Source organism: Arachis ipaensis, chromosome B7 (genome assembly GCF_059453495.1).
Source record: "Arachis ipaensis isolate K30076 ecotype BB chromosome B7, ASM5945349v1, whole genome shotgun sequence".
In the NCBI taxonomy this organism is placed as follows: domain Eukaryota; kingdom Viridiplantae; phylum Streptophyta; class Magnoliopsida; order Fabales; family Fabaceae; genus Arachis; species Arachis ipaensis.
Window position 1 is genome coordinate 66,317,284 of NC_142442.1, and position 72,089 is coordinate 66,389,372.

General features: G+C 39.1%; 2 non-coding genes across 2 annotated transcripts; both read left to right on the forward strand.

The window, feature by feature from the left end:
* The first annotated feature begins 39,738 nt into the window (after positions 1 to 39,738).
* Positions 39,739 to 39,846, forward strand: LOC148552863 (small nucleolar RNA R71). Its single transcript, XR_015892691.1, has one exon. It is a non-coding gene; the product is annotated as a small nucleolar RNA R71 (small nucleolar RNA).
* Positions 39,847 to 53,159: 13,313 nt separating this feature from the next.
* Positions 53,160 to 53,267, forward strand: LOC148552864 (small nucleolar RNA R71). Its single transcript, XR_015892885.1, has one exon. It is a non-coding gene; the product is annotated as a small nucleolar RNA R71 (small nucleolar RNA).
* The last annotated feature ends 18,822 nt before the right edge of the window (positions 53,268 to 72,089 follow it).

Genomic DNA, 72,089 nt, shown 5'->3' on the forward strand with positions numbered 1-72,089 from the left:
GCATTCTCATATGCCTCCATCCTCAGACATTCAAGCTCTTCTAGTTGTAATTTTCTGGCTACACCCGCCTTGGTAAAATCCATGTTACACTGCTTTACCGCCCAATAGGCTTTGTGCTCAATCTCCACCGGAAGGTGGCATGCCTTACCATAGACAATCCGGAAGGGGCTCATCCCTAACGGAGTCTTGTAGGCCGTCCTATACGCCCATAGTGCATCTTCCAACTGGAAGTTCTAATCCTTCCTTTGTGGATTCACCACTTTCTCCAAAATTCGCTTAATCTCCCAGTTAGACACCTCCGCTTGTCCGTTGGTTTGGGGGTGATAAGTAGTAGCAACCTTATGCAATACCCCATAGCGCTTGAGCAGTACCTCTACTTTCCTGTTGCAAAAGTGGGACCCTTGGTCACTCATGATTGCTCGTGGCGACCCATAACGACACACAATATTATTTCTAATGAAAGAAATCACGGTATTGGCGTCATCAAGGCAGGTAGGTATTGCTTCTACCCACTTTGACACGTAGTCAACCGCTAACAGAATATATAGATACCCAATTGAGTTAGGAAACGGTCCCATAAAGTCTACACCCCATACATCAAATATCTCACAGAACAACATAGGTTGTTGATGCATTTCATCCTTTTGGGACGTATTTCCCGACTTTTGACATTGGTGGCACAACAGACAGAATCGATTAGCATCCTTGAATAAGGTTGGCCACTAGAATCCACAATCCAACACCTTTTTAGCTATCCATTGTGGACCAAAGTGGCCGCCACATTCGGACGACTGGCAAGCTTCAAGAATGGGTTGGATTTCAAATTTTGGTACACATCTTCGAATTACTATCAAAGAACTCTTGTTTCTAGACCAACAACAATAATTCTTATTTCTATACCATCAAAGAACTCACTATCAAAATGGCGCCGTTGCCGGGGAGTTGCAATGGTGCTATGTTATTGGCTATTGTATATATTGTGAATAGCTTGACTTTTGGTTTGTTTGTTAGTTTTTGCTAGTTGTAGGACTTAGTTTTCTTTATTTCTTGTTAGCCTTTTGTTTTTATTCTCTCTTTCACTATAAATTCTCATCACTTTGACTATGAGTGTGGTTCAAACTATGTTGTAGGAAATGGAAGCTTCAATGAGGATGTGCATCAAGGATTTGGAAATCGAAGGTGGGAGGACCCTAAGCTTATGAACAACCTTCTTGGTGACAATCTCCTTCCGAACCAAGTTTGACAAGAGTGCTTGGGGATATGACTACTCTCCTCATGGAGATGCGCAAGGACCAAAAAGCGTTTTATTCCCGCCAAGCCGTTCAAGTGTCACCCCAACGTAACCACTCCCCGGATTCTTATGGGTATAATCCTAATCCTAATGTATACCAATCTAATGTATGTGATGACCCTTATTGTGACTGTCAACCACAACCACCACATACATATGATCCCTTTCCTCAGCGTGATTTTGAACCACCTTACTCATAAGCTCCTTACCACCAAACACCTCCATATGACCCTAATCCTTGTCCACCATACCAACCACCATTTGAGCCATATGAACCATACATAGAACCACAACAATCCTAACACAATTACTCCCAAGAACCACCTCAATATGCACCATCTCCATACCCTTTCCAAAGATGAACCACCTTCCAATTATGAATCCTTTCCCTCAAATAATGAACCCTCTCTTCCACCACTGCCCCCAATGATGCCCTCACACTAGAACTAAGAGATCTTGACTCTCAATTCCAAAGGCAACAAGAGGGGATGCAAAAGGAGTTTAAGGAGCTAGAAGCCAAGATGGCTATCATAGCGGAAGCCGTTAGCAATATGGTCTCATCCCGCCTAAGTCTATGTGATCAAGGCACTCCCATTGTTGAATGTGGAGAAGCAATCAAGGGGCATAGAGAGGGAGTGAGTTTAGAGCTTCAAGGTGAAGAAGAGAAGTTGAAGCAAGGAGTGCAACAAGAGGAGGAAGTTGAGATAAGTGAGCTGGAAGAAGTGGTTGAAGATATAGGATATGATAGAAGTCCATGGGAGTGTAGAATTATGGAGCCCTCTTTCAAGAAGCTTGATATTGATGTTGAGGAGGGTGTACAACCTCCAAGGCATATCATGGTAGAAAACTTTGAAGAGGTTGATCAAGAGATGGATTCAATCATTGATGAATTCTTATGTACAATTGAATCCTCTCCCATTGGGCTTGACATGGAGATTAAAGAAGAAGACTGATGAGAGAACTTTTGCGTGGTCTAGAAATTTGTGGATAAATCCTCGTTGCAAGTATAGTCTCTAAACCAACAAAAGTCCTTTCATACAAACGTTTTGGGTGTCACAAGTAACAAACCCCTTTAAAAATTGTTAACCGAGTATTCAAAACTCGGGTCGTCTTCTCAAGGAACTGCGAGGAAGTATGTTCTTATTATTGGTTATGGAGGTTATAATCGGAGTTTAGAAGGTGAGAAGCAAGTGAGTTGAATGACAAGTAAAGTAGATGGCAATTAAAATAAATAAATACTGTAAAGCAAACTTCTGGCAAGGTAAGAGAAATTGGAAGTCTAACTTAGTTATCTCTCTCAATAATAATGAAAGTTGAATCTAAATTCCATTTAGTTAACCTTTACTAAGGTAAAGGAAAGTCAAGGGACTAATTAGTTTGACCTTCGAATCCTATTTATTTTCTAAGAAAAAGTTGGGATTATTGAAGTTCAGTTCAATTAGCAAGATAACGATTATCAATTATGCTGAGTTTAATAATGTTGAGTTACTAATTTCTTAACCAAGACCAAAAGGGAAAAAGTAAAATTGTTGGAATAAAAATGTCCTTAGATGGAAAGCAATGGTAACACAAATTAAAAAGAAAGCAATCAATAACTGAAATACCTCAAATAATCATTAATTCAAATCATAACATGGAAAGGGTTCATAAGTCAAGTTGGCAACATTTATAGGTACGAATAAAAGCATTAAAGTAAATATTAAACTTGGATCGAGAGTCACTCTTACAAACTAAGAGAAGTCCTAAATCCTAATCCTAATCCTAAGAGAGAGAGGAGAGAACCTCTCTCAAACTAAATCTAAATCATGGAAAGTGAAAATTGGCGAGCTCCTTGAATGGATGCATTCCCCCACTTTATAGTCTCTAATCTGTGTGTTCTGGGCTGAAAATTGGGTCAAAAGCAGCCCAGAAATCGCCCCTTGCGTATTCTGGTACGTTCAGGTCGCGGACAGGTGACGCGGAGGCGTCGTCCACGCGGCCGCGCGGATTGAAGTTCGCAGATGCGATGCATCCGCGTGGATCACGCGTTCGCGTCGCCTAGCTTCAGGGTAACTATGGCATATTATATATCAAATCGAAGCCCTCGACGTTAGCTTTCCAAAGCAACTGAAACCGCGTCGTTTGGACTTCTGTAGCTAAAGTTATAGCCGTTTGAGTGCGAAGAGGTCAGGCTGGACAGCTTAGCAGTTTCTCCAACTTCTTGTATTCCTTCCACTTTTGCATGCTTCCTTTCCATCCTCTGAGCCATTCCTGCTCTATAATCTCTGAAAACACTTAACACACATATCAAGGCATCTAATGGTAATAATAGAGGATTAATATTTAGCAAATATATGTCCAAAGAAACATGTTTTCAATCAAAGCACATAATTAGGAAGGCAAATGTAAAACCATGCAAATAGTATGAATAAGTGGGTAAAGAGTTGATGAAAATCACTCAATTGAGCACAAGATAAACCATAAAATTGTAGTTTATCAACCTCCCCACACTTAAACACTAGCATGTCCTCATGCTAAGCTTAAGAGAACTATAAAGATGAAGAGGAATGGTAGGATGTATGAAATGCAACCAATCTATATGAATGCAACTACATGCAAAAAAAATGTTCCTACCTACTTGGTTAAAAATAAATAAGTTCCCCCAAGACAAACATAAATCAGATTTCACTAATTAAATTATACAGTAAAAACAAGTAAACTTGTAAGAATATAGCTCATGAAAGCAGGGAACATAGAATTAAGCACTGAACCCTTACAGGAAGTGTATATGCACTCTAATCTCTCAAGTGTATAGGGTTAATCACTCTACTCTTCTCTAGTCATGCTTTCTAAACCTTGTTCTTCATCTAACCAATCAACAAATATTTAATGTATCAATGCAAACATCATGAGGTCGTTTCAAGGTTGTAATGGGGCTGAGGTAAAGGTAAGGGTATATATAAGGCTAAGTGAGCTAACAAATTGAATCCTTGACTAGTCTAAGATCTCACCTAACATATACATACTTTATACAATTTTAAAATACTTTACCTAACTACCCAAATTTTTCCCACTTGTATTACATGCTCATGTATCAAACTTATTTTTGAATTTTGTCCCATGTGCATTGATTCTTTTTATTTTGCATTTGGGATAATATATATATTTTTTTCATTTTTCTCTCTCTTTTTTTTTATTATTATTTTTTTGTATCCCCTTATTTAATTACTTAATATATTTTTCTTCAATGCACATGGTAATTTAATTATTTTGATTTCACATGAGCATGCTTCCCAAATTTTCAAATGACTTATTCAATTTAATTCCCTACTTTTTCATATCATCCCATATTCCCATAAAATTCTCCACACTTAAATTTTACACAATATCTATCTTAAGCTAACCAAGGATTTAACTTGGGATTTTTTTTTCTGCTTAAGGCTAGTAATGTGGTTATAAAACAGAATAAATGGGGATTAAAAGGCTCAAAGTGGCTGATAATGGTGATTTAAAGGGTAGGCTTTATTTGGGATAAGTGAGCTAAAATCAAACAATGGCCTCAATCATATGCAAGCATGTAACACATTAAACATTGGACATATAGAATGGAACAAAGCAAAGATTGCAATTATAGAGAAGAAAACACACAAGAATAAAAGTTTATGGTTAAATAATGTAACCATGTAAATAAGCTCAAAATCTCACAGGTTGTGTGTTCTTTGACTCAAAAACCATGTTCCAAATACAACTTCAAACAAATTTAACAAAAAATTTTTAATTTAAATTAGTGAAATTTTTCAAACATAGGGTCTTTAGAAGAATTTTATTACTTTAACCAAGTAGTAACTAGATGCATAAAATCAAACAAATATGCAAATGCAACAACTAATTTAACAATGAAAATTAAACACTGGTGCTAAGATATGAAGTGACTAACCCATGGAAGTCGGTATCGACCTCCCCACACTTAAAGATTGCACCGTCCTCGGTGCATGCTGAGATGTGCAGGTGGACGGGCTGTTCCAACTGACGCTTTTCTTCAAGGATTGTGCTGATGGACTTGTTTGTCTCCCCATGTAAACATCTTCCGGTTCCCTTCCGGGTGGCCATCCTGAAAGAAAAAAAGGAAAGAAGAGTAACCCAGAAATAGAGATGAGAAAATAAAAGAAGTATGGGTGGGTTAATGCCAAATGATAAGGGTCTCATTTACATGGAAGCTTTAACATGTAAGTGAGAAAATAATAGAAGCCATGGCATACCAGTGGTGCAAAATTGCAACAATAGAGAAGAGAGTGGAGAAAAAGAGATAATATAAATTCATGTCAATGCAAAAAGTAATACAGGTATAAAAGATTAGCATTTATTTAAATAATATTACCTAACCAGAATAAAACAAGTCATAAGCACTAAGATAATACCAGAAAAGATATAACAGTTGAATAAGAACATTTGAACACCAATAGAAAAATAAAAATATGCAATGAATGAAAGTATGCAAATAAATAAAATAAAATAAAATAAAAGATAAGAAGAATAAGAAGGGAAAGAAGGGAAGAAGAAGTAAGTAAGAAAGGAGGGAGGAAAAATTAGGATTGGGAGAGAAAAGATAAGATATTTGGCAAATTAGGATAAGCTGTGCGGCGCAAGCGACGCGGTCGTGTGGGGCACGCGGTCGTGCGGCTTGCGCTTAAGCTGATTGACGCGGTCGCGTCGGTCACGCGGTTGCGTGACCCGTTTTATGCTACTGGCGCGAGGGCAGCCTCGCTCTCGCACAACTCTCTGTTCAAAAATCATTAATTGCCAAATATCAGGTGACGCGATCGCATGGGGCATACGATCGCGTGAGTGGCCACTTAGTAGGATGTGACGCGGCCGCGTGGGGCATGCGGTCGAGTGAGATGGACTGTGCGTCCAGCGCCAGTCCAGCACCACTCTAGCACAACTTTCGGCTGTGCACCATTATTACGTCAAAATCCTGGTCACGCGGCCGCGTGGGGCACGCGGTCGCGTGGGAGGCCATTATTCCCATATGACGCGGTCGCGTCAGCGACGCGGTCGCGTGGGTCGATTTGTGCCACTGGCGCGCCTCCAGCCACGCTCCAGCGTGACTCTCTGTTCGTTTTTATTTTCTCCCCTCTCCTTGCGACGCGGACGCGTCGCTGATGCGGTCGCGTCGTGTGGCATTTTTTTTTGTATGTAAGATAAATGCAGAATGCAATGATTAATATGAATGCTATGCATGATTTCAGGTTTTTAAAAAAAATGAAAGCAATTAACAAGGATTAAATTGAAAAATTAGCGACCATACCATATGGGTTGTCTCCCACCTAGCACTTTTAGTTAAAGTCCTTAAGTTGGACATTGGGAGGGCTTCCTGTTATGGTGGCTTGTGTTTAAATTCATCTAGAAATCTCTACCAGTGCTTGGAATGCCAATAGCCTCCGGGGTCCCAAACTAGGCATGTAAAGCGTCTGAGCAGCTTCAGACAAATTTTCAGGCTCCCGGGGTGACAAATGTCAGAATAGATTCCAGGATCCCAAGCTTTGCTATTAAATCCGCCTCCATCTTGATCTATATGTTTCCATCCGGGTGGTTTAAAAAGTAGAATCTCACCATGGTGACCAAACGTTCTTCGTGATCCATGTAATTGAGCATGATACCAATCCGTGTACTTCGAGGTGAAGCATGGAACCTTATTGAACCTTGTGCACCAGCTCTAAGTAGGAGCCATTTCCCTCTTACTTTTAAAGACGCAAAGAGCTCTAAGCTGGCCATCTGTTTCAAGTAAACCATATTCAAGTGAATAAGCAAAGTTAAAGGCTAAGGATTGTACCCACTTGAAGCTTGTATTAGGTGGCAATGGCCTTGGGGTAGGTGTTTCTGGTGGTTCTGTAAGTTCCTCTCCCTTGGGTTCTTCTATGAATTTCTCCACTTCCTTGCAAGAGTCTACAATTGTATCTGTGTCCTGGTCAAAGTCTTCTATGTCTTCCTCATCACTTGAGTCATAGATTGGAGGTTGAGAGAAATCTACCTCTACATCATCTTCGTATTCGTCTGGGGAAGATTCTTCAATCTCAGAGACTTCACTTGCGGATGCAAGTTCATCACTAAGAGAGCTAGACTTGTGACTATCATCATCAAGGGAATTTGTGTCCTGGGTTATTCCGTCTGATTCTTCATAAACAACTTGCCTTGGAGATTGTACAATATCCTCCTTAGCATCAACTGTAGCATCCTTGACGGAGTTCTCCTCAGTTCTGGATTCCCATGGAGGTTCAGCATCTCCTAGATCTTCAACCAACTCTTCTTCTTGAACAATGACAGCTTCTTCTACCTGTTCTAGTACGAATTCATTCTCTGTCTTGTCCACTGGAGTTTCTGGTATCTCCTTCATGCTACGCTCTTCATTAGATTGTTCACATGGGGCTGTGGCTAATCCTTGTGTATTTGAGCGCCTAGAAACCCATTGAATTACTACTTGCTCCAGTTGTCGAACGGTTGTTTGAAATTTATTTACTGTTTCCTTTAGGCGAACCTCTGCTTCTTGGGTTGCCGGACTTGGACATGATACAAAGGAAAGTGGTGGTGACTGGGAGTGATTGGATCGGTACTGGGGTAAGGAAGGATCATATGGTGGCGAATGGTGAAGAGAAGCTTGTGAGTGTGGTGGTTCGAGGTTATGTTGAAAGGATGGTTTGTATAAACGAGGTGGGGCTTGTTGGTAGTTACAAGGTTGTCCACCATATCTTTCAGCTGGGTATGCACGGTAGAATGGTCTTTGTCCAGGATATCTCGGAGGGTGTTGCTGCCTAAAGGGTTGATTAGATCCTCTTGGCTCCATCCATCCTTGATTGGTCTGACCTTGATGCATATTCCTATTGTAACTTCTATTTCCTTCAACAAAGTTAGAACCAAACTCAAAGTGAGAGGGGTGAGAATTCATGGTAACAAATGAAGATAAAACGGAAAAATAGAAATAAATAAACAAGTAAAAGAAAAATATTTACAATAACCAATAATAAGGCACACGTTAGCAGCTCCCCGGCAACGGCGCCATTTTGATGAGAGAACTTTTGCGTGGTCTAGAAATTTGCGGATAAATTCTCGTTGCAAGTATAGTCTCTAAACCAACAAAAGTCCTTTCATACAAACGTTTTGGGTGTCACAAGTAACAAACTCCTTTAAAAATTGTTAACCGAGTATTCAAACCTCGGGTCGTCTTTTCAAGGAACTGCGAGGAAGTATGTTCTTATTATTGGTTATGGAGGTTATAATCGGAGTTTAGAAGGTGAGAAGCAAGTGAGTTGAATGACAAGTAAAGTAGATGGCAATTAAAATAAATAAATACTGTAAAGCAAACTTCTGGCAAGGTAAGAGAAATTGGAAGTCTAACTTAGTTATCTCTCTTAATAATAATGAAAGTTGAATCTAAATTCCAATTAGTTAACCTTTACTAAGGTAAAGGAAAGTCAAGGGACTAATTAGTTTGACCTTCGAATCCTATTTATTTTCTAAGAAAAAGTTGGGATTATTGAAGTTCAGTTCAATTAGCAAGATAACGATTATCAATTATGCTGAGTTTAATAATGTTGAGTTACTAATTTCTTAACCAAGACCAAAAGGAAAAAAGTAAAATTGTTGGAATAAAAATGTCCTTAGATGGAAAGCAATGGTAACACAAATTAAAAAGAAAGCAATCAATAACTGAAATACCTCAAATAATCATTAATTCAAATCATAACATGGAAAAGGGTTCATAAGTCAAGTTGGCAACATTTATAGGTACGAATAAAAGCATTAAAGTAAATATTAAACTTGGATCGAGAGTCACTCTTACAAACTAAGAGAAGTCCTAAATCCTAATCCTAATCCTAAGAGAGAGAGGAGAGAACCTCTCTCAAACTAAATCTAAATTATGGAAAGTGAAAATTGGCGAGCTCCTTGAATGGATGCATTCTCCCACTTTATAGCCTCTAATCTATGTTTTCTGGGCTGAAAACTGGGTCAAAAGCAGCCCAAAAATCGCCCCCTGCGTATTCTGGTACGTTCAGGTTGCGGACAGGTGACGCGGAGGCGTCGTCCACGCGGCCGCGCGGATTGAAGTTCGCAGATGTGACGTGTCCGCGTGGATCACGCGTTCGCGTCGCTTAGCGTCAGGAAAACTATGGCATATTATATATCAAATCGAAGCCCCGGACATTAGCTTTCCAACGCAACTAGAACCACATTATTTGGACCTTTGTAGCTAAAGTTATAGTCGTTTGAGTGCGAAGAGGTCAGGCTGGACAGCTTAGCAGTTTCTCCAACTTCTTGTATTCCTTCCACTTTTGCATGCTTCCTTTCCATCCTCTGAGCCATTCCTGCTCTATAATCTCTGAAAACACTTAACACACATATCAAGGCATCTAATGGTAATAAGAGAGGATTAATATTTAGCAAATATAAGTCCAAAGAAACATGTTTTCAATCAAAGCACATAATTAGGAAGGCAAATGTAAAACCATGCAAATAGTATGAATAAGTGGGTAAAGAGATGATGAAAACCACTCAATTGAGTACAAGATAAACCATAAAATAGTGGTTTATCAAAGATACCTTGATAAATCCCAATTTTGTGGTTTATCTTGTGCTTAATTTGGGGAATTTTATCACCTTTTCCCACATTTATTCAATGAAATAGCATGGTTTTGCAATTCTCCCTTGATTTGTGCTTAAATGTGAAAACATGCTTTTTAGGCCCTTAAAGTGGTGATTTTAACTCACCTTAATTTCATTGGATGCCTTGATATATTTTTTGAGTGATTTCAGGTTCATAAGGCAAGTATTGGATGGAGGAAGTGAGGAGAAAAGCATGCAAAATGAGAGAACTCATGAAGAAATGAAGGAACTACAAAGCTGTTAAGTCTGACCTCTTCGCACTCAATCGACCATAACTTGAGCTACAGAGAGATCCAAATGAGGCGGTTCCAGTTGCGTTGGAAAGCTAACATCCGGGGCTTCAAAATGATATAAAATTTGTCACAGTTGCTTTGCGTTTAGAGGCGCGCACGCGCACTGTACGCATGCGCGCTGATGGAGCAACATGATTCACTAAAGTGAAATCATGGCCAGCAATTTGTAGCTCATTTTGGGCCCAATCCAACTCATTTCTAATGCTATTTCATGTAGAATTCAAGCTTGGGCAAGGGGGGAGTAATTGTTTTGTAACTTAGCATCATGTAGGTTAGTTTCTAGAGAGAGAAGCTCCCTCTTCTCTCTAGAATTAGGGTTCTTAGGCTTAATTCCATCTTAGATCTAGGTTTTGATTATTGTTCTCATCTTGTTTCTTCTACAATTTCATGCTTCTACACTTTGATTCTCTTAGTTTTCTTGTTAATTTATGCTCTCTTTTATGTTCATGGATGCTCATGTTGGATTTAGATCTCTTTTAATGAAATTTAATGTTTGATGTCTTATAATTGTTGATTTGAGTTGTTGATTTACTTTCTTACAATTGGTAGTTGGTAGATTTATTATTCTTGCATTTTTTACTATGCTTTCCTTTTATGCCTTTCAAGTGTTTGACAAAATGCTTGGTTGGGCTTTAGAATAGATTTTGAGCATTCTTGGCTTGGGAAGAGTAATTGGGCAATCTTGAGTCATTAATACCCAATTTAGATTGGTGATCTAGAGTTGTTAGTTAATATCATTTTCAATGACTCTAATCTCTTGCTAATTCAATTAGTGAGTTGATTAGGATTTTTGATTTGAGATTAACTAGTCTTGTTTGACTTTCTTTAATGGAAGATAACTTACACCTTCTTCCAACATTGGGGATGACGAAATAAGATAAATTCTTGTTAAGTATTGTTATGATTAATGACTAGGATAGAAAGCCTATGATCTCAAACCTTGCCATGAATGTCTATCTTTATTGATTACTTCCTTTAATTGCTCTCTTCACTTTTCTTGCCATTTAATTTCTTGCCTTCTTATCAATCAAACCCCATTGTCCCCTCATAGCCAATAGTTGACCACTTCATTGCAATTCCTTGTGAGACAACCCGGAGTCTAAATACTTCGGTTAATTCTTATTTGGGGTTTGTTACTTGTGACAACCAAATTTTTTGCATGTGAGGATTCTTTGTTGGTGTAGAACTATACTTGCAACGAGAATTCATTCAATTGGGGAAATTCTATATAAACAAAAACCAACACATCAAAATGGCGACATTGCCAGGGAGTTGTAATGGTGTTATGTTATTGGCTATTGTATATATGTGAATATGCTTCTTTGCTAGTTTTTTCTTACTTTAGAAGTTAGTTTTTATTAGTTATTATTAGTACTTGTTTTTATTCTCTTTGCTATTGGTACCCGAAATCGTGATTATTCATTCCCTGGCTATAGCGCCAAAAACTTGTTGTGGGAGAACGTAATCTCAAGACTTCTTCACAATTCCGTGTAACTAACCAGCAAGTGCACTGGGTCTTTCAAGTAATAAACCTTACGTGAGTAAGGGTCGATCCCACGGAGATTGTCGGCTTGAAACAAGATATGGTCATCCTTGTAAATCTCAGTCAGGCGGATTCAAATAGTTATAAGGTTTTGATAATTAAAATATAAATAAAACAGAAAATAAAATAGAGATACTTATGTAATTCATTGGTGGAAATTTCAGATAAGCGTCTGGAGATGCTTTGTTGCTTCTGAACTTCTGCTTTCCTATTGCCTTCTTCCAACCATGCGTTACCTCCTTTCATGGCAAGCTGTATGATCCTCTCGGATGAAAATAAATCCATATGTGCTGTCACCGCACAGCTAATCATCTGTCGGTTCCCGCTAGTGTCGAAATAAGCAATTGTCCTTTTCCACACTGTCATTGCGCCCAACATTCACAAGTTTGAAGCTCGTCACAGTCATCCCTACCCAGGTCATACTCAGAATACCACAAACAAGGTTTAGACTTTTTGGATCTCAGGAATGCTGCCAATGGTTCTAGCCTATACCACGAAGATACTAATCTCACAGACTTGGTCCGTGTATTAGATATCCAAGAGAATATACTCCAGCTGTCGTCCAATGGCTACATTGAACATCATGTAAACCACTTTGTGGTGGTCAAGCACACGATCTTGGCTAAGTGAGTAACGAAGATTAGGTGATTGTCACGGGTCACCCCTTCATTCTGACTTAACTAAATTAAGTACGAAAGTATATCTTGGAGAAGAAGTAGGCGTGAATTGAATAGAAAACAGTAGTAATTGCATTAATTCATGAAGAACAGCAGAGCTCCACACCTTAATCTATAGGGTGTAGAAACTCCACCGTTGAAAATACATAAGTGAATATACAAGTTCCAAAATGATCAAAGATAAAAAAAAGACGTAAAATAAATCTCTAAAAGTAGTTTTTATACTAGACTAGTAGCCTAGGGTTACAGAAAATGAGTAACTAACTGCAGATAGTGCAGAAATTCACTTCCGGGGCCCACTTGGTGTGTGCTTGGGCTGAGCATTGAAGCTTTTTCGTGCATAGGCTGTTCCTGGAGTTAAACGCCAGCTTTGGTGCCAGTTTGGGCATTTAACTCCAATTCTGGTGCCAGTTTGGGCGTTTTACCCTAAGATGTTTTAGGCTGACTTTGAACGCCAGTTTGGGCCATCAAATCTCAAGAAAAGTATGAACTATTATATATTGCTGGAAATCTCAGGATGTCTACTTTCCAACGCAATTAAGAGTGCGCCAATTGGGCTTCTGTAGCTCCAGAAAATCCACTTCAAGTGCAGGAGGGTCAAAATCCAACAGCATAGTAAAGTCCAGAAATGTGATTTTTGAATAAAAACTAGTAAAAATATAAAAAAAAGTATCTAAAACATACTAAAAACTATGTAAAAATAATGCCAAAAAGGGTATAAATTATTCACTCATCACAACACCAAACTTAAATTGTTGCTTGTCCCCAAGCAACTTAAAACAAAATAGGATAAAAAGAAGAGAATATACAATAAATTCCAAACTTATCAATGAATTTAGTTCCAATTAAATGAGCAGGACTTGTAGCTTTTTTGCTTCTGAACAGTTTTGACATCTCACTTTATCCTTTGAAGTTCAGAATGATTGGCATCTATAGGAACTCAGAATTCAGATAGTGTTATTGATTCTTCTATTTCAGTATGTTGATTCTTGAACACAACTACTTTTATGAGTCTTGGCCATGACCCTAAGCATTTTGTTTTCCAGTATTACCACTAGATACATAAATGCCACAGACACATAACTGGGTGAACCTTTTCAGATTGTGACTCAGCTTTGCTAGAGTCCCCAGTTAGAGGTGTCCAGAGCTCTTAAGCACACTCTTTTTGCTTTGGACCATGACTTTAACCGCTCAGTCTCAAGCTTTTCACTTGACACCTTCACGCCACAAGCACATGGTTATGGACAGCTGGTTTAGCCACTTAGGCCAGGATTTTATTCATGTGGGCCCTCCTATCCATTAATGCTCAAAGCCTTGGATCCTTTTTACCCTTTCCTTTTGGTTTAAAGGGCTATTGGCTTTTTCTGCTTGTTTTTTCTTTTTTTTTTCCAAGCTTTTCACTGCTTTTTCTCGCTTCAAGAATCAATTTTATGATTTTTCAGATTATCAATAATATTTCTCCTTTTTCATTATTCTTTCAAGAACCAACAATTTTAACATTCATAAACAAGAAATTCAAAAAATATGCACTGTTCAAGCATTCATTCAGAAAACAAAAGGTATTGCCACCACATCAAAATAATTAAACTAATTTCAAGATAGAATTCGAAACCATGTACTTCTTATTCTTTTGCAATTGAAAACATTTTTCATTTAAGAAAGGTGATGGATTCATAGGACATTCATAGCTTTAAGGCATAGACACTAGACACTAATGATCATGTAATAAAGACACAAACATAGACAAAACATAAAGCATAATTTTCAAAAAATAGAAAAATAAGAACAAGAAAATTAAAGAACGGGTCCACCTTAGTGATGGCGGCTAGTTCTTCCTCTTGAAGATTTTATGGAGTGCTTGAGCTCCTCAAGGTCTCTTCATTGCCTTTGTTGCTCCTCCCTCATGGCTCTTTGGTCTTCTCTAATTTCATGGAGGAGGATGGAATGCTCTTGGTGCTCCATCCTTAGTTGTCCCATGTTGGAACTCAATTCTCCTAGGGAGGTGTTGATTTGCTCCCAATAGTTTTGTGGAGGAAAGTGCATCCCTTGAGGCATCTCAGGGATTTCTAGATGAGGAACTTCCTCATACTCTTGTTGAGGTCCATGAGTGGGCTCTCTTGTTTGCTCTATCCTTTTCTTAGTGATGGGCTTGTCCTCTTCAATGAGGGTGTCTTCCTCTATGACAACTCCAGCTGAATTGCATAGGTGACAAATGAGATGAGGGAAGGCTAACCTTGCCAAAGTAGAGGGCTTATCCACCACCCTGTAGAGTTCTAGGGATATGATCTCATGAACTTCTACTTCATCTCCATTCATGATACTTTGGATCATGATAGCCCGGTCTATTGTAACTTTAGACCGGTTGCTAGTAGAAATGATAGAGCATTGGATGAACTCCAACCATCCCCTAGCCACTGGTTTGAGGTCAAGCCTTCTTAGTTGAACCGGCTTGCCTCTTGAATCTCTCTTCCATTGAGCATCTTCCACGTAAATGTCCCTAAGGACTTGGTCTAACCTTTGATCAAAGTTGACCCTTCTAGTGAAAGGCTGAGGATCTCCTTGCATCATTGGCAAGTTGAATGCTAACCTTACATTTTCCGGACTAAAATCCAAGTAGTTCCCCCGAACCATTGTGAGCCAATTCTTTGGGTTCGGGTTCACATTTTGGTCATGGTTCTTAGTGATCCATGCATTAGCATAGAACTCTTGAAACATTAAGATCCCGACTTGTTAAATGGGGTTGGTGAGGATTTCCCAACCTCTTCTTCGAACTTCATGTCAGATCTCTGGATATTCACTCTTTTTTAGCTTGAAGGGGACCTCGGGGATCACCTTTTTCTTGGCCACAACTTCATAGAAGTGGTCTTGATGGACCTTTGAGATCAATCTTTCCATCTCCCATGACTCGGAGGTGGAAGCAATTTCCTTCCCTTTCCTCTTTCTAGAGGTTTCTCCGGCCTTAGGTGCCATTAATGGTTATGAAAAACAAAAAGCTTAGCTTTTCCCACACCAAACTTAGAAGGTTTGCTCGTCCTCGAGCAAAAGAAGAAAGAAAGGAGTAGAAGAAGAAGAAATGAAGGAGATGGAGGTGAGGAGAGGGTTCGACCAAGGGGGTGTATTGTGTATGATGTGTGAAATTGAAGGTGGTAAGGAGGGGTATTTATAGGGTAAGTGAAAGAGGAAATTCGGCCATGTGTGGACGGGTTTGGGAGGGAAATGGTTTAAATTTGAATGGTGAGGTAGGTGGGGTTTAATGATGGATGGATGTGAGTGGTGAAGAGGTTGTGGGGAAGAGGGTAAGATTTGATAGGTGAGGGGTGTTTGGGGAAGAGTGTTTGGGGAAGAGTGTTATGGAAATGTATGAAGAGGAGAGAAGAAGAGGTGGGATAGGTGGGGATCCTATGGGGTCCATAGATCCTGAGGTGTCAACAAATTTGAGTCCGTGCACCATTCTGGCGTTCAAACGCCCATTCTGTGCCAATTCTGGTGTTTAAAGCCAGCTCTGCTACCTTTCCTGGCGTTAAACGCCAGCCCTGCTACCTTTCCTGGCGTTAAACCCCACTCTACTGCCCATTTCTGGCGTTAAACGCCAGCCAGATGCCAGACAGCCCTTTTCTGGCATTAAACGCCCAGAGTGCTGCCCATTCTGACATTTAACGCCCAGAATGCTGCCAGGCTGGGCGTTAAACGCCCATTTTGCTATCCTTACTGGCGTTTAAGTGCCAGTAAGCCTGTTCTCCAGGGTATGCTATTTTTCATTCTGCTTTTTGATTTTTCAGTTGTTTTTGTGACTTCACATGATCATCAACCTAAAGAAAACATAAAGTAACAATGGAAAACAAATTAATATAATTAAATAACATTGGGTTGCCTCCCAACAAGCGCTTCTTTAATGTCAATAGCTTGACAGTGAGCTCTTAGAGAGCTTCATAGAGACTCAGAGCTTGATGTTGACCTCCCAACACTAAACTTAGAAGTTGAATGTGGGGTCTCTGTTTGACTCTGTATTGAGAGAAGCTTTTCATGCTTCCTCTCCATGGTTATAGAAGAAGATCCTTGAGTCTTAAACGCAAGGTAGTCCTTATTCAATTGCAGGACTAACTCTCCTCTGTCCACATCAATCACAGCTCTTGCTGTGGCTAGGAAGGGTGATGAATAAAATTCACACCCCATTCAAAAATTGGTGACTTAGTTCTTTTGGCAAGCGCACCAAAATTATCATCAAGTAATAACCCACAGTGGAGTGGGATCGTATCCACAGAGATTGGTGATGAGCGAATAATTTATACGCTTTTTGGCATTGTTTTTAGTATGTTTTTAGTATATTTTAGTTAGTTTTTATTATGTTTTTATTAGTTTTTATTCAAAAATCATATTTCTGGACTTTACTATGAGTTTGTGTATTTTTTTTGTGATTTCAGGTATTTTCTGGCTAAAATTGAGGGACCTGAGCAAAAATCTGATTCAGAGGATGAAAAAGGACTACAGATGTTGTTGGATTCTGACCTCCCTGCACTCGAAGTGGATTTTCTAGAGATACAGAAGTTCAATTGGCGCGCTTTTAATTGCGTTGGAAAGTAGACATCCTGGGATTTCCAGAAATATATAATAGACCATACTTTGCTCAAGATTTGATGGCCCAAACCGGCATTCCAAGTCAGCATAGAAATTCTGGCGTCAAAATGCCAGAACTGGCATGAAAGCTGGAGTTAAATGCCCAAACTGGCACAAAAGCTGGCGTTTAACTCCAAGAAAGGTCTCTACACGTGAAAGCTTCAATGCTAAGCCCAAGCACACACCAAGTGGGCCCCAAAAGTGGATTTTTACACTAACTATTCTAGCTTACTCATTTTCTGTAACCCTAGGTCACTAGTTTATTATAAAAACTACTTTTAGTGATTCATCTTGTACCTCATGACACTCTACACGTTTCATATTGTATCCTCTATGGCATGAGTCTCTAAACCCCATGGTTGGGGGTGAGAAGCTCTGCTGTATTTTGATGAATTAATGCAATTACTACTGTTTTCCATTCAATCATGCTTGCTTTCATTCTAAGATATTCACTCGTACTTCAACTTGATGAATGTGATGATTTGTGACACTCATCACCATTCTCAACCTATGAACGCGTGCCTAACAACCACCTCCGTTCTACCTTAGATTGAGTGTTTATCTCTTAGCCTCCTGATTCAGATCAGAGTCTTCGTGGTATAAGCTAGAATTATTGGCAGCCATTCCTGAGATCCAGAAAGTCTAAACCTTGTCTGTGGTATTCCGAGTAGGATTTGGGAAGGGATGACTGTGACGAGCTTCAAACTCACGAGTGCTGGGCGTAGTGACAAACACAAAAGGATCAATGGATTCTATTCCAACATGAGTGAGAACTAACAGATGATTAGCTGTGCGGTGACAGCGCATTTGGACCATTTTCACTGAGAGGACAGATGGTAGCCATTGACAACAGTGATCCACCAACATACAGCTTGCCATGGAAGGAGCCTTGCGTGCATGAAGAAGAAGACAGTAGGAAAGTAGAAATTCAGAAGACAAAGCATCTCCAAAACCTCAACCTGTTCTCCATTACTGCATAACAAGTATTTATTTCATATTCTTTTACTTTTTACAATTAAATCTGAGAATTATTGATATCCTGACTAAGAGTTACAAGATAACCATAGCTTGTTTCAAGCCGACAATCTCCGTGGGATCGACCCTTACTCACGTAAGGTATTACTTGGACGACCCAGTGCACTTGCTGGTTAGTTGTGCGGAGTTACAAAAGTGTGATTGTAATTTCATGCACAAAGTTTTTGGCGCCGTTGCCGGGGATTGTTCGAGTTTGGACAACTGACGGTTTATCTTATTGCTTAGATTAGGAATAATTTCTTTTTGTTGGTTTAGAGTCACTAAATTTGAGTCTTTTATTTAAGTTAGTTTCATATTTTAAGTTTGGTGTCAATTGCATGCTTTTATTTTCTTTTAATTTTTCGAATTTGCATGTTCTTAGTTCTTTCTTGATCTTTAAAAATTCTAAGTTTGGTGTCTTCTTTGTGTTTTCCTTTAAATTTTCGAAGATTTATGTTTGATTTTCTAAGAATTTTAAGTTTGGTGTCCCTTGTGCTTTTATTTACTTAAAAATTTTTCAAAAATTTGTTCTTGGTGTTCATCTTGATCTTCAAAGTGGTGTTCATCTTGACATTCAAAGTTTTCTTGTTTGTTCTCTTTGTTTTGATCTAAAATTTCTAAATTTAGTGTCATTTTGTTGTTTTTCTCTTCCCTCATTAAAATTCAAAAATAAAAAAAATATCTTTTCCTTATTTTACTCATAAATTTCAAAATTTTGCATTAAATTAGTCAAAGATTTTCAAAATCATATCCTTTTTTTAGTCAAGTCAAAATTCTAATTTCAAAAATTGATCTTTTCAAATCTTTTTCAAAAATAAAATCTTTTTAATTTCTTCAATCATATCTTTTCAATCATATCATTTTTTTATTAAATTGCAATCATATCTTCTCAATCATATCTTCTTCAAAATAATTTTCAATCATATCTTTTTGATTTCTCTTTCTAAAATCTTTTTAATTAATACATTAATTTAGTTTTCAATTTGCTTTTACTTCATTTTCGAAAGTTTTATTTTATTTTTCATTTATTTTGTTTTATTTTTTTCGGTTACTTTTAATTAAATAAAAAAATTTTAAAAATTAAAATTAAAAAAATAAAAAAAAATTTCATATCAATTTCCTTTTCTCTATTATGGACATAAGTGGAAGTGAACAGTCCAGAAGGACTCTGGGGTCATATGCTAACCCCATTACAGCTGCATATGGGAGTAGCATCTGTATACCTCCCATCAAAGCAAGTAGTTTTGAGCTAAATCCTCAGCTCATTATCATGGTGCAGCAAAATTGCCAGTATTCCGATCTTCCACAGGAAGAACCTACTGAGTTTCTGGCACAGTTCTTACAAATTGCTGACACAGTACGTGATAAAGAAGTAGATCAGGATGTCTACAGATTATTACTATTTCCATTTTCTGTAAAGGATCAAGCTAAGAGGTGGTTAAATAACCAACCCACAGCAAGCATAAAAACATGGAGACAGTTATCAGACAAATTCCTGAATCAATTTTACCCTCCAAAAAGGATGACACAGCTAAGGCTGGACATCCAAGGCTTTAAACAAGAGGATCATGAATCCCTTTCTAATGCTTGGGAGAGGTACAGAGGGATGCTAAGGAAATGCCCCTCTGAAATGTTTTCAGAGTGGGTACAGTTAGACATCTTCTACTATGGGCTTACAGAAAGAGCTCAAATGTCTCTAGACTACTCAACTGATGGATCTATACACATGAGAAAGACGATTGAAGAAGCTCAATAACTCATAGATACGATTGCTAGAAATCAACATCTGTACTCAAGCAGTGAGTCCACCATAAAAGAAGAAGCTAGGACAGTAACTACTGATCCTAATCCTCAAGAATAGATTGTTGAAATTAATCAGCAATTACTCATTGTGATAAAACAATTAGCAGAATTTAAAGAGATGCTCCAAGACACTAAAAATACTAACAAGAATATGGAAGCACAATTGAATCAGACAAGACAGCAGCTATCTAAACAGATAACAGAAGAATGCCAAGCTGTCCAATTAAGGAGCGGGAAGACATTGAATAAATCAGCTCAAAGTAGCAGAAAGTCAAGAAAGGAACAACTGATAGAGGATGACCAAACCACTGCCCAAAATCCCTCTGAGGACAGCAAGAGCCTAGAGAGGAATAATTCTGGCGTTCAAACGCCAGAAAAGGGTGAAAAATTGGCGTCAAATGCCCAGTGGATGCTCACTTCTGGCGTTCAAACACCAGAAAAGGGAGAAAAGTTGGCGTTGAACGCCCATTCCTTGCCCAGTTCTGGCGTTCAAATGCCAGAAAAGGGTGGGAAGCTGGCGTTAAACGCCCATCCAGCATCCAATCCTGGCGTTCAAACGCCAATGAGGGATCAGACACCTGCAAGTGCTGATAGTAACCCCTCTAAGAAGGCTTCACCAACCACCTCTGTAGGGAATAAACCTGCAGCAACTAAGGTTGAAGAATATAAAGCCAAGATGCCTTACCTTCAGAAACTCTGCCAAGCAGAGCAGGATAAACAATTTGTTCACTTTGCAGACTATCTCAGGACTCTTGAGATAAAGATCCTGTTTGCAGAGGCACTTGAGCAAATACCCTCTTATGCTAAGTTCTTGAAAGAGATCTTAAGTCATAAAAAGGATTGGAGAGAAACTGAAAAGGTGTTTCTCACTGAAGAATGCAGTGCAGTCATTCTGAAAAGCTTACCAGAGAAGCGTCAAGATCCAGGAAGCTTTATGATACCATGCACATTAGAGGGTGCTTATACCAATACAACTCTATGTGACCTTGGAGCAAGTATCAACCTAATACCTGCATTCACTATCAGAAAACTTGGTTTGACTGAAGAAGTCAAACCAACCCGGATATGTCTTCAACTTGCTGATGGCTCCATTAAATATCCATCAGGCATAATTGAGGACATGATTGTCAAGGTTGGCCATTTGCCTTTCCCACTGACTTTGTAGTGCTGGAAATAGAGGAGCACAAGAGTGCAACTCTCATTCTAGGAAGACCTTTCCTAGCAACTGGACGAACTCTTATTGATGTACAAAAAGGGGAAGTGACCCTGATTGTCAATGAGGATGAGTTCAAGTTAAATGCTGTCAAAGCTATGCAGCATCCAGACACATCAAATGACTGCATAAGCACTGATATTATTGACACTTTGGTGGAAGAGATCAATATGATTGAAAGTCTTGAATCAGAGCTAGAGGACATCTTTAAAAATGTTCAGCCTGATCTGGAGGAATCAGAAGAAATAAAAGAACCTCTGAAAATTCCTCAAGAAGAGGATAAGCCTCCTAAACCCGAGCTTAAACCACTACCACCATCCCTGAAATATGAATTTCTGGGAGAAGGTGACACTTTTCCAGTGATCATAAGCTCTGCTTTAAATCCACAGGAAGAGAAAGCACTAATTCAAGTGCTAAGGACACACAAGACAGCTCTTGGGTGGTCCATAAGTGATCTTAAAGGCATTAGCCTAGCAAGATGCATGCACAAGATCCTATTGGAGGATGATGTTAAGCCAGTGGTTCAACTACAGAGGCGGCTAAATCCAGCCATGAAGGAGGTGGTGCAGAAAGAGGTCACTAAGTTACTAGAGGCTGGGATTATTTATCCTATTTCTGATAGCCCCTGGGTAAGCCTTGTCCAAGTTGTACCCAAAAAAGGAGGCATGACAGTAGTTCACAATAAAAAGAATGAACTGGTTCCTAGAAGAACAGTCACAGGGTGGCATATGTGTATTGACTACAGAAGGCTCAATACCGCCACCAAAAAGGATCATTTTCCTTTACCATTCATAGACCAGATGCTAGAGAGACTAGCAGGTCATGACTATTACTACTTTTTGGATGGCTATTCAGGTTACAACCAAATTGCAGTAGACCCTCAAGACCAAGAGAAAATAGCTTTACATATCCATCTGGAGTATTTGCCTACAGAAGAATGCCTTTTGGTCTATGCAATGCACCAGCAACCTTTCAGAGATGCATGCTCTCTATTTTCTCTGATATGGTGGAAAAATTTTTGGAAGTCTTCATGGATGACTTCTCAGTATTTGAAGACTCATTCAGCTCCTGTCTTGATCATCTAGCACTTGTTCTGAAAAGGTGCCAAGAGACTAACCTAGTTTTAAACTGGGAATAATTTATACGCTTTTTGGCATTGTTTTTAGTATATTTTTAGTATATTTTAGTTAGTTTTTATTATGTTTTTATTAGTTTTTATTCAAAAATCATATTTCTGGACTTTACTATGAGTTTGTGTGTTTTTCTGTATTTTTCTGGGTGAAATTGAGGGACCTGAGCAAAAATCTGATTCAGAGGCTGAAAAAGGACTGCAGATGCTGTTGGATTCTGACCTCCCTACACTCGAAGTTAATTTTCTGGAGCTACAAAAACTCAATCGGTGCACTCTCAATTGGGTTGGAAAGTAGACATCCTGGGCCTTCCAAAAATATATAATAGTTTATACTTTGCCCGAGATTTGATGGCCCAAACCGGCGTTCCAAGTCAGCATAGAAATTCTGGCGTCAAAACGCTAGAACTGGCATGAAAGCTGGAGTTAAATGCCCAAAATGGCACAAAAGCTGGCGTTTAACTCCAGGAAAGGTCTCTACACGTGAAAACTTCAATGCTCAGCCCAAGCACACACCAAGTGGGCCCCGGAAGTGGATTTTTACACTAACTATTCTAGCTTACTCATTTTCTGTAACCCTAGGTCACTAGTTTATTATAAAAACTACTTTTAGTGATTCATCTTGTACCTCATGACACTCTACACGTTTCATATTGTATCTTCTATGGCATGAGTCTCTAAACCCCATGGTTGGGGATGAGGAGCTCTGCTGTGTTTTGATGAATTAATGCAATTACTACTGTTTTCCATTCAATCACGCTTGCTTCCATTCTAAGATATTCACTCGTACTTCAACTTGATGAATGTGATGATTTGTGACACTCATCACTATTCTCAACCTATGAACGTGTGCCTGACAACCACCTCCGTTCTACCTTAGATTGAGTGTTTATCTCTTAGCCTCCTGATTCAGATCAGAGTCTTTGTGGTATAAGCTAGAATTATTGGCGGCAATTCCTGAGATCCGGAAAGTCTAAACCTTGTCTGTGGTATTTCGAGTAGGATCTGGGAAGGGATGACTGTGACGAGCTTCAAACTCACGAGTGCTGGGCGTAGTGACAAATGCAAAAGGATCAATGGATCCTATTCCAACATGAGTGAGAACCGACAGATGATTAGCCGTACGGTGACAGCGTATTTGGACCATTTTCACTGAGAGGACGGATGACAACCATTGACAACAGTGATCCACCAACATACAGCTTGCCATGGAAGGAGCCTTGCGTGCATGAAGAAGAAGACAGTAGGAAAGTAGAAATTTAGAAGACAAAGCATCTCCAAAACCTCAACCTGTTCTCCATTACTACATAACAAGTATTTATTTCATGTTCTTTCACTTTTTACAATTAAATCTAAGAATTATTGGTATCCTGACTAAGAGTTACAAGATAACCATAGCTTGCTTCAAGCCGACAATCTCCGTGGGATCGACCCTTACTCACCTAAGGTATTACTTGGACGACCCAGTGCACTTGCTGGTTAGTTGTGTAGAGTTACAAAAGTGTGATTGTAATTTCGTGCACCAATTGGCAAATTCAAGCAGTTTTAATTAATTGATGAATTAGTCAAGCGGATCAATAAGATTGTGAAGTGCAGAATTGTAAATGACATAAATGTAAATGACTAGAATATAAAGAAAAGAAATAAAGTGCAGAAATAGAAATGGCAGAATATAAAGTGCAGAATCATAAATGACTTGAATGTAAATGGGAATGGAGAATTACTGAATGTAAAATTAAGCGATAAAGAAAGGGATAGATAAGAATGGGGAAATTCATTGAGATTGGGAGATGTTGTCTCTTTAGATCAAATCTAGCATATATCCTCTTCAATCATGCAACTCATTGACCTCTTGGCAATCATGATTGATTGAGCCCCAATCCCTTGGTGACTCAATCTCTCAGATCTTGATCAATAGCTAATTCCTTGGTCTAATTACTCATGAAGAGAGATATGCTTGGTCCCTGGTTATACCACACACCATCATAGGTCCAAGTAGAGGGAGGATTATATGTCACATATCCAAACACCAAAACCCAGATTCTACTCAAGTGTGAGAAGGGATTTCAAGCATGGTTTCATGTTTCCTTTCCCAAGGTTCCCATGAAACCCAATTGTATTCAATCTCTTTTCCAAGATAATTGAACACTAAGCATTAACAACGAAATTCCTTCTAGCAAATCAAAGAGAAGATGAAGAGAAGAAGAATTTCACTATTATTAATCCATCAAGTACAACAGAGCTCCCTCTCTCAATGAGAGGGAAGTTAGCTACTCATAGCTCAAAAAGTACTCAAAAGTGAAGTGTAAAAGTGGATCTAAAACTAACTGCTCAACCCCCTCTTCAGTACTCCTTGGGGGTATTTATACTACTCCTAGTAAAATAAAAGAATTACATAAGTGAAAAAAGAAAATTATATTTTGGAGGGAAAAGAAGCTCAATAAGTGTGACCTCCCAGCTGGCGTGTGATTGGCGCTCTAGTGGCGTGTCACGTGCTCTTCACTTTTAGCTCGGCGTGCCACGCCTAGCCCTTCAAGTGGCACGCTTGTCTTCACTAACAACCTTGGCTTGCCACGCCTTCGAGCTCATGTGGCACGCCCTAGTCTTTCTCCACTTCTCTTTGCCTCTGGAAACTTGAACTAGCGTGGCACGCTCAGGGCTTGGCGTGCCACGCCCTTGCTCTATGCTTGGCTAAGCTTCTCTGGAAAGTTGCACTAGCGTGGCACGCCCAGGGTCTGGCGTACCACGTCCCTTTGTGAGTGAGTGGTTCCTCTGTTTGGCGTGGCACGCCACGAACTCAAGTGGCACGTCCCAATACTTATTTGCTCTCTGAATGACACTGGCGTGCCATGCCTGGATTCAAGTAGCACGCCTAAGTGAAGAATAGTGAGTGGCGTGCCACGACTTTGATACCAAGTGGCATGCCCCATGTAATTGGCCTCATTCATCCTCTCTGTAAACTTATACCAGCGTGTCACACCTAAAGGCTGGCGTGCCACGCTCATGATCTTGCCTTGGTTCCAGTAGTTGGCGTGCCACGCCTCAGCCTTCAAGTGGCACGCCATAGTGACATGCTTGGGTTGGCGTGCCACGCCTTCAATACCAAGTGGCACGCCCAGTCCTTGCTTTTGTTATCTTTGTGCATTGGCGTGCCACGCTGAAGAACTGAAGATTGATGGTTTAGAAGTTATAGTAAACTCTCGTTGCAAGTATAGTTACTAAACCAAGCAATCAACCTTTCTTACAAAAGTTTTGGTTGTCACAAGTAACAAACCCCTTTAAAATTAATAACCGATTATTTAAACCTCGGGTCGTCTTCTCAAGGAATTGTAGGGAGGTATGTTCTTATTATTGGTTATGAGTCTTGTAAATTAGGGGTTTTAGAAAGTAAGGAAGCAGTATGTTAAATGATAAGAAAAATAAAATAATAATAATAAAATAAACTCTTGGCAAGGTATTATAACTGGAAGTCCTATCCTGGTTATCCTTATCAACTGTAATGAGAATTGGATTTTTCTCCCACTTTGTTAACCTCTAACTATGAAGGTAAGTTAAGTGGATGAATTAATTTTTATTCCTCAGATCCTAGTCTTTCCTTGGGAAAAGTTAGAGTTATTGAAACTCGAATTAATTCTTGAAGAATTCCAATTTTCAATCAACAATGAGTTTGATAACTCAAGAGTCACCAATTATTTAACCAAAGCCAAAAGGGAAGAAAGTCTACTTGAATGAAAATAATTTGGATAAACAGAGAGCATTAATAAATTAAAGAGAGCAATCATAAGTCTGAAATACCTCAAATTATATTAAATAAAATATTCAAATCTTAACATGGATATTCATAAATTAAATTGGAAAAGTAAATAAAAGGAACATTGAACCTGGGATCGAGAGGCACTCCTAAAACTAAGAGAAATCCTAAATCCTAAATCCTAAGAGAGAGGAGAGAACCTCTCTCTCTAAAAGCTACATCTAAATCCTAATAATTGTGAATATGAAAGCTTATTCATGTATGGATGCATTCTCCAACTTTATAGCCTCTAATCTGTGTTTTCTGGGCCACAAACTGGGTCAAAAATAGCCCAGAAATTGCTGTAGAAGAAATCTGCCACGCTGGTTTTTCGCCACTGCGATGCGTCCGCGTGGATCACGCGACCGCGTCACCTAGCGTCAGAGCATCTATGGCATATTATATATCAAATCGAAGCTCTGGACGTTAGCTTTCCAACTCAACTAGAACCGCGTCGTTTGGATCTCTGTAGCTTAAGTTATGATCGTTTTAGTACGAGAGGGTCAGGTTGACAGCTTAGCAATTTCTCCAGCTTCTTGTATTCCTTCCACTTTTGCATGCTTCCTTTCTATCCTCTGAGCCATTCCTGCCCTGTAATCTCTGAAATCACTTAACACCTATATCAAGGCATCTAATGGTGATAAGAGAGAATTAATATTAGCAATATAAAGGCCAAAGAAGCATGTTTTCAATCATAGCACAAAATCAGGAAGGAAAACATAAAGCATGCGATTAGTATGAATAAATGGGTAAAGAGTTGATAAAAACCACTCAATCAAGCATAAGATAAACCATAAAATAGTGGTTTATCACATGCCTGGTTGCTCAAGTGGCACACCTAAGTGATGTTGAGAGGTTGGCATGCCACGCCTTCGACTTCAAGTGGCACGCCCAGTCTTCAATTGCCTTCAGCCCCTTCTCTGGATTATTGTACCAGCGTGCCACACCATGCTGTTCAAGTGGCACGCCCATGGATTTGTGAACTCTTCAAGCTTGGCGTGCCATGCCTGGGTTCTCAAGTGGCATGCCCAAGTGACTTATTGGAGCTGGCGTTCCACGCCTTCGATACCAAGTGGCACGCCATAGTGGAGGTTCTTCCTGGAATGGTGAGTTGGCATGCCACGCCCCTTTGCTCAAGTGGTACGCCCATAGTAATTGATGGGTTAGGCGTGACATGCCCAACCTAGCGTGCCACTCCCCGTTCATGTCTTCCATTCTTGCTCTCTGGAATTTTGTACTAGCGTGCCACGCCCAGTCCCTGGCGTGCCATGCCCACATGCATGCTAGGATTTCACATTCTCCTTGTGTTGGTATGCTATTTCTTCTTGCCTTAAGCTGAGTTCCTCTAATTTCTGCATATAGGTGGGGTAATTGGGGTTCATGTTAGCTACTACATTGTATAGGTAGCTCAACTTTGTTTGTGCATAGAAATCATATTCCCCTCTGGCTACAGTTCTTGCTTCATAAAGGTGTCTGAATTCAGCAAGACTTTCCATTTGTTGTAATTGTCGTTCCAGAATCATTCCTAAGCTGCCTTGCATCTCTCCCCAGTTAATTTGGTCTTGCTGCTCCTTGAGGTTCTCAAAACCCCCCTTGGAGTTGTTGAATGTTCTGGTTGACTTGGCTCCATTGTTGTTACTGAGTCTCCTTAAGTTGATTGACATCTTTCCTCAAGTGATGTAGATCTCCCTTCATTTGGTGTACATCTCCTTGCAATTGTTCCCAGTTGAATCCCTCTGGAAATTGCTGATATTGGTAGTATGGTGGTGGTTGAAGTGCCAGGAAGTGAGGTTGCTCTTCTGCCTCTTCCTCTTCTTGTTGTTGTTGTGGTCCATGAGCCTGAGCTCTTCATTCTCTGGCTCTGTTGAGTGGGTGAACAGCCACCACCTTGGCCATCTTTTTGGCAATTATGAATTTGTCTTGCTTCACAAGCACCTCATGAATGATCTTTTCAACTCCAGCCTCATTACATAGCCTCTGTATAATGCTGGGGAATGCCAACCTTGTGTTGTCACTGGTGCTTTTCAGCACTTTGTTGATGTTGTTGGCAATCATCTCCCCACGTTGACATTCTCTCCTTTCATGATGCTGTAGATGAGCACAGCTCTCTCCTTGGTCACCTCTGAAGTGTTGGATGTGGGGATTAGGGACCTCCTCACAAATTCTAACCACCCTCTAGCTTGAGGGTTCAAATCTCTTCTCCTCAATTGGTTGGATATTCCATCCTTATCATTTATCCAACGCACATTCAGCACACAAATTTCATTCAGGATCTCATCAAACCTAGGGTCTTGCTGCTTCATTCTTTCTTCATAGCTCCGAGTGGAGCTTGTCCTCTTCACCATTAGCATTCTTTCTATGCTTGAGGGGCTGTAGTCAATGGACTTCCCCCTTACATAGCTAATGTAGCCATAGTGTTGTCCTGTTGAGGTACTGCGTTAGCATAGAATTCCCTCACCAAGCTCTCTACCACCTTCCTTGGTGGGTTGCATAGGAGTGACCAACCCCTATTGTTGATCTCAATGTTGATTTCAAGATGCTCATTCCTCCCTAGTTGAAACCCAACTTCTGGAATGATCTCCCTCTCATTCACCCAACCATAGAATTGATTTTGGTTAAATGCGGAGAGGAATTTGTAGTCATTGAAAGAGCTTGAGGATCCAGAGGTTGGTTCTTTGGTTTTTCTTTTCTTTGAGGCTGAGCTTTTTGGTGGTGCCATTAGGTTGAGAGAGTGTGTTTGAGATTGTGAAAAAAAAGTGGGTTGCAAGAAAGAGTAAGCAAAACAAGGTTTTGCTCCAACACCAAACTTAGGACTTGATCGTCCCAATCAAGAGAAAGAAGAAAGTAGGGAAAGAGATGGTAAAAGATGAAAAGAGAAAAGAAGGTGAGGGGTGTATGCTCTTCGTATGTGATTGGGGATTGTTGAAGTGGGAAAGGAGATGGGGAGGTGAGGCTTTTATAATGGGTGAATAGTGTGGTTCGAAGGGTGGGAAATAAAAAGGGTTAAATGTTTTTTCACTAGGGGAGTGGCGCCTAGCGTGGGAAGAGGCGCCAACTCTTTTCTCACAGTGTCTTCTGCATGTGTTGAGTTCCAAAGTGCAAGTACACTTTGACTTCCTTGCTTTGTGAGTTGTTTACCATGTGGGCCCCATCTTCTCTCCTGAAATTGAAACTAAACCCATTAGTAATGACAAAAGAACCCCTTCACATTCCTTCTCATCAAGAGTGATTTGAATTGCAACTGATGGGTGTCCCTTGGGACACCAAACTTAATCCTTTGGCAATCTTAATAAATTGGTTCCATTATTGTATATTTAATGTGTTCATAAGAATGGAATAATATCAATCTTTTCATTTTCTTTGGATTCCAATTCCTTTAAACTCATTAAGCCACATTCATGTTCTTACCCAAACATTAAGTGCTTTCAAATTGGGTGACTTGGGCTATTAGGTGATCCTTGGTGGTGGCCACACCAAACTTAATCTCTGGGCTTACTCTTCAAAATCAAGCTACTAATTGTTTGTAAGCCTAGATTAAGTTGGTGGGAGGCCACACCAAACTTAGCAATTTAGCTAGTGCTCAGCCCATTCACTCCTCATTAGTTATTCCTTCATCAAGTTGCAATTCGAGAATAGAAAGAAATAAAAGAGTGTAAAGAAAATCTAGTTACCAAAGCTAATATCAAACTTTCTAACCTACAATTGTAAACTAATACTAATTTGATACTGTAACACAAATGTGAGACTGAAAATTAAACTATCTAAAGCAATAGATTTTAAACTACTTCTAAGAAAGGCAATTAAATCAAAAAGGATAAAGTGTTGGGGTGCCTCCCAACTAGCGCTTCTTTATTGTCATTAGCTTGACATTCTTTCATCTTTAGCTGAGCTTGTAGCTCACTCTCTGCTCCTCTAAGGAACCTCCCAAGTAGTGTTTGAGTCTATGGCCATTGACAGAAAAAGTTATTTGAGTCTTGTCCTCCATGAGCTCTACATGTCCATAGGGAAACACCTTGAGTATGGTGAAAGGTTCTGACCATCGAGACTTAAGTTTTCAAGGGAAGAACTTGAGTCTTGAGTTGTAGAGTAACACCTTCTGTCCTTCAGTGAACTCCTTTCTTGTTATCTTTTGGTCATGCCATCTTTTTGTGATTTCTTTGTAGAAATTTGCATTCTCATATGCTTAATTTCTAAACTCCTCCAGCTCATTGAATTGCATTAATCTCTTTTCTCCAGCAGCTTGCTCATCATAGTTTAACATTTTTAGAGCCCAAAATGCTCTATGCTCAAGTTCAACTGGTAAGTGACAAGCCTTTCCATATACCAATTGGTATGGAGACATCCTAATGGGAGTCTTATAGGCTATTCTGTAGGCCCATAGTGCATCATCCAGCATCTTAGACCAATCCTTTCTTGAGCTTCCAACAGTTTTTTCATGGATTCTTTTTAGCTCTCTGTTGGAGATTTCAGCTTGCCCGTTGGTCTGTGGGTGGTATGGAGTTGCCACTTTGTGCTTTACTCTATATCTGATGAGGAGTGTCTCGAGTTGTTTGTTGCAGAAGTGTGTCCCTCCATCACTAATGAGAGCTCTGGGAACTCCAAATCTGCTGAAGATGTTCCTTCTCAAGAAGATTATCACAACTTTGTTGTCATTTGTTGCAGTGGCTATGGCTTCTACCCACTTTGAGACATAGTCAACAACCACCAATATGTAGTTATTTGGGTAGGAGGTTGGGAAGGGTCCCATGAAGTCAATTCCCCATACATCAAATAGCTCCAGCTCTAGTATGAATTGCTATGGCATTTCATTTCTCTTGGTTAGATTACTAGCTCTTTGGTATTCATCACACCTTGACACCATTTCCTTGGCATCCTTAAACATTGTTGGCTAGTAAAATACGGATTGAAGCACTTTTGCTGCTGTTCTTTCTCCACTGAAGTGACCTCCATATGCAGATCCATGGCACTGCCATAACACTTCCTGCCCTTCTTCATGGGATATACACCTTCTTAGGATTCCATCAGCACACTTTTTGAACAAATAGGGGTCATCCCAGATGTAGTGTTTGGCATCCTTAATTAGCTTCCTCCTCATGTGCTTATTGATGTTAGTTGGTAGCTCCCCAATAGCTTTGAAGTTAGCTATGTCTGCAAACCAAGGGGCTACTTGAATCATCATCAATTATTCATCAGGAAAGCTTTCATTTACTGCTACTTGCTGCATTTCTTCTTGTTGTGGGATCCTTGAGAGGTGGTCAGCTACCTTGTTCTCTACTCCGCTCCTATCTTTAATCTCAATATCAAATTCTTGGAGCAGCAGAATCTACCTTATTAGTCTGGGCTTAGATTCTTGTTTGGTAAGCAAGTATTTGAGTGTTGTATGATCAGTGAACACAATTACTTTTGAGCCAATAAGATATGATCTAAACTTATCAAAAGCAAAAACTCTGGCTAAAAGTTCTTTCTCCGTGGTGGTATAGTTCCTTTGATTCTCATTAAGGACCTTGCTAGCATAGTAAATAACATGTACTAGCTTGTCTTTCCTCTGTCCTAGAACAGCATCAACAGCAAAATCAGATGCATCACACATTAGTTCAAAGGGAAGATCCTAGCTTGGTGGTGCTATAATAGGTCAGAGGAGAGTTTCCTTTTAAGTTCATCAAAGGCTACCATGCACTCGCTATCAAAAACAAAGGGAGTATTTGAGACAAGTAGGTTGCTAAGGGGTTTTGTAATCTTTGAAAAATCTTTGATAAACCTCCTATAGAACCCAGCGTGTCCCAAAAAGCTTCTGATTGCTTTGACATTGCATGGGGAGGTAATTTTTCAATTACTTCCACTTTTTCCTTGTCCACTTCTATGCCATCTTTTGAAATCTTGTGACCAAGAACCACCCCTTCCTTTACCATAAAATGGCACTTCTCCCAGTTTAAAACCAGGTTGGTTTCTTGACACCTTTTTAGCACAAGAGCAAGATGGTATAGGCAATCAAAATATGAGTTTCCAAATACAGAGAAGTCGTCCATGAATACTTCTATGAACTTTTCAATCATGTCTGAAAAAATGGAGAGCATGCACCTTTGGAATGTTGTAGGTGCATTGCACAATCCAAAGGGCATTCTCCTATAAGCAAAGACACCATATGGACAAGTAAATGAAGTTTTTTACTGATCCTTGGGGTCTACAACAATTTGATTGTAGCCCGAATACCTATCCAGGAAGCAATAATACTCATGTCCTGCCAATCTTTCAAGCATCTGGTCCATAAAAGGTAGGAGAAAGCGGTCCTTCCGGGTGGCTTCATTAAGTTTCCAATAGTCAATGTACATACGCCATCCGGTCACTATCCTTGTGGGTATCAATTCATTCTTCTCATTTGTCACAACAGTGATCCCTCCCTTCTTAGGGACTACTTGCACCGGGCATACCCAAGGGCTGTCTGAGATGGGATAGATCACCCCTGCTTGCCACAATTTCAACACTTCTTTCTGAACCACTTCATTCATAGTTGGGTTCAGCATCCTTTGTTGTTGTCTTGATGGTTTGGCATCTTCTTCAAGTAAGATTTTATGCATATACATTGAATGACTGATCCCTTTTAAATCTGCAAGTGTCCAGCCTATGGCATCCTTGTGTTGTCTCAACACTTGGATAAGCTCCTCTTCTTGTTCCTTACTCAGACTTGAATTTATGATCACTGGGTGAGTGTTGTTAGCACCCAGATATGCATATTTCAAGCTGGGTGGTAAGGTTTTCAGCTCTAGTTTTGGTGACTCTGCATCTTTGTTGTCTGTAGTGGTTGGCATGATTGAGTTTCTCATGGTTGTTTGTGGTGGTTCTCTATCTGGTGCTTGTTCCAACTCAATGGTTCCTCCACATTGTTCTTCTTCCAAGACTTCTTGAACTATCTGTTCCATGGTGTCTACCAGCATGCATTCTCCTATGGACTCCTTGGGGTAACTCATTGCTTTAAAGACGTTGAAGACCATTTTCTCTTCATGCAACCTCAAGACTAGTTCCCCTTTTTGCGCATCAATGATGGCTCCAGCAGTAGCTAGAAATGGTCTTCCTAGGATAATTGGTGCACGAAATTGTGATCTTAGGCAACGGCGTCAAAAACTCTGTACGCACGTCTTAAATAATTGTTTTTCATTCACAACTTCGATACAATTAACCAGCAAGTGCACTGGGTCATCCAAGTAATAAACCTTACGTGAGTAAGGGTCGATCCCACGGAGATTGTTGGTATGAAGCAAGCTATGGTCACCTTGTAGATCTCAGTCAAGCGGATATAAAATAGTTATGGAGTTTTCGAAAATAAATAATAAAATAAGGATAGAAATACTTATGTAAATCATTAGTGAGAATTTCAGATAAGCGCATAGAGATGCTTTCGTTCCTCTGAACCTCAGCTTTCCTGCTGTCTTCATCCAATCAATCCTACTCCTTTCCATAGCTGGCTTTATGTAAGGACATCACCGTTGTCAATGGCTACTTTGTATCCTCTCTAGAAAATGGTCCGATGCGCTGTCACTGCATGGCTAATCGTCTGGAGGCATCACCCTTGTCAATGGCTGCATCCCATCCTCTTGTGAAAATGGTCCAATTGCTCTGTCAAAGCACGGCTAATCATCTGAGGTTCTCGATCATACTGGAATAGGATTCACCCTCCTTTTGCGTCTGTCACTACGCCCAGCACTCGCGAGTTTGAAGTTCGTCACAGTCATTCAATCCCAGAGTCCTACTCGGAATACCACAGACAAGTTTTAGACTTTTCGGACTCTCATGAATGCCGCCATCAATCTAGCTTATACCACGAAGATTCTGATTAAGAGATCCAAAAGATACTCATTCAATCTAAGGTAGAACGGAAGTGGTTGTCAGGAACGCGTTCATAGGGAATGATGATGATTGTCACGTTCATCACATTCATGTTAAAGTGCGAATGAATATCTTAGAAGCGGAATAAGTTGAGTTGAATAGAAAAACAGTAGTACTTTGCATTAATCTTTGAGGAACAGCAGAGCTCCACACCTTAATCTATGGAGTGTAGAAACTCTACCGTTAAAAATATATAAGTGAAAGGTTCAGGCATGGCCGAATGGCCAGCCCCCAAACGTGATCAATAGATCAAAAGATAATCGAAAGATGATCCGAGGATCTCCAATACAATAGTAAAAAGTCCTATTTATACTAAACTAATTACTAGGGTTTACAGAAGTAAGTAATTGATGCATAAATCCACTTCCGGGGCCCACTTAGTATGTGCTTGGGCTGAGCTTGAATGTTACACGTGTAGAGGCTCTTTCTGGAGTTGAACGCCAGGTTGTAACGTATTTCTGGCGTTCAACTCTGGTTTGTGACGTGTTTCTGGCGTTTAACTCTAGACAGCAGCATAGAACTGGCGTTCAACGCCCATTTGCGTCATCTAAACTCGGTCGAAGTATGGACTATTATATATTGCTGAAAAGCCCTGGATGTCTACTTTCTAACGCAATTGGAAGCGCGCCATTTTGAGTTCTGTAGCTCCAGAAAATCTACTTTGAGTTCAGGGAGGTCAGAATCTAATAGCATCAGCAGTCCTTCTTCTACCTCTGAATCTGATTTTTGCTCAAATCCCTCAATTTCAGCCAGAAAATACCTGAAATCACAGAAAAACACACAAACTCATAGTAAAGTCCATAAATGTGAATTTAGCATAAAAACTAATGAAAACATCCCTAAAAGTAACTAGATTCAACTAAAAACATACTAAAAAGAATGCCAAAAAGCGTATAAATTATCCTCTCATCACAACACCAAACTTAAATTGTTGCTTGTCCCCAAGCAACTGAAAATCAAATAGGATAAAAAGAAGAGAATATACTATAAATTCCAAACTATCAATGAAACATAGCTCCAATCAGATGAGCGGGACTTGTAGCTTTTTGCCTCTTGAATTGTTTTGGCATCTCACTTTATCCATTGAGGTTCAGAATGATTGGCATCTATAGGAACTCAGAGTTCAGATAGTGTTATTGATTCTCCTAGTTCAGTATGATGATTCTTGAACACAGCTATTTTATGAGTCTTGGCCGTGGCCCTAAGCACTTTGTTTTCCAATATTACCACCGGATACATAAATGCCACAGACACATAACTGGGTGAACCTTTTCAGATTGTGACTCAGCTTTGCTAAAGTCCCCAATTAGAGGTGTCCAGGGTTCTTAAGCACACTCTTCTTTTGCTTTGGACCTTGACTTTAACCACTCAGTCTCAAGTTTTCACTTGACACCTACACGCCACAAGCACATGGTTAGGGACAGCTTGGTTTAGCCGCTTAGGCCAGGATTTTATTCCTTTAGGCCCTCCTATCCACTGATGCTCAAAGCCTTGGGATCCTTTTTATTTACCCTTGCCTTTTGGTTTTAAGGGTTACTGGCTTTTTGCTCTTGCCTCTTGGTTTTAAGAGCTTTTGGCTTTTTCTGCTTGCTTTTTCTTTTTCTTTCTTTTTTTTTTCTCTCTATTTTTTTTTTTGCAAGCTTTGTTCTTTGCTGCTTTTCTTGCTTCAAGAATCATTTTTATGATTTTTCAGATTATCAAATAACATGTCTCCTTGTCATCATTCTTTCAAGAGCCAACATATTTAACATTCATAAACAACAACTTCAAAAGACATATGTACTGTTCAAGCATTCATTCAGAAAACAAGAAGCATTGTCACCACATCAATATAATTAAACTTAGTTCAAGGATAAATTCGAAACTCATGTACTTCTTGTTCTTTTGAATTAAAACACTTTTTATTTAAGAGAGGTGATGGATTCATAGGACATTCATAACTTTAAGACATAGTTACTAACTACTAATGATCATGTAATAAGACACAAACATGGATAAGCACTTAACATTAAGAAAACGAAAAACAGAAAATAAGAACAAGGAATGAGTCCACCTTAGTGATGGTGGCGTTTCCTTCTTGAGGAACCAATGATGTCCTTGAGCTCTTCTATGTCTCTTCCTTGTCTTTGTTGCTCCTCCCTCATTGCTTTTTGGTCTTCTCTAATTTCATAAAGGATGATGGAGTGCTCTTGATGTTCCACCCTTAATTGTCCCATGTTGGAACTTAATTCTCCTAGGGAGGTGTTGATTTGTGCCCAATAGTTTTGTGGAGGAAGATGCATTTGAGGCATCTCCGGTATCTCATGGTGATGAGCTTCATGCGTCTCTTGAGATCCATGAATGGGCTCTCTTGCTTGCTCCATCCTTTTCTTAGTGATGGGATTTTCTTCCTCAATGGGAATGTCTCCTTCTACGAAAGCTCCAGCTGAGTAACATAGATGGCAAATAAGATGAGGAAAAGCTAGCCTTGCTATGGGAGAGGACTTTTCGGCTATTTTGTAGAGTTCAAGGGAGATGACTTCATGAACTTCTACTTCCTCTCCAATCATGATGCTATGAATCATGATGGCCCGATCCACAGTAACTTCAGATCGGTTGCTAGTGGGGATGATGGAGCATTGGATGAACTCCAACCATCCTCTAGCCACAGGCTTGAGGTCCACTCTTCTTAATTGAACCGGCTTGCCTTTGGAGTCAATCTTCCATTGAGCTCCTTCCACACATATGTCCATGAGGACTTGGTCCAACCTTTGATTAAAGTTGACCCTTCTAGTGTAGGGGCGTGCATCTCCTTGCATCATAGGCAAGTTAAACGCCAACCTCACATTTTTCGGACTAAAATTTAAGTATTTCCCCCGAACCATTGTAATATAATTCTTTGGATTCGGGTTCTTACTTTGATCATGGTTCCTAGTGATCCATGCATTGGCATAGAACTCTTGAACCATTAGAATGCCGACTTGTTGGATGGGGTTTGTTAGAATTTCCCAACCTTTTCTATGGATCTCATGTCGGATTTCCGGATACTCATTTCTCTTGAGCTTGAAAGGGACCTCGGGGATCACCTTCTTCTTGGCTACAACATCATAAAAGTGGTCTTGATGGGCTTTGGAGATGAATCTTTCTATCTCCCATGACTCGGAGGTGGAAGCTTTTGTCTTCCCTTTCCCTTTTCTAGAGGATTCTCCGGTCTTAGGTGCCATCAATGGTAATGGAAAAACAAAAAGCTTATGCTTTTACCACACCAAACTTAGAATATTGCTCGCCCTCGAGCAAGAGAAGAAAGAATAGATGAAGAAGAAGAAGAAAATATGGAGGAGAGGAGGGAGAGGTGTATTCGGCCAAGAAGGGGAAGAGAGGGTTGTGTTGTGTGAAAATGAGGAAGAATGGAGGGCTATATATAGGGAAGGGAGGGGGGTAAGGTTCGGCCATAAGGGTGGGTTTTGGGTGGGAAATTGATTTTGAATTTTGAAGGTAGGTGGGGTTTATGAGGAAGAGTGGATAGATGTGAGTGGTGAAGTGGTGATAGGGAAGAGAGATTGAGGTGATTGGTAAAGAGTTTTGGGGAAGAGTGTTTATGGGATTGTGTGAAAGAGGGGTGAGAAGAAGTGAGTGGAGGTAGGTGAGGAGCCTGTGGGGTCCACAGATCCTGAGATGATCCAGTGGGGTCCACAGATCCTGAGGTGTTCAAGGATTTACAACCTTGCACCAAATTAGGCATACAATATGCCCTTGCACACAACTCTTGGCGTTCAGCGCCAGATTGGTGCTTGTTCTGGGCGTTGAACGCCCATTTGTTGCCCATTTCTGGCGTTGAACGCCAGAACCATGCTTGTTCTGGGCGTTCAGCGCCAGCTCTTCTCAAGGATGCAATTCTGGCGTTCAAACGCCCAGATGCTGCCCATTTTGGGTGTTCAGCGCCAGAACCATGCTCTGTTCTGGCGTTGAACGCCAGCCAGATGCTTCTTACTGGCGTTTAAACGCCAGTGAGATCCTCCTCCAGGGTGTGATTTTTCTTCTGCTGTTTTTGATTCCGTTTTCAATTTTTATATTTATTTTGTGACTCCACATGATCATGAACCTAATAAAACATGAAAGAACAAGAAAAATAAAATTAGATAAATAAAAATTGGGTTGCCTCCCAACAAGCGCTTCTTTAATGTCAATAGCTTGACAGTGGGCTCTCATGGAGCCTCACAGATGTTCAAAGCATTGTTGAGACTTCCCAACACCAAACTTAGAGTTTGGTTGTGGCCTCCCAACACCAAACTTAGAGTTTGACTGTGGGGGCTCTGGTTAACTCTGTTTTGAGAGAAGCTTTTTATGCTTCCTCTCCATGTTTACAGAAGGATGACCTCGAGTTTTAAACACAAGGGAGTCCTCATTCAATTGAAGGACTAGTTCACCTCTGTCAACATCAATCACAGCTCTTGCTGTGGCTAGGAAGGGTCTTCCAAAGATGATGGATTCATCCTCATCCCTCCCAGTATCTAGGACTATGAAATCAGCAGGGATGTAAAGGCCTTCAACCTTTACTAGCACGTCCTCTACTTGTCCATAAGCCTATTTTCTTGAATTCTCAGCCATCTCTAATGAGATTTTAGCAGCTTGCACCCCATAGATTCCCAGTTTCTCTATTACAGAGAGGGCCATGAGGTTTATCCCTGAACCAAGGTCACACAGAGCTTTTTCAAAGATCATGGTGCCTATGGTACAAGGTATTAAGAGCTTTCCCGGATCCTGTTTCTTCTGAGGTAATGTCAGTTGATCCAGATCACTTAATTCATTGGTGAACAACGGAGGTTCATCCTCCCAAGTCTCAATACCAAATAATTTGGCATTCAGCTTCATGATTGCACCAAGGTACTTGGTGACTTGCTCCTCAGTAACATCTTCATTCTCTTCAGAAGAGGAATACTCATTAGAGCTCATGAATGGCATAAGGAGGTTTAATGGAATCTCTATGGTCTCTAGTTGAGCCTCAGATTCCTTTGGTACCTCAGAGGGAAGCTCCTTATTGATCACTGGACATCCCAGGAGGTCTTCCTCCTTGGGATTCACGTCCTCTCCTTCCTTTACAGGTTCGGCCATGGTGATCAATTCAATGGCCTTGCACTCTCCTTTTGGATTTTCTTCTGTATTGCTTGGGAGAGTACTAGGAGGGATTTCAATGATCCTTTTACTCAGCTGGCCCACTTGTGCTTCCCAATTTCTAATGGAAGATCTTGTTTCATTCATGAAACTTACAGTGGCCTTGGACAGATCAGAGACTAAGTTTGCTAAATTAGAGGTATTTTGTTCAGAATTCTTTGTCTGTTGCTGAGTGGATGATGGAAAAGGTTTACTATTGTTAAACCTATTTCTTCCACCATTATTAAAGCCTTGTTGAGGCTTTTTATGATCCTTCCATGAGAGATTTGGGTGATTTCTCCATGAGGGGTTATAGGTGTTTCCATAAGGTTCACCCAAGTAATTTACCTCTGCTATTGCAGGGTTCTCAGGATCATAAGCTTCTTCTTTAGAAGATGCCTCTTGAGTACTGTTGGATGCAGCTTGCATTCCATTCAGACTCTGAGAAATCATATTGACTTGCTGAGTCAATATTTTGTTCTGAGCCAATATGGCATTCAGAGTATCAATTTCAAGAACTCCCTTCTTCATAGGCGTCCCATTACTCACAGGATTCCTCCCAGAAGTGTACATGAGCTGGTTATTAGCAACCATGTCAATGAGTTCTTGAGCTTCTGCAGGCGTTTTCTTTAGGTAAATGGATCCACCTACAGAAGTATCCAATGACATCTTAGATAACTCAGACAGACCATCATAGAATATATCCAGGATGGTCCATTCTAAAAGCATGTCAGAAGGACACTTTTTGGTCAGTCCTTTGTATCTCTCCCAAGCTTCATAGAGGGATTCACCTTCTTTCTGTCTGAAGGTTTGAACATCCACTCTAAGCTTACTTAGCTTTTGAGGAGGAAAGAACTTGGCTAAGAAAGCCTTGACCATATTATCCCAAGAGTTCAGGCTATCCTTAGGTTGAGAGTCCAACCATACTCTAGCTCTATCTCTTACAGCAAAAGAAAAAAGCATAAGCCTGTAGACTTCAGGATCTACTCCATTAGTCTTAACAGTATCACAGATCTACAAAAATTCAGTTAAGAACTGAAAAGGATCTTCAGATGGAAGTCCATGAAACTTGCAGTTCTGCTGCATCAGAGAAACTAATTGAGGTTTAAGCTCAAAATTGTTTGCTCCAATGGTAGGGATGGAGATGCTTCTTCCATGTAAATTGGAATTAGGTGCAGTAAAGTCACCAAGCATCCTCCTTGCATTATTATTATTTTCGGCTGCCATCTCCTCTTCCTGTTTGAAAATTTCTGAAAGGTGCTTGCTGAATTGTTGTAATTTAGCTTCTCTTAGTTTCCTTTTCAGAGTCTTTTCAGGTTCTGGATCTGCTTCAACAAGAATATTCTTGTCCTTGCTCCTGCTCATATGAAAAAGAGGGGACAGAAAAATAATAATAATAGAGATCCTTTTTGCCCAAGCATAGAGGTTCCCTTATGTGAGTAGAAGAAAAGAAGAAGAGAAAATCTGAACTCAGAGAGAGAGGGTTCGGATTTTTGGTGAGATGAAGTGTTAGTAGATGAATAAATAATTAGAAGGAGATGAGAGAGAAAGAGGATTTTCGAAAATAATTTTTGAAAAAGAGTTAGTGATTTTCGAAATTAGTTTTTGAAAAAGGTTAGTAATTTTCGAAAATTAAAATCAACAATTAAAATAATTAGTTAATTAAAAAGAAATTTTGAAAAAGAGGGAAGATATTTTCGAAAATTAGAGAGAGAGAGTTAGTTAGGTGGTTTTGAAAAAGATAAGAAACAAACAAAAAGTTAGTTAGTTAGTTGAAACAAATTTGAAAATCAATTTTGAAAAGATAAGAAGATAAGAAGTTAGAAAAGATATTTTAAAATCAAATTTTTGAAAAAGATAAGATAAGAAGATATTTTTGAAAAGATATTATTGAAATTAGTTTTTGAAAAAGATTTGGTTTTTAGAATCACAATTAATGACTTGATTCACAAGAAATCACAAAATATGATTCTAGAACTTAAAGTTTGAATCTTTCTTAACAAGCAAGTAACAAACTTGAAATTTTTGAATCAAAACATTAATTGATGATGTTATTTTCGAAAATTAGGAGATAAAGATAAGAAAAAGATTTTTGAAAAATATTTTTAAAATTTTTGAAAATAACTAGGAAAAATGAAAAAGATTTGATTTTTGAAAAAGATTTTGAAAAAGATAAGATTTTTAATTTGAAAATTTGATTTGACTCATAAAAACAACTAGATTTTAAAAATTTTTGAAAAAGTCAAATCTAATTTTCGAAATCTTAAGAGAGAAAAAGGGAAAGATATTTTTTTTTATTTTTGAATTTTTAATGATGAGAGAGAAAACATGAAAATGATGCAATGCATGAGAGTTATGGATCAAAACAATGAATGCATGCAAGAATGCTATGAATGTCAAGATGAACACCAAGAACACTTTGAATGTCAAGATGAACACCAAGAATATTTTTTTTAAAATTTTTATATGCAAAGAAAACATGCAAGACACCAGACTTAGAAATCTTTAATGCTTAGACACTAAGATTTCAAGAATGCATATGAAAAACACCATACAACACAAAACACTAAAATATGAAGATCAATCAAGAAGGCTTATCAAGAACAACTTGAAGATCATGATGAATGCAATGCATGAATGAAATTTTCGAAAAATGCAAGATGAGTATGCAATTGACACCAAACTTAAAAATTGACTCAAGACTCAAACAAGAAACACAAAATATTTTTTATTTTTATGATTTTTTGATTTTTTTGGATTTTTCGAAAATTATTTGAAAAATAAAAATAAGGATTCCAAAATTTTTAATATGAATTCCAGGAATCTTGCAATCTTAGTCTAAAGCTCCAATCTGAGGGTTTGACATGGCTTAATAGCCAGTCAAGCTTTAGCATGAATATGCGTGTAATTCATTCAATTTTAGGCCAAAACCACAGTCCAAAAGAATTTAGACATGGCTTTATAGCCAGCCATGCTTCAACATGCTTCATGAAACACTAGAATTCATTCTTAAAAATTCTGAAGAAAAAATATTTTTGAAAAGAATTTTTTATTTTTTCGAAAATAAGGGAGAAAATTTTTTTTTGAAAGATTTTTGAAAAATTTTTGAAAATAAAACAAAAAGAAAATTACCTAATCTGAGCAACAAGATGAACCGTCAGTTGTCCAAACTTGAACAATCCCCGGCAACGGCGCCAAAAACTTCGTGCACGAAATTGTGATCTTAGGCAATGGCGTCAAAAACTCTGTACGCACGTCTTAAATAATTGTTTTTCATTCACAACTTCGATACAACTAACCAGCAAGTGCACTGGGTCGTCCAAGTAATAAACCTTACGTGAGTAAGGGTCGATCCCACGGAGATTGTTGGTATGAAGCAAGCTATGGTCACCTTATAGATCTCAGTCAGGCGGATATAAAATAGTTATGGAGTTTTCGAAAATAAATAATAAAATAACATAGAAATACTTATGTAAATCATTGGTGAGAATTTCAGATAAGCGCATAGAGATGCTTTCGTTCCTCTGAACCTCTGCTTTTCTGCTATCTTCATCCAATCAATCCTACTCCTTTACATAGCTGGCTTTATGTAAGGACATCACCGTTGTCAATGGCTACTTTGTATCCTCTCTGGAAAATGGTCTGATGCGCTGTCACTGCATGGCTAATCGTCTGGAGGCATCACCCTTGTCAATGGTTGCATCCCATCCTCTTGTAAAAATGGTACAATTGCTCTGTCACAGCACGGCTAATCATCTGAGGTTCTCGATCATACTGGAATAGGATTCACCCTCCTTTTGCGTCTGTCACTACGCTCAGCACTCGCGAGTTTGAAGTTCGTCACAGTCATTCAATCCCAGAGTCCTACTCGGAATACCACAGACAAGGTTTAGACTTTCCGGACTCTCATGAATGCCGCCATCAATCTAGCTTATACCACGAAGATTCTGATTAAGAGATCCAAGAGATACTCATTCAATCTAAGGTAGAACGGAAGTGGTTGTCAGGCACGCGTTCATAGGGAATGATGATGATTGTCACGTTCATCACATTCATATTGAAGTGTGAATGAATATCTTAGAAGTGGAATAAGTTGAGTTGAATAGAAAAATAGTAGTACTTTGCATTAATCTTTGAGGAACAGCAGAGCTCCACACCTTAATCTATGGAGTGTAGAAACTCTACCGTTAAAAATACATAAGTGAAAGGTTCAGGCATGGCCAAATGGCCAACCCCTAAACGTGATCAATAGATCAAAAGATAATCCAAAGATGATCCGAAGATCTCCAATACAATAGTAAAAAGTCCTATTTATACTAAACTAGTTACTAGGGTTTACAGAAGTAAGTAATTGATGCATAAATCCACTTCCGGGGCCCACTTGGTGTGTGCTTGGGCTGAGCTTGAATGTTACACGTGTAGAGGCTCTTTCTGGAGTTGAACGCCAGGTTGTAACGTATTTCTGGCGTTCAACTCTGGTTTGTGACGTGTTTCTGGCGTTTAACTCCAGACAGCAGCGTAGAACTGGCGTTCAACGCCCATTTGCGTCGTCTAAACTCGGCCAAAGTATAGACTATTATATATTGCTGGAAAGCCCTAGAAGTCTACTTTCCAACACAATTGGAAGCGCGCCATTTTGAGTTTTGTAGCTCCAGAAAATCCACTTTGAGTGCAGAGAGGACAGAATCCAACAACATCAGCAGTCCTTCTTCTACCTCTGAATCTGATTTTTGCTCAAGTCCCTCAATCTCAGCCAGAAAATACCTGAAATCACAGAAAAACACAGAAACTCATAGTAAAGTCCAGAAATGTGAATTTAGCATAAAAACTAATGAAAACATCCCTAAAAGTAACTAGATTCTACTAAAAACATACTGAAAAGAATGCCAAAAAGCGTATAAATTATCCGCTCATCAATAATTGACATGTTGGTCTCTTCTTCCATGTCTAGCACAACAAAATCAGCAGGGGAAATGAATTCTCCTAGTTTCAGTAGCAAGTCTTCCACCACCCCATGTGGAAACTTAAATGTTCTGTCAGCCAATTAGAGTGCCATTCTTGTTGGCTTGGCTTCCTCAATCCTCATCCTTCTCATCATGGTTAGGGACATAAGATTTATGCTAGCTCCCAAGTCACACAAAGCTTTCTCAATAGTGATATCCCCTATGATGCAGGGGATTTGAAAACTCCCTGGGTCTTTCAGCTTTTAAGGTAGCTTCTTCTGTATGACGGCGCTACACTCCTCAGTCAATACTATAGTCTCTTTTGCCTCCCAGTTCCTCTTTTTGGTTATAAGCTCCTTTAAAAATTTGGCATAGAGTGGCATTTATTCCATTGCCTCAGCAAATGGTATGTTGATTTGGAGCTTCTTGAAGATCTCTAGGAACTTAGAGAACTGGCCATCCTTCCCATCTTTTCCCAGTCTTTGCGGGTATGGTGCTTTTGGCACATAAGGCTTCAAGACTGGTTTTGGTGGAGGTGGAGCAGGGATCTCTCCTTCATCCTTGTTCCCATGCTTTGCTGCAACTTCTTCATGATTGTCTTTGCTTGGAGTTCCTTCTTCTACAACCTTCCCACTTCTTAGAGTAATGGCTTTGCATTCCCCTCTTGGGTTAGCCATGGTATCACTGGGAAATGTGTGTGCGGAAAGCGAGATTTGCTTGGATAAAATCCCCACTTGTGCTACCAACTTTGAGATCGCTGTGCCTTGATTTTTCAGATTTGACCTGTATTCTTCTTGATTAGCGTCTATCCTTCTTTCAGTTTGTGCTTGTCTGTCCATGAGGGTGGAGACAGCCCCTGTAATCTGTGATGATAGTTGTGCTATTGCAGCTTCCATCCTCTCAAAGTTGCTCTTGATTTCACATGGTTGCATAGTAGAGGATGGTACATCTTGATTGAGGTTGTTGTGTATGGGTTGGTTGCTATGGTATGATGTGTTTTGTGAGTTATGATAGGGTCTATGGTTCCCTGTCTGATAGTTGGGGTTGTGGTTGGAATGCTTATTTGATGAATAAGGTTTGTTGTGGTCCTGGTTGTGGTTTTGTTGATTTCCCCACCCAAAATTTGGGTGGTTCCTCCAACCTGGGTTGTAAGCCTTAGAGTGTGGGTCATATGGTGGTCTGGGTGAGTTGTTCACATAATTAGCTTGTTCCCAGTCACCATCAGATTCTAGTGCATTCCTTTCTTGTTGAGGAGTTTGGTCTTGAATGACTGAGGCTTGATTGGCCTTCATCCTCTTGGTTAAAGCTGCTATTTGAGCTGCAATTGCCTTGTTCTGAGCTAACAGAGCATCTACAGAGTTGAGTTCTAGCACTCCCTTCTTCTGAGTCCTTTCTGAAGCATAGAAATACTCATTTTCAGCCACAGTCTCAATGACATCTATGGCCTCTTCAAAGGTTTTCTTTTTATTGAGTGAGCCTCCTGAAGAATGATCCACAGCCTTCTTTGCTTCATATGACAGCCCCTCATAAAAGATATGTAGTTGTACCCACTCATTGAAAATTTCTGGTGGACATCTTCTTATCAGATCTTTGAATCTCTCCCATGCCTCATAGAGTGTTTCTCCATCTTGTTGTCTGAAGGTTTGCACCTCAGCTCTTAGCCTGTTGATTCTTTGTAGAGGGTAAAATCTTGCAAGGAATCTATTCACGACCTCCTCTCATGTAGTTAGGCTATCCTTGGGGAATGATTCTAACCACTTTGCTGCCTTATCTCTGAGTGAGAAAGGGAACAAAAGTAGTTTGTAGATGTCAGGGTGTACCCCTATTAGACTTTATAGTATCACATATCCTCAAGAATGTGCTGAGATGTTAATTAGGGTCTTCTTGGGTACTTCCTCCATATGAGCAATTATTCTGAACAAGTGTGATGAGCTGAGGCTTCAGCTCAAAATTATTGGCATGAATTGTTGGCTTTAGGATGCTGCTGCCACAATTTCCTGGGTTTGGGTTGATGTAGGAGCCTAAGACTCTCCTTTCTTACCCAGCATGATTGCTAGCCTCCTCTTCAACATGGTCATGTGCTTCTTCTTCCATGGTGGTTTCTAGATTCTCCTCTACTAGTTCCTCTCTAATTATGCCTTTGCCTCTTACGATAATTTTTGCTTCAACTCCTCTTCTTCACCTTGAAGCTCTAAGCTCACTCCCTCACTATGCTCCTTAATTGCTTCTCCACATTCAATAATGGGAGTTCCTTGATCGCATAGGCTTAGGCGGGAGGAGACCATATTACGAACGGCTTCCGCTATGGTAGCTATCTTGGCTTCTAACTCCTTGAACTCCTTTTGGTTCTCTTCTTTCCTTTGAATATAAGAACTAACACATTCTTGAAGAAAATCATCCATTGGAGGTTGTGTGGAAAAAGAAGGTTCATTGTTTGGGAAGGAAGTTTCATAATTAGAAGTTGGTTCATCTTGGTAAGGGTATGGAGATGGTGTATATTGAGATGGTTCTTGAGAGTAATTGTGTTGGAATGGTGGTGATTCCATGTATGGTTCATATGGTTCATAAGGTGGTTGGTATGGTGGATAAGGATTAGGGTCATAATGAGGCATTTGGTGGTAGGGAGCTTGTGAGTAAGGTGGTTCAAAATCATGTTGAGGGGGTGGTTCATAGGCATGTGGTGGTGGTTGTTGACAATCACAATAAGGGTCACCACATCCATTAGATTGATATGCATTAGGATTAGGATTATACCCATAAGAATCCGGAGGTTGTTGTTGCCAAGAAGGGTGATCAATCCCTTAAGGCTCCTCTCATCTTTGATTGTTCCATCCTTGATGCACATCCTCATTGTAGCTCTGGTGCGCAGAAATCGTGACGGTTCCATTCCTTGGTAACGGCGCTAAAAACTCAATACGCACGTTCATAATCTTAGTTCTTTGTCACAACTTCTCACAACTAACCAGCAAGTGCACTGGGTCGTCCAAGTAATAAACCTTACGTGAGTAAGGGTCGATCCCACGGAAATTGTCGGCTTGAAGCAAGGTACGGTCACCTTGTAAATCTCAGTCAGGCGAATTCAATTGATTATAGAGATTTAATAATGTCAAAGATAAATATAAAATATAAAATAAAGATAGTGATACTTATGTAATTCATTGGTGAGAATTTCAGATAAGCGTATAGAGATGCGTTCGTTCCTCCTGAACCTTTGCTTTCCTATTATCTTCGTCCAATCATTCATACTCCCTTCTATGGCAAGCTGTATGTTAGGCATCACTATTGTCAATGGCTACATCCTGTCCTCTCAGTGAAAATGGTCCAATGCACTGTCACTGCATGGCTAATCATCTGTCGGTTCTCGATCATACTGGAATAGGATCCATTGATCATTTTGCGTCTGTCACTACGCCCAGCACTCGCGAGTTTGAAGCTCGTCGTAGCCATCCCTTCCCAGATTCTACTCGGAATACCACAGACAAGGTTTAGACTTTCCGGATCTCAAGAATGGCCGTCCATGGATTCTAACTTATACCACGAAGATTCTGATTAAGGAATCCCAAAGATACTCATTCAATCTAAGGTAGAACGGAAGTGGTTGTCAGGCACGCGTTCATAGTTGGGAATGATGATGACTGTCACGATCATCACATTCATATTGAGGTGCGAATGAATATCTTAGAATCGGAATAAGCTTGAATTGAATAGAAAAATAATAGTACTTTGTATTAATTCATGAGGAACAGCAGAGCTCCACACCTTAATCTATGGTGTGTAGAAACTCTACCATTGAAAATACATAAGTGATGAAGGTCCAGGCATGGCCAAGAGGCCAGACCCCAAACGTGATCTAAAGATGAAACTAAAGATGTTCCAAAAGATCCCAAAGATGTAAATACAATAGTAAAAAGTCCTATTTATGCTAAACTAGTTACTAGGGTTTACAGAAATGAGTAAATGATGCAGAAATCCACTTCCGGGGTCCACTTGGTGTATGCCTGGGCTGAGCATTGAGATTTACACGTGTAGAGGCTTCTCTTGGAGTTGAACGCCAGTTTGTAACCTATTTCTGGCGTTTAACTCTAGAATGCAGCATGGAACTGGCGTTGAATGCCAGTTTGCGTCATCTAAACTCGGACAAAGTATGAGCTATTATATATTGATGGAAAGCCTTGGATGTCTACTTTCCAACGCAATTGAGAGCGTGCCATTTGGAGTTTTGTAGCTCTAGAAAAGCCACTTTGAGTGCAGGGAGGTCAGAATCCAACAGCATCTGCAGTCCTTCTTCAACCTCTAAATCTGATTTTTGCTCAAGTCCCTCAATTTCAGCCAGAAATTAGCTGAAATCACAGAAAAACACACAAACTCATAGTAAAGTCCAGAAATGTGAATTTTATTTAAAAACTAATAAAAATATACTAAAAACTAACTAAATCATACTAAAAACTATGTAAAAACAATGCCAAAAAGCGTATAAATTATCCGCTCATCACAACACCAAACTTAAATTGTTGCTTGTCCCCAAGCAACTGAAAATCAAATAGGATAAAAAGAATAGAATATACTATAGATTCCAAAATATCAATGAAACTTAGCTCCAATCAGATGAGCGGGACTTGTAGCTTTTTGCCTCTTGAATAGTTTTGGCATCTCACTTTATCCATTGAAGTTCAGAATGATTGGCATCTATAGGAACTCAGAGTTCAGATAGTGTTATTGATTCTCCTAGTTCAGTATGTTGATTCTTGAACACAGCTACTTTATGAGTCTTGGCCGTGGCCCTAAGCACTTTGTTTTCCAGTGTTACCACCGGATATATAAATGCCACAGACACATAATTGGGTGAACCTTTTCAGATTGTGACTCAGCTTTGCTAATGTCCCCAATTAGAGGTGTCTAGGGTTCTTAAGCACACTCTTTTTTTGCTTTGGACCTTGACTTTAACCACTCAGTCTCAAGTTTTCACTTGACACATTCACGCCACAAGCACATGGTTAGGGACAGCTTGGTTTAGCCGCTTAGGCCAGGATTTTATTCCTTTAGCCCCCTCCTATCCACTGATGCTCAAAGCCTTGGATCCTTTTTATTTACCCTTGCCTTTTAGTTTTAAGGGCTATTGGCTTTTTTCTCTTGCCTTTTGGTTTAAAGAGCTTTTGGCTTTTTCTGCTTGCTTTTTCTTTTTTTTTTCCGCTATTTATTTTTTTTTTTCTTTTCTCTCTTTTCTGCAAGTTTTGTATTCACTGCTTTTTCTTGCTTCAAGAATCATTTTTATGATTTTTCAGAGTATCAAATAACATTTCTCCTTTTTCCTTATTCTTCAAGAGCCAACATATTTAACATTCATAAACATCAACTTCAAAAGACATATGCACTGTTCAAGCATTCATTCAGAAAATAAAAAGTATTGTCATCACATCAAAATAATTAAACTAGTTTCAAGGATGAATTTGAAACCCTATACTTCTTGTTCTTTTGTAATTAAAACAGTTTTCATTTAAGAGAGGTAATGGAGTCATAGGACATTCATAGCTTTAAGACATAGACACTTAAACACTAATGATCATCTAGTAAAGACACAAACATAATTAAACATGAAGCATAGAAACCGAAAACAGAAAATAAATAGATAAGGAGATTAAGGAATGAGTCCACCTTAGTGAGAGTGGCGTCTTCCTCTTCTTGAAGGACCAATGGTGCTTTTGAGCTCCTCTATGTCTCTTCCTTGCCTTTGTTGCTCCTCCCTCATAGCTCTTTGATCTTCTTTAATTTCATAAAGGATGATGGAATGCTCTTGGTGCTCCACCCTTAGTTGTCCCATATTGGAACTTAATTCTCCTAGGGAGGTGTTGATTTGCTCCTAATAGTTTTGTGGAGGAAAGTGCATCCCCTGAGGCATCTCAGGGACTTCATGGTGGGGAATTTCCTCATGCTCTTGCTGAGGTCCATGATCTCTTGTTTGCTCTATCCTTTTCTTAGTGATGGGCTTGTCCTCTTCAATGAGGATGTCTCCCTCTATGTCAATTCCAGCCAAATTGCAGAGGTGGCATATGAGGTGAGGAAAGGCTAACCTTGCCCAAGTGGAGGACTTGTCAGCCACCTTGTAAAGTTCTTGAGGTATAATCTCATGAACTTCCACCTCCTCTCCAATCATGATACTATGGATCATGATGGCCCGGTCTATAGTAACTTCAGACCGGTTACTAGTAGAAATGATTGAGCGTTGAATGAACTCTAGCCATCCCCTAGCCACTGGTTTGAGGTCATGCCTTCTTAATTGAACCGGCTTACCTCTTGAGTCAATTTTCCATTGAGCTCCTTCTACACATATGTCCATGAGGACTTGATCCAACCTTTGATCAAAGTTGACCCTTCTTGTGTAGGGGCGTGCGTTCTCTTCCATCATTGGCAAGTTGAACGCCAGCCTTACATTTTCTGGACTGAAATCTAAGTATTTTCCTCGAACCATGGTGAGCCAATGCTTTGGATTCGGGTTCCCACTTTGATCATGGTTCCTAGTGATCCATGCGTTTGCATAGAACTCTTGAACCATTAGGATTCCGACTTGTTGAATGGGGTTGGTGAGAGCTTTCCAACCTCTTCTTTGGATCTCAAGTCGGATCTCCGGATACTCATTCTTTTTGAGCTTGAAAGGAACCTCTGGGATCACTTTCTTCTTGGCCAAAACTTCATAGAAGTGGTCTTGATGGACCTTTGAGATGAATCTCTCCATCTCCCATGACTCAGAGGTGGAAGCAATTGCCTTTCCTTTCCTCTTTCTAGAGGTTTCTTTGGCCTTAGGTGCCATAAATGGTTATGAAAAAGCAAAAAGCTATGCTTTTACCACACCAAACTTAAAATGTTTGCTCGTCCCCGAGCAAAAGAAGAAAGAAAGTAGTAGAAGAAGAAGAAAATGGAGGAGATGGGGGAAGAAGATGTATTCGGCCAAGGAGAAGAAGAGAGGGTTGTGTTGTGTGAAAATGAAGAAGGAGTGAGGGTTTTATATAGGAGTGAGGAGGGGTGTAGAGTTTGGGCATTAGTGTTGGGTTTGGGAGGGAAATTAGTTTGAATTTTAAAGGTAGGTGGGGTTTATGGGGAAGAGAGGATGGATGTGAGTGGTGAAGAGGTGATGGGAGAGAGTGATTGAGGTGATTGGTGAAGGGTATTTGGGGAAGAGAGTTATGAAAAGGTGTGAAGAGGAGAAAAGAAAATGTGGGGATCCTGTGGGGTCCACAGATCAAGTGGGGTCAAGGACTTAGCATCCCTGCTCTAATTAGGCTTGTAAAATGCCCTTGCTATGCAATCCTGGCGTTTAACGCCAGATTGCTACCTGTTTCTGGCGTTAAACACCCAAATGTAGCTTGTTTCTGGCGTTTAACGCCAGGCAGATGCTTGTTTCTGGCGTTAAACGCCAGCTTGGTACCTATTTTTGGCGTTAAATGCCAGACAGATGCTTGTTTCTGGCGTTTAAACGCCAGACTGCTCTCCTCCAGGGTGTGCTATTTTCAATGTTGTTTTTTATTCTGTTTTTGATTTTTCAGTCGTTTTTGTAACTTCACATGATCATCAACCTAATAAAACACAAAATAATAAAAAAAAATAAAATAGATATGATTAAATAACATTGGGTTGCCTCCCAACAAGCACTTCTTTAGTGTCACTAGCTTGACAGTGAGCTCTCATGGAGCCTCACAAATAATCAGAGCAAGGTTAGAACCTCCCAACACTAAACTTAGAGTTTGAATGTGGGGGTTCAACACCAAACTTAGAGTTTGGTTGTGGCCTCCCAACACCAAACTTAGAGTTTGACTGTGGAGGCTTTGGTTGACTCAGCAGTGAGAGAAGCTTTTCATGCTTCCTCTCCATGGTTACAGAAGGAGATCCTTGAGTTTCAAACACAAGGTTGTCCTCATTCATTTGGAGGACCAACTCTCCTCTGTCCACATCAATCACAGCTCTTGTTGTGGCTAGGAAGGGTCTTCCAATGATGATGGATTCATCCTCATCCTTCCCAGTGTCTAGGATTATAAAATCAGCAGGGATGTAAAGGCTTTCAACCCTTACTAACACGTCCTCTACTTGTCCGTAAGCCTATTTTCTTTTGAGGTAATTTCTGCCTATCCAATGTATTCAGTTCATTGGTGAGTAAGGGAGGTTCATCTTCCCAAGTCTCATTACCAAATAATTTGGCATTCAGCTTCATGATTGCACCAAGGTATTTAGCAACTTGCTCTTCAGTAATGTCTTCATCCTCTTCAGAGGAAGAATACTCATCAGAGCTCATGAAGGGTAGAAGGAGGCTCAATGGAATCTTTATGGTCTCTAGATGAGCCTCAGATTCCTTTGGTTCCTCAAAGGGATACTCCTTATTATTCACTAAACGTCCCAGGAGGTCTTCCTCACTAGGATTCACGTTCTCCTCCTCCTCTTTGGGTTCGTCCACATCATGTAAGGCTATGGCCTTGCACTCTCTTTTTGGATTTTCTTCTGTATTGCTTGGGAGAGTACTTGGAGGGATTTCAGTGACTCTTTTACTCAGCTGGCCCACTTGTGCCTCCAAATTCCTAATGGAGGACCTTGTTTCATTCATGAAACTTACAGTGGCCTTAGATAGATCAGAGACTATATTTTCTAAGCTAGATGGATTCTGCTCAGAATTCTCTGTCTGTTGCTGAGTGGATGATGGAAAAGACTTGCTATTGCTAAACATGTTTCTTCCACCATTATTAAAGCCTTGTTGAGGCTTTTGTTGATCCTTCCATGAGAAATTTGGATGATTTCTCCATGAGAGATTATAGGTGTTTCCATAGGGTTCACCCATGTAATTCACCTCTACTATTGCAGGGTTCTCAGGATCATAAGCTTCTTCTTCAGAAGATGCCTCTTTAGTACTGTTGGATGATTCCTTCAATCAATTCAGACTCTGAGAAATCATATTGACTTGCTGAGTCAATATTTTATTCTGAGCCAATATGACATTCAGAGTATCAATTTCAAGAACTCCCTTCCTCTGAGGCATCCCATTACTCATAGGATTCCTTCAGAAGTGTACATGAACTGGTTATTTGCAACCATGTTAATGAGTTCCTGAGCTTCTGCAGGCATTTTCTTTAGGTGAATGGATCCACCTGCAGAATGGTCCAATGACATCTTTGATAATTCAGACAGACCATCATAGAATATATCCAGGATGGCCCATTCTGAAAGCATGTCAGAAGGACACTTTTTGGTCAGTTCCTTGTATCTCTCCCAAGCTTCATGGAGGGATTCACCTTCCTTTTGTCTGAAGGTTTGAACATCCACTCTAAGCTTACTAAGCTTTTGAGGAGGAAAGAACTTGGCTAAGAAAGCTGTGACCAGCTTATCCCAAGAGTTCAGGCTATCCTTAGGTTGAGAGTGTAACCATATTCTAGCTCTGTCTCTTACAGCAAATGGGAAAAGCATAAGCCTGTAGACCTCGGGATCAACCCCATTGGTCTTCACAGTATCACAGATCTGCAAGAATTCAGTTAAGAACTGAAAAGGATCTTCGGATGGAAGTCCGTGAAACTTGCAATTCTGTTGCATAAGAGAAACTAATTGAGGTTTCAGCTCAAAATTGTTTGCTCCAATGGCAGGGATTGAGATGCTTCTTCCATGTAAATTGGAAATTGGTACAGTAAAATCACCAAGCATCTTCCTTGCATTGTTGTTATTTTCGGCCATGTCTCCTTCTTTTTCAAAAATTTCTGTAAAGTCCTCTTCAGAGTGTTGTATTTTAGCTTCTCTTAGCTTCCTCTTCATAGTCCTTTCAGGTTCCGGATCAGCTTCAACAAGAATGTTTTTATCCTTGCTCTTGCTCATATGAAAAAGAAGAAAACAGAAAAGAAAATATGGAATCCTCTATGTCACAGGATAGAGATTCCTTTATGTGAGTAGAAGAAGATATGAATAGAAAAAGGAGAATCCAAACACAAGGGTGAGGAGTAGGTTCGAATTCTTAGATGAAGAGGAGTGTTAGTAAATAAATAAATAATTAGAAAGAGGTGAGAGAGAAGAATTTTCGAAAATTAAATAAATTAAAATAAAAAATATTTTTTGTTTTTAATTTAAAATTAAAATTAGAATTCGAAAATTAAGAAAGGAAAAATTAAATCAAATTAAATTAAATTTAAAACAATTAGTTAATTTAAAAAGGAATTTTGAAAAAGATGAAGGTGATTTTCGAAAATTAGAGAGAGAGAGAGTTAGTTAGGTAGTTTTGAAAAAGATAAGAATCAAACAAGAAGTTAAATGGTTAATTGAAAAAGATTTGAAAATCAAATTTTGGAAAGATAAGAAGTTAGAAAAGAAGTTAGAAAAGATTTTGAAATTGATTTTGAAAAAGATGTGATTGAAACTTAATTTGAAAAAGATTTGAAAAAGGAATTTAAAAAGATTTGATTTTTTTTTTGAAATCAAAGTTGATTACTTGACTAACAAGAAACTAAAAAGATATGATTCTAGAGTTTAAAGATTGAACCTTTCTTACTAGGCAAGTAACAAACTTAAAAATTTTGAATCAATCACATTAATTGTTAGCATTTACTTCGAAAATATGAATTAGAAATAAGAAAAAGATTTTGAAAATCAATCATAAAGTTTTCGAAAATATGAAAGAAAAATGATTTGAAAAAGATTTGAAAAAGATAGAATTTTTTTTAAATTGAAAATTTGATTTGACTCATAAGAAACAACTAAATTTTAAAAAGTTTTGAAAAAGTCAACTCAAATTTTCGAAAATTTATGAGTGAAAAAGGGAAAGATATTTTTTTGATTTTTGAATTTTTAATGATGAGAGAGAAAAACTCCAAAAGACTCAATGCATGAAAATTTTGGATCAAAACAAAGGAAACATGCAAAAACACTTTGAATGCAAAGATGAACACCAAGAACACTTTGAAGATCATGATGAACATCAAGTATGTATTTTTGAAAAATTTTTAATAAGAGAAAACATGCAAGACACCAAACTTAGAAATTTTTAATTTTTAGACACTAACAAATTGAAAATGCATATGAAAAACAACAAAAGATGCAAAACAAGAAAACATGAAGATCAAACAAGAGGATTCATCAAGAACAACTTGAAGATCATGAAGAATGCATGATGAACTTTCAAAAAATTCAAGAAAATTATAAAAACATGCAATTGACACCAAACTTAAAAATTGACAAAAGACTCAAACAAGAAACACAAAATTATTTTTGATTTTATGATTTTATTAAATTTTTTTGTATTATTTTCGAAAATAAGAAATAAAAAAGCTTAAAAATAAAATAAAATTACCTAATCTGAGCAACAAGATGAACCGTCAGTTGTCCAAACTCGAACAATCCCCGGCAACGGCGCCAAAAACTTGGTGCGCAGAAATCGTGACGGTTCCATTCCTTGGTAACGGCGCTAAAAACTCAATACGCACGTTCATAATCTTAGTTCTTTGTCACAACTTCGCACAACTAATCAGCAAGTGCACTGGGTCATCCAAGTAATAAGCCTTACGTGAGTAAAGGTCGATCCCACGGAGATTGTCGGCTTGAAGCAAGCAATGGTCACCTTGTAAATCTCAATCAGGCAGATTCAATTGATTATAGAGATTTAATAATTTAAAAGATAAATATAAAATATAAAATAAAGATAGTGATACTTATGTAATTCATTGGTGAGAATTTCAGATAAGCATATAGAGATGCGTTCGTTCCTCCTGAACCTCTGCTTTCCTATTATCTTCATCCAATCATTCATACTCCCTTCTATGGCAAGCTGTATGTTAGGCATCACCGTTGTCAATGGCTACATCCTGTCCTCTCAGTGAAAATGGTCCAATGCGCTGTCACTGCATGGCTAATCATCTGTCGGTTCTCGATCATACTGGAATAGGATCCATTGATCCTTTTGCGTCTGTCACTACGCCCAGCACTCGCGAGTTTGAAGCTTGTCGCAGCCATCCCTTCCCAGATCCTACTCGGAATACCACAGACAAGGTTTAGACTTTTTGGATCTCAATAATGGCCGTCCATGGATTCTAACTTATACCACGAAGATTCTGATTAAGGAATCCCAGAGATACTCATTCAATCTAAGGTAGAACGGAAGTGGTTGTCAAGCATGCGTTCATAGTTGGGAATGATGATGACTGTCACGATCATCACATTCATATTGAGGTGTGAATGAATATCTTAGAATCGGAATAAGCTTGAATTGAATAGAAAAACAATAGTACTTTGTATTAATTCATGAGGAACAGCAGAGCTCCACACCTTAATCTATGGTGTGTAGAAACTCTACCGTTGAAAATACATAAGTGATGAAGGTCCAGGCATGGCCGAGAGGCCAGCCCCCAAACGTGATCTAAAGATGAAACTAAAGATGTTCCAAAAGATCCCAAAGATGTAAATACAATAGTAAAAAGTCCTATTTATGCTAAACTAGTTACTAGGGTTTACAGAAATGAGTAAATGATGCAGAAATCCACTTCTGGGGCCCACTTGGTGTGTGCCTGGGCTGAGCATTGAGCTTTACACGTGTAGAGACTTCTCTTGGAGTTGAACGCCAGTTTGTAACCTGTTTCTGGCGTTTAACTCCACTTTGCAACCTGTTTCTGGCGTTTAACTCCAGAATGCAGCATGGAACTGGCGTTGAGCACCAGTTTGCGTCATCTAAACTCGGGCAAAGTATGAACTATTATATATTTCTGGAAAGCCCTGGATGTCTACTTTCCAACACAATTAAGAGCACGCCATTTGGAGTTCTGTAGCTCCAGAAAATCCACTTTGAGTGCAGGGAAGTCAGAATCCAACAGCATCTGCAGTCCTTCTTCAACCTCTGAATCTGATTTTTGCTCAAGTCCCTCAATTTCAGTCAGAAATTACCTGAAATCACAGAAAAACACACAAACTCATAGTAAAGTCCAGAAATGTGAATTTTATTTAAAAACTAATAAAAATATACTAAAAATAAACTAAATCATACTAAAAACTATGTAAAAACAATGCCAAAAAGCGTTTAAATTATCCACTCATCAAGCTCCCATTTCCTACAACATAATTTGAACCAAACTCATAGCCAAAAGAGTGAGAACTCATAGTAGAAAAGAGAAACAAAAACTAACAAAAATAAGAAGCAAGGTCCTAAACCTAACAAAAACCAACAAACAAGCAAAAGACAAACATATTCACATATTCACAATAGCCAACAATATAACAACATTGCAACTCCCCAGCAACGGCGCCATACTGATAATAGAAAAATTGTCGTGTCGGCATAGAATTTCACACAAAATAAAATCTCGTTGCAAGTATAGTTCTACACCAACAAACAATCCTCCCAATCAAAAATTTTGGTGCTGTCACAAGTACAAATCCCAATGAAAATTAACCGAATTATTTAGACTATGGGTCGTCTCACAAGGAATTGCAATGAAGTGAATGCTTATTTGCTATGAAGGATGCAAGGGGGGTTTCGTTGATAAGAGGGCAAGAAATTAAATGACAAAAAAAATAAAGAGGGCAATTAAAGAAAGCAATTAATAAAGAGAGACATTCATGACAAAGATTGAGAATATAGTCTTTCTATCCTAGTCATACAATGATCCATTCATCTTATCTAGTCAACTCCAACACAAAGGGAGAAAGTCAAATAAGACTAATCAATCATACCACAATAATAAACAAGAATTTATCTTATTTCGTCATCTCCAACATTGGAAGAAGGTATAAGTTATCTTCCATGAGAGAAAGTCAAACAAGACTAGTTAATCTCAATTCAAATGTCCTAATCAACTCACTAATTGGATTAGCAAAAGATTAACGTCAATGGAAATAATATTAACTAACAACTCTAGATCACCAACACATGACTCAAGATTGCCTAATTACTCTTTCCAAGCCAAGAAAGCTCAAAGTCTACTCTAAAGTCCAACTAAGCATTTTATTAAACACTTGGAAGGCACAAAAGGAAAGCATGATAAAAGTGCAAGAATAATAAATCTACCAACTACTAATTGCAAGGAAAGTAAGATCACAACTCAATTCAACCATAAAAGAACATCAAACATTAAATTGCATTAAAAGAAAATCAAATCCAACAATAGCATCCATGAACATAAAAGAGAAATTAACATTACAAATCATGAGAATGAAAGAGTAGAAATAAGAAATCATAAAAGAAACAAGATGAAAACATGTAATTAAATCTAGATCTAAGATGGAAATTAACCTAACCTAATTCTAGAGAGAAGAGGGAGCTTCTCTCTCTAGAAACTAACCTACTTGATGCTAATGCTACAAACAATTGCCCCCTGCCCAAGCTTGAATTCTGCATGAAATAGCATTAGAAATGAGTTGGGTTGGGCCCAAAGTGCTTCAGAAATCGCTGGGGGCGATTTCACTTTAGTGGGCCACGAACAGCATCGGCGAGCACGCGAACATGGCACGTGCGCGCCCCTGAGCGCGAAGTAACATATTGCAAATTTTATATCATTTCGAAGCTCCGGATGTTAGCTTTCCAACGTAACTAGAACCGCCTCATTTAGACCTCTGTAGCTCAAGTTATGATCGATTGAGTGCGAAGAGGTCAGACTTGACAGCTTTGCGGTTCCTTCATTTCTTCATGAGTTCTCCCACTTTGCATGCTTTTCTCCTCACTTCTTCCATCCAATACTTGCCTTATGAACCTGAAATTACTCAACAAACATATCGAGGTATCGAATGGAATTAAAGTGAGTTAAATTTAGCTATTTTAAGGCCTAAAAACTATGTTTTCACATTTAAGCACAAATCAAGGGAGAATTACAAAACCATGCTATTTCATTGAATAAATGTGAGAAAAGATGATAAAATCCCCCAAATTAAGCACAAGATGAACCACAAAATTGGGGTTTATCAAATCTCCCCACACTTAAACCAAGCATGTCCTCATGCTAAGAATAAAGAAGGACAAGAAAAGGGTATGAACATTTAGTCAATGCAAATAAACTATATAAACCTATCTACATGCATGCAACTAAATGCAATATGATTCTACCTACTTTGTCAAAAGCAAATCAATGTCCAAGAGCATGTATGAACAAGTCGGGCAAAGGTCATATGACGACTCATAAACTCTACCAATTCAAATATCATAATGAAGTTCAAATATACTTGCAAGAAGAAAGCTCATGAAAGCCGGGAACAAGGAATTGAGCATCGAACCCTCACCGGAAGTGTATCCGCTCTAGTCGCTCAAGTGTATAGGGTCGATCACTTAATTCTCTTCTAATCATGCTTTCCATGATTTGTTTTTCATCTAACAATCAACAATTATTCAATGCATGCAAACATTCATCATGAGGACTTATTCATAGGTTGTAATGGGGCTAGGGTCAAGGTAGGGATGTATATGGTTAAGTGAGCTTAAAATTTGCATCTTTGATTAGCCTAAGCTCTCACCTAACACATATGACAACCTATACAATTCTAATACACAACCTAGCTACCCATGATTCCCACTTCTTCACATACTCATGCATTCATTTTAATTAACATTCCATATGCATTGATTTTTATTGAACTTTACTTTGAGGCATTTTTGTCCCCTTTTTATTTCTTTTTCTCTTTTTTCTTTTTCTATATATATATATATATATATATATATATATATATATATATATTCTACATTTTTTTTCCAAAGTATATACAAACGTATCAATGCATATGGTTTTACATATAGTGCATGAATATGTACCCAACTCCCAATATTTTTAACAAAAATAAAAATTACATTCTTACCTCAACTAATGTCCCAAGTTCCCCATACCCAAATGATACACACTCTCACTAGCCTAAGCTAATCAAAGATCCAAATTAAGGACATTTATTATTTTTCAATTAGGGGTAGTGATGTGCTAATATTAAGAACAAAAGGGATTAATTAGGCTCAAAATTAGCTAACAATGGTTGATGAAAGGTAGGCTATTTGGGTAAGTGAGCTATATGAAATGATGGTCTCAATCATATAAATGCATGTATACATGGAATAATGGCCATAAAGAATCAAACAAATCAAAGATTACAATCATAGAAAGAGAATAATACACACAAGAATGAAAATAAGTGGTTATAAGATGTAACCACACAATTAGGCTCAAAACTCACATGCTTGTGTTCTTAACTCAAAAACCATGTTCCAAAATAAATTCTTCAAGCAAGTTCAACAAGAAAAAATTTTTCAAATTGGTAGGGTGCCCTAAAAACAGTTTCTTGGAAAAGAAATCATCACCCTAACCAAGTAGTCCTAACATAAAAAGGAAGTGGTAAAAATATGTACAAATTCTAACTAACATGTAACCTATCACGCAATGCAACAACTATTCTAACAAAGACAAAAATTAAAAATTGGTGTTGAAAAAGGAAGTTGTTACCCATGGAGATCGGTCGGACGACCTCCCCACACTTAGAAATTTGCACCGTCCTCGGTGCATGCAAGGAATAGCAAGGTGGACGGGTTGCTACAATTGATGAGTTTCTTCAAAGGTTTGTACGGGTGAACTTGTTTGTTGCCCCATTTAGAAGCTTCCTTATTCCTTTCCTTCTTGGTGGCCAACCTCAAAGGAGAGAAAAAGAAAGAAAATTAAGCCTACAACAAAGATATGAAAACAATTAGAACATAGGCGGGGGCTAATGCCAAGTAGGAGTAAGGTTCTCAAATACATGGTAGCTACAACATGTGAGTGAGAAAGTAATTCAAGCAAAGGCATATTAACTAATACTTGATGTAAGAACAAAGTTAAAGCATGAAGAACACTTAGGAGCATCAAGTTTAAATAGGAATTGACACAAACAAGATTAGTGGTAAGCATGAAAGCATTTGGTCCCATCCTAACTCACTGATGATGAGGTATAAAAACAAGGGGTCATGAGTCAGGAAGGACTAAAGTACTAATCTTGTATGTAGAGCAAATATTACAATTAATGCCAAACAAGTCACAAAGCACCAAGATTAACCAAGAAATTCTCAACAATTGAATAAGAAAATTCAACACCATTATTCAAATAAGAAACTTAGAAAGGAAAATAAGAACAAGTTATGAAAACAAAATTAAAATGTATGGAATGAAAATAAGCAAATTCAATAAAGGAAAATGGAAGAAAAGAAATTTTTTTTTACCGGCGCGGTCGCGTCATGCACGCTTCCACGCCGATGCGCAGTTTGGCCAAAGGACACGTACGTGCCAGGTGCGTGCACGCGTGGGTTGCAGGCACAGAATAGGCACAAACTGGGCATAACTCTCTGAAACATGTACCAAGAGGGCAGGTGGCGCTATCGGCGCGCACGCGCACAGCGTGCGTGCGCGCGCATTGCGCAATTAGAGTCAACGGCGCGTACGCGCTAGATGCGCGCACGCGCGGGTGGTTTATGCTTCAGGCATGGTGCTGGCGCAGTGTAGGCGCAACTCTCGGGTCAATGTATAGAGGGGTGAGATTTTTCAATCCACGCGTCCGCGCACAGGGCGCACCTGCGTGGATGGTCGAAAATGCTTCGGGCGCGCGTACGCGCCAGGTGCGCGCACGTGCGGGTTGGTGCTCTGTTTTTCAAAATTTTTCAAAGTTCTTGCACCAAACCAAGCATTCCAAACCTCCAAACAGCTACCAAAACACCATAAGACCTTATTTAACCGACTAAACTACAAATCATACTCAACAAACTTAACAAAACATGAAATTAAACTAATTACCAATATGTACAAAAGGGAAAAATGAAAAGAATTTACCATGGTGGGACGTCTCCCACCTAGCACTTTTGTTTATTGTCCTTAAGTTGGACTTATGGGGTGCTCCTCTCAAGGTGGCTTGTGCTTGTAACCATCTTGGAACATCCACCAATGCTTGAATCTCTAATAAGCTCCATTCTTCAATGTTAATATCTTCAAGCTTTGATGGAGTTCTTCACAAACCATGAGCTCCCAAAGTTGATTTTCCTTGTGCGATCCGGGATCCCACACTTTTTTTTGACACCCATCTTCAAATTGATCATCATGATTCCAATTGGGTGGCATGACCTTAGAATTCTCAAAGAAGCCTCCAAACAACTTCCTAGACCCATACAATTTGGTTCTACACCAACCATTGCTATTCAACTTCGAGCATGCAACCATCAAGAACTTAGAGTGATGTGTCTAACCACTACACAACTCTCTCCTACTCTTAACTCCACAAAGAGCTCTAAGTTGACCATCATTTTCAATCAAACCATATTCAAGTGAGAAAGTAAAGCTTAAGGATAAGAATTTTACCCACTTGAATGTTGTGTTGGATGGTGACTTAGGAAGGGGGGCCTCCCCACACTTAGCCAATGTGAGATCCATTCCCTTGTGGTCTTTCTCGGCTACCACCACCTCTTCACAAGCTTCTTCATTTTCAACCTCTTCTTCTTGGTGGCTCGCTTCCAATTCAATTTCTTCTTCATTGCTCACCAAGGACATGAGAGGTTTTGCATCTTCTTCTTTGATCTCAATTTCAAGCCCAATGGGATAGGATTCAATTGTAGATAGAAACTCCTCAATGATTGAATCCATCTCTTGATCAACCTCTTCAAAGTCTTCACCCATGATATGTCTTGCAGGTTGTACACCCTCCTCAACATCAACATCAAGCATATTGGAAGAGGACTCTCTAATTCTACATTCCCATGGACTTCCAACATCTCCTATGTTTTCAACCACTTCTTCTGGCTCATTTATCTCAACTTCTTCCCCTTGTGATAATTTTTGCTTCAACTCCTCTTCTTCACCTTGAAGCTCTAAGCTCACTCCCTCACTATGCTCCTTAATTGCTTCTCCACATTCAACAATGGGAGTTCCTTGATCGCATAGGCTTAGGCGGGAGGAGACCATATTACAAACGGCTTCTGCTATGGTAGCTATCTTGGCTTCTAACTCCTTGAACTCCTTTTGGTTCTCTTCTTACCTTTGAATATAAGAAGTAACACATTCTTGAAGAGAATCATCCATTGGAAGTTGTATGGAAAAGAAGGTTCATTGTTTGGGAAGGAAGTTTCATAATTGGAAGTTGGTTCATCATGGTAAGGGTATGAAGATGGTGTATATTGAGGTGATTCTTGAGAGTAATTGTGTTGGAATGGTGGTGGTTCCATGTATGGTTCATATGGTTCATATGGTGGTTGGTATGGTGGATAAGGATTAGGGTCATAATGAGGCGTTTGGTGGTAGGGAGCTTGTGAGTAAGGCGGTTCAAAATCATGTTGAAGGGGTGGTTCATAGGCATGTGGTGGTGGTTGTTGACAATCACAATAAGGGTCACCACATCCATTAAATTGATATGCATTAGGATTAGGATTATACCCATAAGAATCCGGAGGTTGTTGTTGCCAAGAAGGGTGATCAATCTCTTGAGGTTTCTCCCATCTTTGATTGTTCTATCCTTGATGCACATCCTCATTGTAGCTCCCATTTCCTACAACATAATTTGAAACAAACTCATAGCCAAAAGAGTGAGAACTCATAGTAGCAAAGAGAAATAAAAACTAACAAAAATGAGAAGCAAAGTCCTAAACCTAACAAAAACCAACAAACAAGCAAAAGACAAACATATTCACATATTCAAAATAGCCAATAATATAACACCATTACAACTCCCCGGCAACGGCGCCATTTTGATAATAGAAAAATTGTCGTGTCGGTATAGAATTTCACACAAAATGAAATCTCGTTGCAAGTATAGTTCTACACCAACAAACAATCCTCCCAATCAAAAATTCTAGTGCTGTCACAAGTACAAACCCAAATGAAAATTAACCGAAGTATTTAGACTCCGGGTCGTCTCACAAGGAATTGCAATGAAGTGAATGCTTATTGGCTATGAAGGATGTAAGGGGGGTTTGGTTGATAAGAGGGCAAGAAATTAAATGACAAGAAAAGTAAAGAGGGCAATTAAAGAAAGCAATTAATAAAGAGAGACATTCATGGAAAAGATTGAGAATATAGGCTTTCTATCCTAGTCATACAATGATCCATTGATCTTATGTAGTCAACTCCAACACAAAGGGAGAAAGTCAAACAAGACTAATCAATCATACTACAATAATAAACAAGAATTTATCTTATTTTGTCATCTCCAACATTGGAAGAAGGTATAAGTTATCTTCCATGAGAGAAAGTCAAACAAGACTAGTTAATCTCAATCCAAATGTCCTAATCAACTCACTAATTGGATTAGCAAAAGATTGGCGTCAATGGAAATAATATTAACTAACAACTCTAGATCACCAACATGAGTTGGGTTTTCATGACTCAAGATTGCCTAATTACTCTTTCCAAGCCAAGAAAGCTCAAAATCTACTCTAAAGTCCAACCAAGCATTTTATCAAACACTTGAAAGGCATAAAAGGAAAGCATGGTAAAAGTGCAAGAATAATAAATCTACCAACTACTAATTGCAAGGAAAGTAAGATCACAACTCAATTCAACCATAAAAGAACATCAAACATTAAATTGCATTAAAAGAAAATCAAATCCAACAATAGCATCCAAGAACATAAAAGAGAAATTAACATTACAAATCATGAGAATGAAAGAGTAGAAATAAGAAATCATAAAAGAAACAAGATGAAAACATGTAATTAAATCTAGATCTAAGATGGAAATTAACCTAACCTAATTCTAGAGAGAAGAGGGAGCTTCTCTCTCTAGAAACTAACCTACATGATGCTAATGCTACAAATAATTGCCCTCCCCCCTTTCCCAAGCTTGAATTCTGCATGAAATAGCATTAGAAATGAGTTGGGTTGGGCCCAAAGTGCTTTAAAAATCGCTGGGGGCGATTTCACTTTAGTGGGCCACGGACAGCATCAGTGCGCACGCGTACATGATGCGTGTGCTCCCTGAGCGCGAAGTAACATATAAAAAATTTTATATCATTTTGAAGCCCCGGATGTTAGCTTTCCAACGCAACTAGAACCACCTCATTTGGACCTCTGTAGCTCAAGTTATGGTCGATTGAGTGCGAAGAGGTCAGACTTGACAGCTTTGCGGTTCCTTCATTTCTTCATGAGTTCTCCCACTTTGCATGCTTTTCTCCTCACTTCTTCCATCCAATACTTGCCTTATGAACTTGAAATTACGCAACAAACATATCAAGGCATCGAATGGAATTAAAGTGAGTTAAATTTAGCTATTTTAAGGCCTAAAAAGCATGTTTTCACATTTAAGCACAAATCAAGGGAGAATTACAAAACCATGCTATTTCATTGAATAAATGTGAGAAAAGGTGATAAAATCCCCCAAATTAAGCACAAGATAAACCACAAAATTGGGGTTTATCAGCCACGTCTTCGAGCTCAAGTGGCACGCCCTAGTCTTTTTCCACTAGTCTTTGCCTCTAGAAACTTGAACTAGCGTGGCACGCTCAGGGCTTGGCGTGCCACGCCCTTGCTCTATGCTTGGCTAAGCTTCTCTGGAAAGTTGCACTAGCGTGGCACACCCAGGTTCTGGCATGCCACGTCCCTTTGTGAGTGAGTGGTTCCTCTGTTTGGCGTGCCATGCCACGAACTCAAGTGGCACGCCCCAATGCTTCTTTGCTCTCTGAATGACACTGGCGTGCCACGCCTGGGATTCAAGTGGCACGCCTAAGTGAAAAATAGTGAGTGGCATGCCACGCCTTCGATACCAAGTGGCACGTCCCATGTAATTGGCCTCCTTCATGCTCTCTGGAAATTTATACCAGCGTGTCATGCCTAAAGGCTGGCGTGCCACACTCATGATCTTGCCTTGGTTCCAGTAGTTGGCGTGCCACGCCTTCAATACCAACTGGCACGCCCAGTCATTGCTTTTGTTATCTTTGTGCATTGGCGTGCCACGCCTGGTTGCTCAAGTGGCATGCCTAAGTGAGGTTGAGAGGTTGGCGTGCCATACCTTCGACTTCAAGTGGCACGCCCAGTCTTCAATTGCCTTCAGCCCCTTCTCTGGATTATTGTACCAGCGTGCCACGCCATGCTGTTCAAGTGGCACGCCCATGGATTTGTGAACTCTTCAAGCTTGGCGTGCCATGCCTGGGTTCTCAAGTGGCACGCCCAAGTGACTTTTTGGAGCTGGCGTGCCACACCTTCGATACCAAGTGGCACGCCATAGTGTAGGTTCTTCCTGGAATGGTGGGTTGGCATGCCACGCCCCTTTGCTCAAGTGGCACGCCCATAGTAGTTGATGGATTAGGCATGGCACGCCAGGTCGTGCCACACCTTCGATACCAAGTGGCACGCCATAGTGTAGGTTCTTCCTGGAATGGTGAGTTGGCGTGCCACGCCCCTTTGCTCAAGTGGCACGCCCATAGTAGTTGATGGGTTAGGCGTGCCACGCCCAACCTGGCATGCCACGCCCCGTTCATGTCCTCCATTGTTGCTCTCTGGAATTTTGTACTAGCGTGCCACGCCCAGTCCCTGGCGTGCCATGCCCACATGCATGCTTGGATCTCCCCTCTGGAATTTAGTACTGGCGTGCCACGCCTTGCTCCTGGCGTGGAACGCCAGTGCATTTTTGTGGCGTTTGCTCCAAGTGGCATGCCAGTTTCACATGCCTAGCTTCTTGTTTGTCTTATAACCATTTTTGATGCCTTTTTTACTTGAAATTCAGCACAACTCATCTCAAAGTAGTGTACCATAATATTCATCAAATAATGCATGAATTGTACTGATCAAATGAGATTTATGCTCTTTTATAGTCTTCTTTATGCAAGAAAGAAGGGTAGATGATGCAAGTCATCAAAGGGTCTTCCAAGGATGATGGATTCATCTTCATCCTTCCCAGTGTCTAGGATTATGAAGTCAGCAGGGATGTAATAGCCTTCAACCTTCACTAAGACATCCTCTACAAGTCCATAAGCCTGTTTCCTTGAATTGTCTGCCATCTCTAGTGAGATTCTTACACCTTGTACCTCAAAGATCCCTAGTTTCTCTATTACAGAGAGGGGCATGAGGTTTATCCCTGACCCCAGGTCACACAGAGCCTTCTCATAGGTCATGGTGCCTATGGTACAAGGTATTAAGAACTTTCCAGGATCCTATTTCTTCTGAGGTAATTTCAGTTGAACCAGATCATTTAGTTCATTGATGAGCAATGGGGTTCATCCGCCCAAGTCTCATTACCAAATAACTTGGCATTCTGCTTCATGATTGCTCCTAGATATTGAGCAACTTGCTCTTCAACAATATCTTCATCCTCTTCAGAGGAAGAATACTCATCAGAGCTCATGAATGGCAACAGTAAGTTCAGTGGAATCTCTATGGTCTCTGTATGAACCTCAGATTCCTTTGGTTCCTCAATAGGGAACTCCTTAGTGGCCAGTAAACATCCATTGAGGTCTTCCTCATTGGAAATCACTGCCTTTTCTTCCTCTCCAGGTTCGGCCATATTGGTCATAGTTATGGCCTTGCACTCTCTTTTTGTGTTCTCTTCTGTATTGCTTGGGAGAGTACTGGGAGGGAGTTCAGTAACTTTCTTACGCAGCTGACCCACTTGTGCCTCCAAATTTCTAATGGAGGACTTTATCTCAGTCATGAAACTAAGAGTGGTCTTAGATAGATCAGAGACTACAGTTGCTAAGTCAGAGTCGCTCTACTTAGAATTCTCTGTCTGTTGCTGAGAAGATGATGAAAAAGGTTTGCTATTGTCAAACCTGTTTCTTCCACCATTATTATTATTGAAGCCTTGATTAGGTTTCTATTGATCCTTCCATGGGAGATTAGGATGATTCCTCCATGAAGGATTATAGGTGTTTCCATAGGATTCTCCCATGTAATTCACCTCTGCCATTGCAGGATTCTCAGGATCATAGGCTTCTTCTTCAGAAGAAGCCTCCTTAGTACTGCCTGATGCAGCTTGCATTCCAGACAGACTCTGAGAAATCATATTGACTTGCTGAGTCAATATTTTATTCTGAGCCAATATGGAATTCAGAGTATCAATCTCAAGAACTCCTTTCTTCTGAGTTGTCCCATTATTCACAGGATTCCTTTCAGAGGTGTACATGAACTGGTTATTTGCAACCATTTCAATGAGTTCCTGGGCTTCTGCATGTGCCTTCTTTAGATGAAGATATCCTCCAGCAGAGTGGTCCAATGATATCTTGGACAATTCAGACAGACCATCATAGAATATACATATGATGCTCCATTCTGAAAACATGTCAGAAGGACACCTTCTGATAAATTGCTTGTATCTTTCCCAAACTTTATAGAGGGATTCACCTTCCTTCTGTCTGAAGGTTTGGACTTCCACTCTATGCTTGCTCAACTTCTGAGGTGGAAAGAATTTGGCCAAGAAAGCATTGACCAACTTTTTCCAAGAGTTCAGGCTATCTTTAGGTTGTGAGTCCAACCATGTCCTAGCTATGTCTTGTATAGCGAAGGGGAAAAGCATAAGTATGTAGACCTCAGGATTAACCCCCATTGGTCTTAACAGTGTCACAGATTTGTAAGAATTCAGCTAAGAACTGATGAGGATCTTCCAATGAAAGTCCATGAAACTTGCAATTCCGCTGCATCAGAGAAACTAATTGAGGCTTAAGCTCAAAGTTGTTTACTCCAATTGCAGGAATTGAGATGCTTCTTCCACAGAAGTCAGAAGATGGTGAAATAAAGTCACTAAGCATCTTCCTTGCATCTCCACCATTGTTGTTGGGTTCGGCCATCTCTTCTTCTTTTTCGAAAAATTCTGTCAGGTCCTCTCCAGAGTGTTGTGTCTTAGCTTCTCTTAGCTTCCTCTTTAGCATCCTTTCAGGTTCCGGATCAGCTTCAACAAGAATATTCTTATCCTTGCTCCTGCTCATATGAAAAAGAAGAGAACAGAAAAGAATAGGAATCCTCTATGTCACAGTATATAGATTCTTTTATGTGAGTAGAAGAATAGAAGAGTAGAATAAAGAAGAGAGAAGATGAAGAATTCGAACACAGAGAGGGAGGAAGGGTTCGAATTATAAGAACAAGAGAAGTGTTAGTAAACAAATAAATAAATAGAAAGAGATGAGAGAGAAAAAATTTGAATTTTAAATGAAAATAAAAAGAAAATATTTTTGTTTTTATTTTAATTATTAGTTATAATTCGAAAATTAAGAGAAGAAATAAAATAAAATTTGAAAATTAAATGAATTAATTAAATAAAAAGAGATTTTTGAAAAAGTTGTTAGTGATTTTCGAAAATTAGAGAGAGAAAAGTAGTTAGGTGGTTTTGAAAAAGATATGATTAAATAGAAAACTTTTAAAATCAAACAAAAAGTTAAGTAGTTAATTGAAAAAGATTTGAAAATCATTTTTGAAAAGATAAGAAGTTAGAAAAGATTTTGAAATTGATTTTGAAAAAAAAATATATGATTAAAATTTATTCTGAAAAAGATTTGAAAAGGAAATTAAAAAGATTTGATTTTTGAAATTAAAGTTGATTACTTAACTAACAAGAAACTATAATATGTGATTCTAGAATTTAAAGATTGATCCTTTCTTAATAGGCAAGTAACAACTTGAAAATTTTTTAATCTAAACATTAAATGTTAGCATTAATTTCGAAAATATGAAATAAAAATAAGAAAAAGATTTTGAAAATCAATTTTTGAAATTTTCGAAAAACATAAAAGAAAAATGAAAAGATTTGATTTTTTTTTGAAAGAGATTTGAAAAGGTAGAATTTTTAAATGGAAAATTTGACTTGATTCATAAGAAACAATTAAATTTTAAAACCTTTTGACTAAATCAATCAAAATTTCGAAATTTATGAGAAGAATAAGGGAAAGATATATTTTTTATTTTTGAATTTTTATGAGGAGAGAGAAAAACACAAAAATGACACAAGACATAAAAATTATGAATCAAAACAAGAAAAATATGCAAGAACACTTTGAATGTCAAGATGAACACCAAGAACACTTTGAGGATCATGATGAACATCAAAAACATGTTTTTGAAAATTTTTAAGAAAATAAAGACATGCAAGACACCAAACTTAAAAAATTTTAATATTTAGACACTAAGAATTCAAAAATGCATATGAAAAATAAGAAAAGACACAAAACAAGAAAATTCAATGATCAAACAAGGAAAATCATCAGGAACAACTTGAAGATCAATGAAGAAAACCATGCATGGATTTTCGAAAACTTTGGAGAAAAATTAAAACATGCAATTGACACCAAACTTAAAAATTTTTAAACTTTAGACAATAAGACTTAAAATTTGACACAAGACTCAAACAGGAAACACAAATTTTTGGTTTTTATGGTTTTATTAAATTTTTTTTTAATTTTTCGAAAATTAATTTGGAAAAAGAAAATAAATAAATTCAAAATTTTTAATAGGAATTCCAGGAATCATGCATTGTTAGTCTAAAGCTTCGGTCCAAAAATTTAGACATGGCTACATAGCCAGCCAAGCTTTATGTGAAAGCTTCGGTCCAAAAGATTAGACATGGCCAAATGGCCAGCCAAGCTTCAACATAGAAATCAAACATACAACAGCCAATTAGATGGGAATCCAAAGGCTCTTGCAATGATAAGTGAAAGCCTCAGTCCAAAAAAATTAGACATGGCTTAACAGCCAGCCAGGCTTTAACATATCATCTGAAACTCTAGAATTCATTCTTAAAAATTCTGAAGAACAAATAGAAATTATTTTTTTTGAATTTTTTCGAAAATAAAAATAAAATAAAATTACCTAATCTGAGCAACAAGATGAACTGTCAGTTGTCCAAACTCGAACAATCCCCAGCAACGGCGCCAAAAACTTGGTACGCGAAATCGTGATTATTCATTCCCTGGCTATAGCGCCAAAAACTTGGTGTGGGAGAACGTGATCTCAAGACTTCTTCACAATTCCGTGTAACTAACCAGCAAGTACACTTGGTCTTTCAAGTAATAAACCTTATGTGAGTAAGGGTCGATCCCACGGAGATTGTCAGCTTGAAACAAGCTATGGTCATCCTTGTAAATCTCAGTCAGGCGGATTCAAATGGTTATAAGGTTTTGATAATTAAAATATAAATAAAACAGAAAATAAAATAGAGATACTTATGTAATTCATTGGTGGGAATTTCAGATAAGCGTCTGGAGATGCTTTGTTGTTTCTGAACTTCTGCTTTCCTATTGCCTTCTTCCAACTATGCGTTACCTCCTTCCATGGCAAGTTGTATGATCCTTTCGGATGAAAATAAATCCATATGTGCTGTCACCGCACGGCTAATCATCTGTCGGTTCCCGCTAGCGTCGGAATAGGACCATTGTCCTTTTGCACACTATCACTGCGCCCAACATTCGCAAGTTTGAAGCTCGTCACAGTCATCCCTTCCCAGATCCTACTCGAAATACCACAGACAAGGTTTAGACTTTCCGGATCTCAGGAATGCTACCAATGGTTCTAGCCTATACCACGAAGATACTAATCTCACGGACATAGTCCGTGTATTAGATATCCAAGAGAATATACTCCAGCTATCGTCCAATGGCTACGTTGAACATCATGTAGACCACTTTGTGGTGGTCAGGCACACGATCTTGGCTAAGCGAGTAACGAAGATTGGGTGATTGTCACGGGTCACCCCTTCATTCTGACTTAACTGAATTAAGTACGAGAGTTTATCTTGGAGAAGAAGTAGGCGTGAATTGAATAGAAAACAGTAGTAATTGCATTAATTCATGAAGAACTGCAGAGCTCCACACCTTAATCTATGGGGTGTAGAAACTTCACCGTTGAAAATACATAAGTGAAAAAGGTCTAGGCATGGTCGTGAGGCCAGCCTCCAAACGTGAATATACAAGTTCCAAAATGATCAAAGATAAAAAAAAGACGTAAAATAAATCTCTAAAAGTAGTTTTTATACTAGACTAGTAGCCTAGGGTTACAGAAAATGAGTAACTAAGTGCAGATAGTGCAGAAATCCACTTCAAGGGCCCACTTGGTGTGTTCTTGGGCTGAGCATTGAAGCTTTTTCGTGCATAGGCTATTCCTGGAGTTAAACGCCAGCTTTGGTGCTAGTTTGGGCGTTTAACTCCAATTCTGGTGCCAGTTTGGGCGTTTTATGCCAAGATGTTTTAGGCTGACTTTGAACACCAGTTTGGGCCATCAAATCTCGGGCAAAGTATGAA